General features: G+C 35.7%; 1 long non-coding RNA gene across 1 annotated transcript; it reads left to right on the top strand.

Moving 5' to 3' along the window:
* The first annotated feature begins 19179 nt into the window (after positions 1-19179).
* On the top strand, positions 19180-60749 carry LOC138175352 (uncharacterized). The gene is made up of 2 exons (XR_011171976.1): positions 19180-19783; positions 60190-60749. It is a non-coding gene; the product is annotated as an uncharacterized lncRNA (long non-coding RNA).
* Positions 60750-72089: the final 11340 nt, after the last annotated feature.

The following is a 72089-nucleotide window of genomic DNA, read 5'->3' as shown; positions in this document are numbered from 1 at the left end:
GTATACATCTTCATTTTTTTCTTTCATCTCATGTTTGTTCTACACAGAAGGTTCTTTTAGATAAGTTCCTTACTGGTAAAAGGAGTGGTTCAGTGTGACCTTTAATAAATTCCACATGCCAATAATGCTAACTATGAAGACAAAAGAAATAACGCACAAGAACCACCTTCTCTCTAATCACATGGTCACTATCCTAGTTCAACACAGTTGGCATTTAATAATAAATCCTTTTCGAATTAACTTGTTCCTTCCAGTAAAAGCACTTTAAAACATGCTTCTTGACTTATTGGTTAATAATGACCTTTATTTTTGCATTTAAAAATCATTGATACATTTCATTATCATACAATCGGCACTTTCCAACATATACCAAAATGACAATCTCCCTACCCAGTACAAAATACATTATTGGTAAACATAAGTTTAATGACTGTTTATAGAAGGGAAAGGTGTATCTTCTAACTTTGAACTTGACCAGCAGTTTGTTGTCTTTCAAGGTTTCACTTTATGCAATCATGAGAAATATTATTCCTTTATCTCTACTGTCTTTACTGAATAACTTTAGAGAATTGATTCCATATTATGAATTTTATTTTCATTTTGTCATTTACAAAAAAAAAATCCAGAAATATGATGGCGAATGGGAATTGGTAAAAGGGAATTCCTTCTTATGAAAATTGGTTACTGTAAGTTACATAGACTTTGATAGTTGTCTGAAGCACTGAGTATTTAGATCATTTGTCCACAATTATTCAACACTTAGTATGTGTAAGAAAACCAAGCTTCAACCTAGATTGCTCCTAAGTCTGCTATCCATTAAACTACATCACATGTTTGATATTTATTTATACTATAAAATATTACGTTACACTCACATACAGAAGTTAATTTAACCAGTTCATTAGTCCAAATCTTTAGCCATTATCAAGTATTTATTTAGTCAGTTTTTTTATGCTAATTGAAATTTACTAGGTGATAAACAAAGAATAATTTTTAAAAAGTTTTCTGACTTCTAAGGATGTCATTATAAAACCACTTTTATAAAATTCATAGTCCTCATGCCAGCTACATTGTATGTTCTTAATAGGAATTATAGGATTTTCAGTTCTAGCTACCTGAAGGCCCAAATACTATCCTTTATGTTTTAGTTTTTAGATTCAATTGTAGGTGGCCATGTTAGGTCTTTTCCACCTGAAAATGGAAAAAAATACCTCAAAGTTAATCAAAAATTTTCTTAAAGAAAGATGAACATGTTCAGAATTACAAAATTGTTACTATTAGGTTGCATAGCGGTTAGAGTCCTGTACTTTGAGTCAGGAAGACCTGAGTTATAATCCTGCCTCAGATAATAATTTAGCTAACCCTAGAAATTATATTTCACTTCTCAGCCTCATTTTCTTCATCTGTAAAATGGGAATAATATTATTACCTACCTCTTTTGTTTGTGCATGTGAAAGGTTCTTTGCAAATTAAAGCACTATTCAAATGATAACTTATGGAGTTATAATGTTTATAAGTTCCTCTTCTATACTAGATGTATAGAATATTATGAATACATGGTCTTTTCCTTCATCATTGTTATCATTATCATCTTTCATCCACCATCACTATTATTTTGATTCCTTATATTTAATGAGTACTTGCTACATTTAATGAGAACCAGCTATGTCAGAAGCATTTGACATGCCCTCTAAGCAGAATTCATATAGTCTCAAAGAGGAAACTAATGGAATGGATGACTGAATGGTTATAAGGTCAAAAGAATCACTTCAGCTGACAGACCCTGAACATGGTTTTAACAAGGTTCTAAAGAAATATCTCTAGAGAGATGACGTAACACAAAGAAAAACAAATGTGTGTAAGTGTGTGTGTGTGTGTGTTTTCATGTCCTTGCATTCTGGTCTCTACTTATTTTTCCAGTCTATTTTCAACTGTATCCCCATCATGGACATTCTGCTCCCTTTAAAAAGACTGACTCTACATCATTTACCTATAATTTGTGCTGTCCTATCTTTGAATCTCTTTTTTGTCCCAACCTGCTCTCTCTGTTGGGAAGTTTCCTTCTCTTACTTCCTATGGACTCCACCCTACTCATCCTGGTCAATCAGAATGATTAACATTTTTCAAGACTCAATTGTTGCCACTCCTAAAATCTTGTCATAATAATTTTTAAATCTTAATTTTTAAAATAATGTTTATTTTTTTTAAAGCAATCAGGGTTAAGTAATTTGCTCAAGGTTACACAGTCAGTTATTTCTGGGTGTGGTGCTGGGTATCTGAGCCCAGATTTGATCCCCAGGTCATCCCGACACTGGAGCCGGTGCTCTTACTCACTGTGCTACCTGGCCACCCTGTAATGTCTAATTTTTAATAATTTTATTTGATTATTTTAAATACTTCTCCAACTCAATAATAAGAATACAAGAAATACAAATCAAAACAACTCTGAGGTTTTACCTCAGATTTTGCAAATCGGCAAAGATGACAAAAGATGGGAATGGTTAATGTAGATATAGTTATGATTACATGGAAACTCTCATGTACTGAAGTTGGAACTATAAATTATTGGTCCAGCCATTCTGCTAAAAGATTGGAATTATATGAAAAGGATGACTAAAAAGTTCATACACTATTAACGAAATATTGCATTTTTAAATATATACCCCAGAGATACTCAATGAAAATTAATAAATAAGCCTTGTATACACCAAAATATTTATGGCAATACTTGGATGTAGGAGAAAAGAACTGGAAACAAATTAAATACCTGGGAAATTGATAAACAAATACTATAATGGAATGTTAATCTGTCATAAGATAATTATTAATATGATGGAAACAGAGGCATGAAAAGACTTATGAATTGATACAAAGTGAAATGAGCAGGATGAGGAAAATAATGTACACATTTACTATAACAATGCAAATGGAAAGAACAAAGACAAAAAATTACCTAAATGTTAAAATATATTTAACTAGTGTGGTTCAAAGAGGAACTATAAGAAAGCATCTTTCTTTCTTTGCAGAGGTAGAGGATTATACATGCTAGGCCTCAGGATACTAATGCAAATGATTATACAATCCCTACTCACAAGGTGTTTTCAGTTGTGGAACATAGACTATACCAGACTTTTTTCTTCTTTCTTTTTTGATGTATTGATTCATTTTGTAGAACATTTTTTGAGGGGAGGGTATTTTTTGTTGTTATTGGTCATTATAAGTGTTTACTTTAGTGGTGGGTGAGGGGGGTATATTGGTAAATGTAAGTGATGTAGTAGGAAAACATACTAACTTTTTTCAAGCAAGTGATAATTAGTGGGTAAATATTCATTGGGAGGAGACTCTAGTAAGGAAAGACAGAATTTGTCCTTTGGTTATGTCTTGGTATCTCTGTGTCTCTCTTTCTGTCCTTGTCTCTACCCCTTTCCCCCTCTTCCATGTATATGGTGTCATTATGAAATATATGGTTGAGATGAAGCTTGGAGGAATAGCTAATACCTTGTTTGACAGCACCAGTAGCTAAAAAGTTTTCAACAGGCTAGAAAAATGACCCAATATTTTAAGACTCAATTGAACAATTCAATGTAATAATAATTCCCATAAGCACCAAATATATGCAAGGCCCTGTGTTAGTAGAGATACATATATTAAAAAATATGGAATACTTACCCTTAGTATGCTTGCAATATAAGGGGAAATAGTAGGCACATAAGATAATAGCACTTGGCACACAGTCTGGCATATAGTAGGCACTTAATAAATGTTAATGATATGATGATTTGTTAGAAAATATTATTTTCTGAGGAAATAATATATTGAGGAAATATTAAAGAGTATTAAGGATAAAGGAAAATATATTTATCAATTATATAATATATGATATACTATATTTATAATTTATGAATATATACAGGAAATATTAAGATAAAGAACTCAAAAAATTGAGGAAAGAATGATCTCTTTTAGCTGGGGAAGGGAAAATAAAGGAAGGCTCATAACAGTGGCGACAACCTAGGCCTGGGGAAAAGACAAAGATTTCAACAGCTAGAGGTGAATAGGAACTATGTCCCAGGTATTGGGGAATTATATGAATGCACAGAAATAAGAAAATGCAGGCTCACTTCAGTCTGGCTGGGGCACAGACTCTTGAAAGATGAAAATTATAATAGGAAGTAAGGTAAAATTTTATGCTTGGGTTGAAAATATTGACATAATCGGGTTGAAAATATTGACCTAATCACTGCAGCATGAAGGGCATAGGGCAATAAAGTAGTTTATGTAGAATACCTGGGCATTGTATTGTTTTGCAAATTCAACAGCATGGCTGCTAACACAGTGATCAGAGATGGGAAGATGACAATTCTGTTATATATTGCTCCAGTGAGAATATATCTGAAAGATGTGTCTAACTCTTGATGTTATAAGACTACAAAAAAAATTACAAAACAAAACAAAATTTATAAGCTGTAGTGTGTCTTGCTAGAGGTGAAAAGGATGGTAAAGATTTTGGAAGTAGGATATTGAATTGATTGAAGGAAATTAAGATGCTAAGCTTGGACAAAGGAAGACCTGGAGGGGATGGAGTTGCTTTAAAAAATATTTGAAGGTTTTGTCGTGTGAAAGAAGCATTAAATTTATTTTCCTTGGCCTTAGATAGTAGAACCAGGAGGACATGTTAGAAGTTATAGGAAAGAAGATTTTAGTTCAATAAAAACAAACATTGCCTAATGATCAACCAGACATATGTATTCAGAAAGAGGATTCTTTGGTAGGTAGTGAATTCCACAATACTGGAAGTCTTTAAGACAAGCCAGAATGTCCATCTAATAGAAATATACTAGATTGTACTCATACTTCAAAAAGAGAGATTGAACTTAATGATTTCTAAGGTATCTTTCTTCCCACTCTCAGAATATGTTTTTGTACAAATCTCCCCTCATTTCTGGTTTTTCCTACCCTATACCTAACTAGATGACAAGTAGGTGGTATAATGCATGGATTACTGGGCCTAAACTCAGAAAGATTCATCTTCCTGAATTCAACTTCAGTTTCAGAAACATATTAGCTCTGTGATCCTGGGCAAGTCTCTTAACTCTGTTTGCCTCAGTTTCCTCCTCCGCAAAATGAACTGGAGATGGAAAAGGTAAACTACTCCAGTATCTTTATCAAGAGAATTCCAAAAAACATTAATGAAAAACATCTAAGTCATAGCAAAAGGCTAGCTAAAAGCAATCTCTCCCTATTCTGAATTCCCCTAACACTTTGTTTCTATCTTTTCAAAACTGAAGTTTGAAAGTTTATCTTGAATTATAGTCAGCAATCTACTGGTAAATGTATTAACACCCAGCTTTTAAACAAACAAAAATATGCACAGGACACTTTTAAGTTGAAGCTTCATTGTTTACATTTTCTCCATCATTTTATTAGGCCTAGACAATTGACAAAAAAATAAATCAAGCCCTGATTTGTAGTGTTTGCTGATTTCTGAGGTGCTCATGCACTGAAAATTAAAGTCAACTGTCCAGAGCTGGTAATTGAACATCTCTGAAGTTAACCCATCTTTAATTTAAAGGACACATCACAGAAATTCATGAGGGCAGACAAAATCTTCCATAGGACTTAGACCAGTGACTAAAATATAGCAGGATTTCATATATTTGATGAATAAATTAATGAAAGTTAGGCAGTGGTGCTTTAAGAGTAGTGATCTTAAAGAAAACAATAGATAGATGATAGATAGATAGATAGATAGATAGATAGATAGATAGATAGATAGATAGATAGATAGAGATATAGACATAGACATATATGTGAAAATCATTCATCCATATGACCAATCATGTAAGAATTTCTCAAACTGCTAGAATTTTAGAATGTGGTATTTATCCCTTTAAAACTTACACACATTGGGGTGGCTAGGTGGCACAATGAATAGAGCACCTGCCCTGGAGTCAGGAGGACCTGAGTTCAAATGTGGCTTCAGACACTTGACACACTTACTAGCAGTGTAACTTTGGGCAAGTCCCTTAACTCCAACTGCCCTTCCTCCCCCCTCCAAAAAGCAAAAAATAAACAAAACAAAACAAAAACAAAAAGTTATTGTGATTGTCCTCACTATTACTAATACTCCTTTTGTCCTTGTGATATTCTGAATTCATATTACCTCTCCCCTTTTGGGGGTGTATCAAGTAAATACTTATGAACAATTGTTATGTTGCTTCTTATATTTTCAGTGGAGTTAGTCATGAAAAAATAAGTATCTTGGTATTTTTCAATAGCTCCTGTACTGTACCTTCCACAATAGTGTTATGCCAATGCCTCATCTTGGCATGGAGGTGACCCTGCAATCTGGAAGGATATGCCAGCAGAGTCCTACCAAGGCTCTGGCAGATCTTACCAAGCTGGATATGCTTCAGGTATGGACCCTGGCAGACTGTGTGTTTGTCATCTAAGGACTAGCCTAGTTAAGCATGGAGGATCATTAGCAGAACACTGAACACCAAGTGATGATTTTTTTTTTTTGCAGTTACATCAAATAAGGAAAACTATCTACTAAGAAATACAGGGGAAATTATGTATTTCAGTAGAGAGATTAGACACAGATGAAATCATGAATCCTTGAAGTATTGAAGCATGTAATAACACTCTTTAAGTGACAACTTTTAAGAATCTACTGCCATGTGATTTTGTAGGAAAGGTTGGGTGGTTTTATTTGGTCTGAAATGCAGAAACTTTCTTTTGGATGAAACAAATAGTAAGAATTAAAAAGAAAAATGTTCTTGGCTTGAGCAATTACCCACTTGTACAAATAATTCTATTTTTTATTTATATAACAAAATTCAAAATGGATTTTTTACCCTCAGAAAACTAAGAAAGGTAACTGCTGTCAACATTTAGAATGGAAAGTATTGCATGAGTTTGCATTAAACTGCATCTTAAAAAGTTAGACAAGAAATGTTCAAAACAAGGCCAAAGGTGGGTTTTACCATATTCTTAAGCTTCCTTTAAAATTTTATGGAAATTTACAAGAGAAGAGAGTGGCAAAAAAAGTAGATACACAAACTTGGTTCCTAGACATAGTGCTGGATTATAATGTGAAGTCAAACTAATTAATTAGTAGTCAATGGATAAAATTCTGTGGTTCTTTCTAAAATTTTATTATTATTATTTTTATTATTAATGCCCATGTGCTAAAATAAAAGCCAAGGACTTATCTCTTCTTTCCCTTTTATTCAGTCTCTTCTCCTTATTGTGGATACTAATATGAGGGATTGGGCTAGAAATAACAGATGTTTTTGCATTTCTGGCAGAAAAGAGCTTAACTCAAAGGCTGGGATGATTTGAGGCTTGCTTAGAGCTGATTTGGTACCTGGTAGATGATTCTTCAGGAAAAGGGGATGCTCGGCTTAAAGGAAAAGTTTGTTGTACTGCATTGGCTATAATTCAAATTGATTGAGGAAGGCAGAAATACCCCTTGTTTTGAAGTAGTTTCATGGCTTCCAAATAGTCATGCAACAGATAGTCTTTGGAGAATTCTTTTTTTGTATTTTTTTCAGAAGCCCTTTCCCAAAACTATGATCTCCAGGAGTCTTACTTCTGGCTACTAAGAGTTAAAACAGAAAATCTCCTAAGAGCTATAAATACCCAAGCTTATTTCTGGCCCATGGAAAATGACATATGTCACCCATTTTGACCTTTCCAGCACCCACCCACCCACCATGAGGCTGACTCAATAGGTGGAGCAGGTGTCATAAATTCCATTGAGCTCATAATATTTTTAATGTTATTCCCATTGCAAGTCACTCAGTATGCCCTCATTTGTCAAATCCTGTGAGAAAGCTTACTATTCATTAGCTGGAATGAGAAAAAAAATGTTAATAGCTAGAGAAATTATAAATGAATCCCAATTTTCTGCAGTTTTTATCATATCTACTTTCATCTTCAGTTTTCTAAGACATTGGAGTCCCACGTCCACTAGCATACAGATAACTATTCATATGCTTGAAATTTCTTAAAGTCTCACCTAAGTTGGGTCTTCTATCTGATTCACTACTGGACTGAGTCTTTTTGGATGACAAAGGGAAGTATCACTCAATATAATTGAATTAAGTAAACATTAATTTAATGCTTACTATAACCTAGTCACTCTACTAGGTACTTATCACACTATGATAAATCTCATCAGTTTAGTTATTCCCTTCAAAGATACAGATTGCAGCCCATCTAGATCTTCCCATCCTCGGAAACTCTTATCTATGTGCTCCATAAATCTGTCACAGAATAGGAAAGTACTAATTATTTCATTGCCTTTCATTTTCATTATGCAACCAGCCTATGTCTCTATCTCTGTCTTTCTCTGTTTGTTGTGTGAGTGTGTGTGTGTGTGTGTGTGTGTGTGTGTGTATTTCTCCTTTACACTGTGTTTCCTAAGCAGTTTCTGGTTTGGCATATATTTACCCACTGTGCATCTCTCTAATGTCAGTTAGGTGACCGACTTCAGTCCTTCGGCGACTGAGGTAGAAATTTCCCTGACCTTTGATTCTGGGAGAAGGTTAGGGGCATTAAAAATATTTTACAACCTTTTAAGAATAATAATCTATTCTCTTTCTCTTGTTCAGTTTTTGTTGTTGTTGTTGTATAGTTTCAGTTGTGTCCAACTCTTTGTGTTCCCATTTGGGGTTTTCTTGGCAGAAATGCTGGAGTGGTTTGCCAATTCCTTCTCCAGCTCATTTTACAAATGAGGAAACTGATGCAAACAGAGTTAAGTGACTTGCCCAGGAGCACACAACTTCAGTTCTAGGCCCACCTTATTAGAGAACAACTAGGTATCAAAGTTCTGGAACTGGAGTCAGAAAGACCTGAGTTCAAATGTGACCTGAGACACACACTAATGTATGAGCCTGGGTATAATTTAACCTTTTTTTGTCTCAAGTTGCCTAGACTATAAAATGGGTATAACAATAATACCTAGTTTGTGGAGTTGTTGTGAGAATCAATGTTTGCTGTTGTAAGGATAATATTTGTAATGTACTTAGTATAGTTCCTACATGTGATAGGTGTTATGGAAATGTTTGTCCCCTTCATCCTCCATTTTTAATTTGCTATGTCCATTCAAGACACACATATTCACGAAGACTTACACATATGTCATATATCTTTGTTTATCCATACATAACACATACATGTATATATGTACACACATAAATAATAAAACTCAATGGATTTTCTTCTGGATGATAAGCATTCTTCATTCACTTGGATGTTCCTATGTGCACAATAAATTCAAGTTATTTTGAATGATTATGCATCTCATTGAGTGGGCCCTGCAATGTTCCAGAAATTGATTCAATCGATATAGCTTTCTATAACTTAAGTGACTTACCAGTTCCATGGAATCTCTGTGCTGGAAAGCCTCTATGACAGTGATAAACAACTTTGGTGAGCATGCATCTCACTATTTTATGCTTTGTTTGCGATTTATTAACAATCTGAGCATTGTTAGAAAAAAAGTTATTTCTGTTGTTACATCTTTCAAGGAATTTTATAAGATTTTGACACATACATGGGAGATGTATTGTTGGAGGAGCTCATGTGTATAATAATCATAGATGACAGAGAGTGCTTTAAATTTTGCCAAGCCCTTCACATATATTAGCTGATTTTGTTGTTGTCATTCAAACGTTTTCTGACACTTGGTGATTCCATTTGTGATTTTCTTGGCAAAGATACTGGAGTAGTTTGCCATTCCTTCTCCAGATCATTAGATAGATGAGGAAACTAATGCAAATAGGGTTAAGTGACTTACCCATAATCACACAGCTAGTAAATATCTGAGGCTAGATTTGAACTAAGGAAGATGAGTCTTCTTGATTCCAGGCCTCCCACTCCATCCACTGCACCACCTAGCTGCCCTTTTATTATCTAATTTAAACCTTTTCAAAACCTTATGCGATAGGTTCCACAAATATTTTCGTCTCTAATTTATGGATGAAAAGGGTAAGTGACTTGTATGGGGTTATATACAACCTATAAGTGTGAGAGACAGAATTCTGGAACCGCATTCATTGAGGCACACTATTTCTGAGTGCATAAAATAGCATTCATTCTAGAAATTAGTGAGCAAATGACTAAGTACTTAGAAATAAATACATGCTAAGGGGTTGAAAAAAATAAATAATTGTAATAATGACATTAGCTCAGTGTGAAAAGGGTGAGATTGATAGATGTTACTGTTAGGCTTTGAATTGGGTTTAATTTGTCTTTTCTTAGAATATAACAAGATTCTTGACAGTCTATCTTAGCATCATGTCAGCTGAAAAGAGCCCTTCCTATAATTAAAATATCTAAGAATTAGTAAATTCTTACTTTAAAAGGTATTTCATATCTAAAATGGCCCATTCCATGTCAAGCTGAGGGGACAAAGAAAGAAAAAAAAAGAATAGTTTTTAGTAGAGGGCAATAACATCATCCCATATAATCTATAATAATAATGACCTGTGCTGAAATCAATGTTTGAAAGTTGTTGAGCCATAGACTGTGAGTGAATCTCCTGGGAGATGCTGGCTTTGTACCGAGTAGTCTTACTGTGCCTAATAAATAGATTTCTGGGGCTGGTCACTTTAAACTATCAAACATGAAATGAATGAACTATTTCAAATAATATACTTAACTCAAATAGCTGTTGTCATAGAAATAGTAAGAGCGAAGAAAATTAAAATTCATGAATTATCCAAAAACTTTAACTTGGTGAAGTTTTCCAGTCTCTTATCTTACCAAATTATGTTTTGCTAGCCATGTGAGTCCAAACTAAGTTTATCTTTTGTAATCAGTTATTTCTAATTCTGACCTTATTCATCAGCACCACAACTATTCATGCTAGGTACAATTACTAGTTAGCTAGAATTTATCTGATGCTTAAAGTTATGCAATGTACTTTACAAATATTTTATTTCATGTTCATAACAATGCCAGGAGGTAGGTACTGTTATAAGCTCCCTTTTACAGATTAGAAAATTGAGGTAGAGAGAGCGTTATTTTTTTGCTTTTTGAAGGGGGGAAAGTAGGGAAATTTGGGTTGTTAAGCCCAAGGTCACACAGCTAGTTTCCTATTAAGTGTCTGAGGCTGGATTTGAACTCATGTCCTCCTGTCTCCAGGGCTGGTGCTCTATTCACTATGCCACCTACCCACCCTGGCAGACAGAGTTTAAATGATTTATACAGGGTCACACAGCAAGTAACTCTTTGAGGCTAGATTTGAACTCAAGTCTTCCTGATTCTAGGCTCTGTCTGCTCAATTTTGACTGCTGTTGCTGCTATTGTGGCTACTGCTGCTTCTACCATTGTTGTACAGTCATTTCTGTTATGTCTCATCCATGATTCAATTTGTGCTTTCTTGGCAAAAATACTGGAGTGGCTTGCTATATCCTTCTCCAGCTCATTTTACCAATGAGGAAACTGAGGCAAGCAGGATTAAATGACTTGCCCAGGGCCACATAGCTAATAAGTCTCTGAGGCCAGATTTGAATTCAGAAAGATGAATCTAGCTGCCCCTACTACTGCCATTATAACTAGCCAAAAGTTATATTATATAGCTTTTTAAAGGCTTTCCATTAATTTTTCTACGTTTGAAATCATACATAAGAAAATAAGGCAACTTTTATCATTGCCTTCATTTTGCAAATGAAGAAGCCAACATTCAGACAAGTTAAATGATTTGTCCAAGATAACACTACTAGTAAGTGTCAAAGGCTCTGTCTGAACCCATATCCTCCAGAGTCCAAGTCAGTTCCCTATGCTTTACACCACAATGACTTGATGATAAGTTTATTATTACCACTTCTCAGCACAGTGCCTGGCACATAGTAGGCACTTAATGAATGTTTATTGGTCGATTAAGTATAAACTCCTTCTGGGCAAGAGTCTGTTCTTTAGGTTCTTCTCTCCTGCAGGTCTTAGTACAGACCATGAACATAGTAAGTCTTTAATGGATGCTTGTTTAGTGAATGAATGAATGAATGCTTTCACAGTGATATAAGTGCTTACTGTGAAATAAATTCTATAAAGAACTGAAAAGGAGACCAGGCCTAGAAAACCCTCAAAATAAGATAACTCGATAATCAAGAGGAGACTTCATCAATAACATTAAGTAGATTGTACAAGCCCAACCAATAAGTATTTATTAAGGACTTGTCACACCCCAGGTGCCTGGCTAAGTGCTCATCTGAAATCTTATCACCATGCCCTCAGTTTTTGATTATCACCAGCTTCTCTACTCCCTTAGTTGCCTCTCCTCTTAGATTGGAGGGTTAGAGGGGTAGAGCCATAAACTCCTGCCAAAGCCTTTCTTTCTAGAGGACTCTGAAATTTCAGAACTTTCCAGATAATGCTCCATTTTCTATCAGTAACTCAGTTTGATTTCAATTCCATGGAATAATATAGTAAATGACTGTAAGCTTTTTGAGGTCAGGGCCTGTCTTTCTTTTTCTTATTGGTCTCCCCAGTATTTCACACAGTGCCAGGAACTTGGTGGGTGCTTATTAATGTCTACTTAATTGAATTGTTATTATAACCTTTGTTTCAATGCCCATTCCTATGGGACTCTCTCCTTATTGGTGGAAATGAATGCCATGCTCCACATGGGGGAAAGTGGAGTTGGTAAGAGGCAAGAATCAACTAGTATACCTTTGAGGATCTCCAAGGGAAGATGGAAGAGGCCAGTTCCACTTCATTTTGCTGAAGGAAAAGAGTATGGTAAGAGGAGAGGAATAGATAGTCTTCATCATGTACCAGTCAGATGTAGGACCCTCTCTCTTGAGAGCTCAATTTGTTGTTGTTGAGTTATTTTATTCTGTGTCTGATACTTTGTAACCCCATTTGGGGTATTGTTTTGCAAGGATACTGGAAGGGTTTGCCATTTCTTTCTCTAGCTCATTTTGCAGATGAAGGAACTGAGGAAACAGAGTTAAGTAACTTGCCCAGGGTCACCAAACTTCTGTCTGAGGCCAGATTTGAACTCAGCTCAGGTATTTCTGACTAGCCTCAAAGAGTTACTTGCTGTGTGACCCTGTATAAACTCAAGTATTTTTGACCAGCACTATCCATGTATTACCAAGCACTCTAGCACTCCCAAGATTGCCTGCTACCATAGGTTCTTTTTGATCTGCTTTATAAAGGAAAGACAGATTTAAAGGGGTTAACAATTCTACTTTAGTTACATGGAAAGAAGTGAGTATAGAAAATATGAGCAGAGAAATTAGCACAAAGACCAACAGACAGGGCTCCAACTCTCTGAGTAAAGCAATATTGCTATATACTTTACATATATCACTGGATCAAGGGAGTACAGAAATCTGAGCAGTTGGTGGGCTCTGAAAAAATGGCTACTCAGAGTCTCAATCAGGAAATCAAAAGATCCTTCTCAGAAGCAAAACCCCAAAGCAAAATACCAACTCAGGGTATGTATACACTTCTCAGAGATGGAAGGTATCACATCCCTTGTGACTCAGTGACTAACTAGGCTAGTCCCAAAAGGTGTTAAAGACTTCATACAAGCAAGTTTCCTTTAAGCAAGTTCCTCCTTAGTCAAGGTCCTTTACCGATGGGCTCTATGTGATTCAGGATGTAACACAGTTGTGATGGAATCCTAATAAAGCTACACCCAGTCCCAATATTCTAACTTCATTATATATCTGGCCCCACTGAACAGCAAGCCCACTGTACCTACCTACCTCCTTCTTCCCACCCCGTGCCAATGTCCTAACTTCTTCATTATATGCCTTACTGCTCAGTGAAACAACAGGTATGTCCCTGAACTCTTATTTCCCACAGAAATAGCAGGTGTGTCCATGTGATGGAAACCCAGCCACTGCCTCTATCTAGTCACTGCCCCCAGACCCATTCCTACAGAAACAGGTGTGTTCTTGTATTCAATCACAATCATATCATACATCTAGCCCAAGACAGGACTACAATACCTAACTATCTATCTTGGCCAGACAGTACCACAATAGCTAACCGATTGGAGGGCACAGTGACCACAATGTTTAACCACTGAACCATAGATAGGACCTCTCCTCCATTACTTAATCCCCTTACAAACCCCTCCTGCTTCTTTAATAGTCATGATTTCTGTTATGTAATTGCATCTTTACCCTATAAAAATCCATCTTTCTTTCTCTGAAGTTGTGGGTTCCTCTTGCAACTTAGCCTGCTTCATGAGAGGCATCAATCTCTATAAATGCCTATTCTTGGATTAGAGGTATTCTGACTGAATTCTTTGAGACTGTTTATCATGATACATCATGAAACTGCAATAGTTTTTGGGTGGGCAGAACCCCCACCTCAACAGTTTTTGTCATCCCTGGGTTTAAACCAGCAAAAGTTGGACACATAGGCCTTAATGGGTGGGGAAGATCTTCCTATTTCATTAACATGACAATCCATGAAAAATGTACTTTCTTTGATTTCTATTTTGCTGTTTTGCCAAGATTGGTTTCTTTGCTATTATCTTGTGTGATTATTGTGGAACTGATGTTAGGTAGCTAAGGGTTCAAGTCTTGGATATAAATAACTTGGAGTCCTCCTTTTCTCCCCTCCCCCCAAAATATGGCAGAGCAGCCAAAAGTTAGCTTGAAACCAATCATATCCAAACTAATAATATTTAAGAGAATAGGTAGATAAAGTTCTATTCCAGTCCCACCTTTCCCTGTGGAGAGCAAAGTAGTGCATAGACCTCCTGTTTCCTCTCCTGGAAAAATGAAAGCCTCCCTTGGAGAAGGGTAGAAGGAGAAGAGGCAAGAGATATCTGCTCTTTCTCCTGTTGAGCCACACACAAGCACAGCCAACCCCTTGACATATGTGGCCTCTCCCTACGTGAGGGCTCATCCTTCTATTTCTTTATACTGGTAATACAAATATAAGCAAAAAGGAAGAAAGTATCTGACCTCAAGGAGCTTCTACCCTAAAAAAAGAGCTGAAAAACCAGGGGGGAAGGTGGAAAATGTTTCCCAAGTTGGGAAAAGGGGAGTGCTTCAGAAAGTCAGGAACAGAGCTTGGAAAGGAGTGAAGGAGTCACTGCATTTCCTTAAAAAAAAGCTGTAATGTAGTCCTCAAAATATATTGAGAGGAATCAAATTAATAAAATAAATGACTGAGATTGCTGCAATCTGTTAAGGTTTATAAAGTACTTTATGTAAATAATCTGATTTTACCTTTACAAAACCCTAAGATGATAGGACCATAGATTTAGTGCTTAAAAGAACATTAGAGGCCATGCGTATTACCAACTCATTTTACAATTAAAAAAAAACTAAGGTAAAGAGAAGCTGAATGATTCTCCCAGGTCCATGACCTATGTAACACATCTAGTAAAAATATGTCGGGGCAGGATTCATACCTGGGTCTTCTAAATTCTGAAACTGAGGCTTTGCTTACTAATGTTTATTTTCTAGAAATATAATGTCAGAATTTCAAATAGCAAATATTTATTAAGTTCCTACTGTGTTCAAATTATTGTGAAAGAGGAAGTATATTGGATTAGGAGTAAACAGAACAGGCTCAAGAGTAAAATTATACCCAATTAGCTGTGTTTTTCACTTCAAAGAAGTTATTTAAATTTTCCAAGTCTTCCTTTTCTTATCTGATAAATGAGGCTGTTGACCTACAGTATCTCTATATTTCCTTCCAACTTCAAGATTCTATCATCATCAGTAGTTGAGCAAAATGGTGTTTTTCTTTTCATCAAAACAGAAAAGATTAAAAAAAAACACTATTGGCATAGAATTTTCCTTGACTTCCCTAACTATTAAAACTATTATATTGTGCCAAAATGTATCAGTGCCAAAATAATCACATAACGCAAATCCATCCAATGTACATTTAATGAGTTATTAATAAGTTATCTACATAATCTTACCCCTTTCCCTCCTCTTATTCCTCACCTAATCATTCATTTTATTGCTTTTTTGTCTTTTTACATATCAATTCAACTACATTTAATTAATTCTTATTAAGTACATTCTTTAGAATGTGTAAGGTAAGGGGTACTAAGACAAAAATAAAACATTTCCTACTTTCAAGGCATTTGCATCATACTCAAGCCTGGATTTGAAAATGCCTCCAGTCACCTTAACATCTAATCCAAGAAAGCATTAGGAAATGGGATTTTAGAACTCTCTATGTTCATATTAATGAGGACTGATGCTTGTCTCTGTAAGCATTTTCCTCTTAAAGGATTTAGATGAAGAAGTTATTGAAGGTTTAGAGGGCTAGTGCTGATGAGATTGGTGGATCTTGTGCAGGTGGGCAAGGATGCTGCTTTAAGCTTGGAAGGAATCACTTGGAACACCTGAGTGTTTTGTCAGACTTAGGATTTGGGAGCAGGTGGGCAGAGGAATCACTTGGGTAATACCAGCAGTCATTTCATGTTGCTTGGTGCCTAGCTTACTATTTTTGGGGCCCCTCATTGGTTAGAAGCAGTGGGGTGATTGTTGTGCCATGCACTTTCGAGGACTGATCACTAGGCCCACACTCTGCCAACCACTGCTGAATAACCAGCACCAGATGGTACCTTGACAGTATCCGAGGTGATGCTGTGTGACAGTACCCATTGTGATGATCAGAATTTATGCCCCAACATTTTTGTGACTTGTATGGGATGCCAATTTGTTATATAACACCAAATAGTGTATTTAATCTAAATGTAATTTTAAAAACAATTACTATTTTATGAATAGTGCATATGTTTCTGCTTCTGCCTAGAAACAGAATGTGAACTTTGGGAATTTGTCCCAAATAGACATTTGTTTGTTTCCCTAGAAAAAATAATGCAGTTTACAAAGTTGTTATGTAATATTCCATGAGCAGAAAACCAAGCAAAAGTTAAAAAATTCTAATAGTTTTTCTTCCAAACTCTCTGGTGCCTTTATTGTATTCCAGAGATGATAGCATCCTTCCTGTACCTTTTATTTCTGATGGCAGCAACGAGCTAGAGGCCTGCCTAAGAGTCCAGTTTCCTGAGTTCTGGAAACAGCACTCTCTCTGAGAAGAGTTCTGAGAGGTTATTTATACTTCAGGCGACCAGATGGCTTTGAACTTTTGGAGAAGCTCTGGGAGAGGGATGTTTGGAATCAAGGGCAGATTTGAAACCATATGCGGCTGTGTTTTAGTCCAGAAAAGTTCAAATTTATAAAGATGAAAAACTAAAAAATGAACCCTATGATGATCATTGAAGAGAAAAGGGGTAGGTAAGCATTCATTCTTTGGGAAGATTGAGGACTTGGTTTCTCAAAGAACAAACAAAACCTTTCTGCCCATCCTCATGTGTAATCTCCATCCCTCTGCATTATTATCTTCCTCTTCCTTCCATATATGTATAAAAAGAAAAGTTTATAGTTTTGATATTTACTTTCAATGGTATAAGGTTTTTTTTTATTGTCAAGTTTCTTGAAAGCAGACATAGCAAGGGTAGGCCCAGTCATTTATTTTTATAAAACCTCCTGTTCCATTCAAGCAAAAGTCTAAATCATACTCTTGTTTTATTAGACAAAGTAACAGACAAAGTGGGTATTTAAAAGCAGAGGAAATAAAACATGGCTTGAAAATCCCTAACAGATTTGTTTATTTCACTCTCACCTTTAATCACAAATGGAATTATTCTTTATTCACAAATACAGTGAATCTAAGCTTTTAGCTGAGCATTTAGTGGAACAGCTACCCAGTAAGCTTTGCTTATGTTGCAGACAGCTACCCTGAGGAGTGATTTGAATTTAAATGTGATTCCCTTATTAGTTTCTGCTAACTGCAAATATCCCAGGCACTTAATTAAGTGGCTGAGTAATGTATGAATGCTCACTTCTGCTTGTCATGCAGAACAAAGTGATGTATTTATATTCCATGCACAATATGAAATGTAATGACACGGGCAGCAGTAATTTAGAAAAACCTTTATATGTATTTTTTTATTGTCTCTGCTTTGGCTTAAGAAATATCAGTCCATTGTCTGAGTTTGGCCAGGGCAGTAATAGCAGACGTGGCCAAAAAGGGAGTGGTGAGCAGGTAAGATTTCCCTAACCCCACGATAGGGTCCTCTGGAATGACTCATGTCTTGACAGTTTTCATTGCAAAAGCATTATTTGGAGTTTCACTTCTTACTCTCCATTTTAACTTGATAGCAGTCATTGGTGACTTCTTGGAATTGTATTTCACACTTGAAACAAATGAGAGTGAGTAGATTCAGATGGGATTTGAATGAACTTAGCATGTGGAATTGCAAATTAATGAGTAAATAAAGTAAAAAGAGTAAGAGGAGCAAAACTCTGCAGCCCATCACCTTTCTTTGCTTGAACCGAAACCTCCCTAAAAGAGATTTTTCAAGTTCCTTTGATCTCTTTGTAGATTGTTTCATTTATATTCTCTCATCAGCTTTCAGCATCTATACAGGTGTTTTCTACCTTGCATCGCTAGGCCTTCCCATCAATTTTAGCATCTATTTTCTTCTTTTATGATTTTTTCCCCCTCTTTTCTCCCTAATGTTCTCATAATCCCCCATAGACCTTAGTTAAATGTTTGTAGCTTTTTGTTTTGTCATGTGAAAACAGAGGAGCTCATATGTCTGGCCATTTGGCCAGATGTTTGACTTGTCAGATGCCTGCAATTGTCATGTAGAACAGAAGAAATTCATGTCCTGAATTTCCCCTCCTTTGGGCTCTAGCTCTAGACTAGGAATAGTCCTTTCATTTAAGTCACAGGTTTTCTCTCAGGGCTGGAAACACTTGTCTCAATTAGTTGGCTTCTTTTGTTAAGAAACTTTCACTTTTTACTTAATTGGTGAGTGATGGATGAAATTCGAGTTGTCACTCATTGATATTGCTGTCTTCTTTAATGGAGTGTCTTGCACATAGTAGGTAGTTAATGAATGCCTGTCGAATTGAATCAAATTTAACCTTTTGTGTTGTTTTGTTGTTCTGAAAGATCCCGAATTCTCTGGTCAGAAGAAGGTGAGGGCATTTAAGGCTAGAAAAACTGAATATAATTTGCAACTATAAAAGCCATATGCCCAACCTCTTCTTGGTTGGTTTACTTGCTAAGAGATATTCCTGCTTTTGCATACCTGTATTAATTTCCTTCCCGAGTGTTTTCAGTCTTCCTAGACTTCTGTGTACCATAACCAATCCAGAATGACGTCAGGCTGCTTGGAGAATGTTGCTGAAAATTGCTATCAGTGCAGCCATGCTGCGCAGTGAAATCTTGGCACGGATATTCTTTCATGTCTCATTCACCAGAGACTGCTCCTCTGTTTGTATAAATTCCATTTTTCCTCTGTAGAATTGTACCTGGGTTGTACTGAAGCCACAGTTCTACTTGTAGGTATTTCAGTGTTACCTTTATTGCCCATTCATATTTATCTCGATGGTGGGCTTCAGGGTATACTGCCAAGCAAACAGGAAATGCAACAGAAACTGTGGGGGAAGGGGGAGGAGGGATAGAGTTCCACTATCATTGTTTCTATACACACAGATTTGATGGACTTGTTTACCCTGTTTCTAGAATCAATAATCTCTTGCTACAATTTTTTTTTCTTTTAACCCTCTGGATTTTCTTAAATACTTCTGTGACCTCCCATATGCTCATATCTGGAAAGAGGCCCAGGTTGACTGCATAAGTTCATAGAGAACACATATGTTAAGGGAGGCACCTCAGAAGGCAACTGACAGTGTTTCTTCATCCAGAAATCCTACAGGGGAAAACTGTCTCTCTGTTCTTCCTACCTATATGCTGCAGACAGGTAGGCTCAATAATCGGTTAGCTATGAGCACCAGTCATTACATTAATTTAATTTACCTAGAGATAGTATTGTTTTAGAAGAAAAAATGCTGGTCCTGGGGTCAGGAGACCTGATTTCAAATCCTTATTTTATTCCTGCCCACCTGTATGGCCATGGGGAACTTAATCTCTCTGAGCTTCTATTCATTTCATCTAGGAAATGGGGATAATAATAACTTATACTATCTAGTTCAAAGACCTGTGCTATATAAATGTGAATTAGCATTATTTATCCTCTAGCAAACAGGAGGTAGAATACAGATGGAACATCTTTTCTGTTTAGACAGGAGACATGTAGGGAAGTTTCTTGTTTGTCTTCATTGTATTAAAGAGTCACATCTTTCAGACTTAGGCTGATCTGCAATGACAAGTTCCTTTGACTGCCCACTTCTTGGGGAAGGCTTCCAGCCTCTATGCATCAGAATTAGTCAGGTTCACTCCTGAATGGTTCAGTTTGTCTCTTAGTGACATGAGAGCATTGCCCAGGGTGTGTGTTGGATGAAATGTGTCAGTTGATATATTCCTTTGCCATTTCAAAGGATTTCCTAAATAGCACTAGCTGAAGGAGTTAGACATTTCCATAAACTTTCTTCATGGCTACCATTTTGCTCCCCTCCCTGACTCTGTGCCACCTTACTCTCTTGGCCTTCTAACCTGCTGCTCAGTGTAAGACTATTTCTTCACTATTTACATGTGAAAACTTTTCAGACTCTTTATCTCATGGCTGCGGTTTCACGTCATGAACACCTTAATAAAAGATGGAATAATTTCTATTTACTTTTATGTATTTATATATATGTATTTATATGGACTCTGTCTTATATATAACTTTGTTAAAAATATAATGTGTCTAAACTAGTACTTCCTTATGCCCTATGATCCATTTTGGAGATAGGGAAATTAGTATTAAAGGGTAATACTTTGCGTAGTGCTTTTTACAAAACTGGGGAAAAATTGGATCTATCTTAATCAGCCTTAGGAGGTTTGTTATCATAGAAGATCATTTTTCTGAGTGGTTAGTTCCTCTAGGTACCTCTAGTCTAAAAATAATGCCCAGACAAGGGATGTTTATTCCTTTAATTCTCTCTGAACTCTGCTCTTGCCTCTATTGATTTCTTTCTCCACTATAACTGAGTAGCTTATCGCTCAAGAAGATCATTCTAGCCTTACAGATTCTTCCTTTGATCGGTCAGTTGTTTCCAGAAGCTCAGTTTTAAGAACTGTGCCCAGGAAAGCCATATACTCTTCTCTTTCTTTTTGTCTGTCTCTGTGCCTATTTCTGTGTCTGTCTCTCTGTCTCTGTCTGTGTCTGTCTCTCTGTCTCTGTCTTTGGTTTTATCTCTATTTCCTTGTCTCTTTGACTTTCTCTCTCTCTCTCTTTGTCTCTCCTCTCTTTTACCGCTCCCCATTAGAAAAAAAATAGGTCCTTTCCCTTCTCTTTGATCCCTTTGGGGAACAGATCTAGTAGCAGCATTGTTGGGTCAAAAGGCGTATGCAGTTTTATAGCCCTTTGGACATAGTTCCAAAATGTTAGTGTCCCTAGTTTTCCACATCCCTTCCAGCATTTGTCATTTCCCTTACCTGTTGCCAATTTGATAGATAAAAAGTAGTATCTCAGAGTTGTTTAATTTGCATTTCTCTAATTAGAGATTTAAAGCATTATTATATGATTGTGGATAGCTTTGATTTCTTCTTAAAATTGCCTGTCCATATCCTTTGACCACTTTTCAATTGGGGAATTCTTCACGTTTTTATAAATTTGGCTAGTTTCCTATAGAGTTGAGAAATAAGGTCACAGAAATTTACTATAATCCCTCCACCAAGTTTCTCTTTTCCTTCTAATTTTGGCTGCATTCTTTTGGCTTGTGCAAAATCTTTTAAATTTGATGCAATCAAAATTATTCATTTTTCTTCCTGTGATCTTATTTGGTTATAAATTTTTCTCTTATCCATTGATCTGATAGGTACATTTTCCCATGCTCTCTTAGTTTACTTATGCAATCAGCCTTTATGTCTAATCTTCTAGTTAAAATGCTCAAGATGTTAGTCTATGCCCAGTTTCTTCCAAACAGCTTTCTAGTTTTCTCAGAAATGTTTGTCAAATGCTGAGTTTTTATCCAAAAACTTGGATTTTTAAGTTTATAAAATACCAGATTACTATGGTCATTTACTGCTATGTGTACCTAATCCATTCCACTGATTCACTGTTCTCTTCCTTAGCTTAGTGAGTACCAGATGTTTTTCATGATTACCACATTGTAATACAGTTTGAAATCTGGTATTCCTGGGCCTTCTTTTTTCATTTTTTCTTATTAATTCCCTTGATATTCTTGACCTTTTGTTTTCCAGATGATTTTTGTTATTATTTTTTATAGTTCTAGGATGTAATTCTTTGATAGTTTGGTATGGCAGTGAATAAATAAATTAGCGTAGGTAAAATTGATATTTTTATTTTTTGACTTGGCCCTACTCCTGAGCAATAAATATTTCTCTAATTGATAAGATCTATCTTTATTTGTGTGAAGAATGTTTTGTAATTGTGTGCCTAGAGTTTCTTGGTCTGCCATGGCAGGTAGATACCTGAGTATTTTGTATTATCTGTAGTTATTTAAATACAATTTCTCTTTCTATCTCTTCCTGCTGGGTTTTGTAGGTTCAACATGATTTGTTTATATTTATTTTATATGCCACAACTTTACTAAAGTTATTTGTTTCAACTAATTTTTAAATGAATTCTCTAGGTTTTGCCATCATGTCATCTGCAAAGAGTGAAATTTTTATTTCTTCATTTACTATTTTTATTACTATAGCATATCTTTTTTGTCTTATTGCTCTAGCTAGCATATCTTTTTAATTTGTACTTAATAGTATTTTTTTTTCTAAAATTATCCAGGGAAGAAGTGTGGTCACTGTTCTCCTTGACTGTGCTTTGGACTTTACACAGGAAGTACCCCCGATCCCTTAGAATTGCAATCAATACTGCTCCTCAGGGCTCTGCTCTCTTGGGATCAGAAGTGATACTGTTAATTAGGATCTTTGATTCTTTGTGACTGAAAGTAAAACTGTTCCTCAGGATTCTTATTCTCTATTGAGCAAGAATACTCCTCTCTACCCTTAAACTTTGACCCCAAAATAGACACAGACAATGGGTTTCCCAAACTAGATTCTAGTCCTGCATGTAGTACTAGCAGAAGGTACCCTGGCAGCCTCTTTCTGACCAATTGTCAGGTCCACTTACTTTTGTCTTTGGCTTGAGAGTTCCCAAAGTTCCTGTTGGTTCTGTCACCACCACCTAGTCCCAATGATGGTGTTGTATCCATGTGAGCTCTGGGTCAGCTTCCATTCCACTATCACAGATATCTCCTTCCAAACTCCTAAGTTCTCTTGGGAGGAAAGAATGTCTCACAATAACTTTAATTGGTTCTGCCACAGAATTTTATTTGAGCATTGTTTGGAGGATAATGTTGTGAGAGGTCGACTAAGTACTTCCTCTGTTATATCATAGCATTACCTTCCAACAGCAAGTAACAGAAGAAGGGGATAAACACATGTTTACAGAACACTTGGAAAGAGATTCAACAAAATTCAAGGAGGAATTGGTTAATTACATCTTAATCCCTTATGCATTTGAAAATAGGAGATGAGCCTTTGTATAGGGATTTTTGGTGTAAGTTGTTAGAGGTATCCCCAACTAAGCTAATAAATTTAAATGGTAATGACCCTTTGATGTGGACCTTTAAATACATCTGCCATTGGAGTAGATATGCTACTTGTCACTGTGTTGAAAGGGAAAAAGCTATTTCTTTAATATGCTTCAATGACTGTAGTTACCTCCCAGATAAGTTGCTTGATTAGATTTCTTGGGTGATACCAGGTCACCAGTGAGGCAACATTCTAAGTTGAAGTTCCTGTCATAGTGTCTTTCACAACCCCATCACCTGACCCATTGTGCCGATCTATGCTTTAAACTCCCCCTGGAAAGGAAATGAAATCTGGAATTATTAAAGGACATGCCAAACCTTTTATGAGATGCCATCACACCCCATAAAGACTTCCTAAAGTATTAGACTCTCTACGAAAGGGGAAAAAACAAATTTTGTGGTCAATAGGATTTTTTTTTTCTCCCAATCAGACCTATATTGTCTGAATAATTAATCATCTTTTTAGAAAATAAGTTCAAGATAGTTCTTTGTCTTCTCAGGCTTACTTCATATCCCAACTAAAATTTCACTTTTTTTTTTAAAGCAATTGGGGTTAAGTAACTTGCCCAAGGTTACAAGGCCAGGGGTATGTGTATGTGTGTGTGTGTGTGAGTGTGTGTGTGTGTGTGAGTGTGTGTGTGTGTGTGTGAGTGTGTGTGTGTGTGAGTGTGTGTGTGTGTGTGTGTGTGTGTTAAGTATCTGAGTCTGGAACTGATCCCAGTTCCTCCCTACTGGGGGCCAGCACTCTTACTCACTGTACCACCTAGAGGCCCCTAAAATTTCACTTTCTACAAGAAGCCTTTGCTGCTTCTCTTTAATGCTTTTCCTTTGTTAATTGCTTCTACTTAATCCTGATGATCTCTTACTTGTACATAGTTGTTTTCCTGTTGTTGCCCTACTAAATTGGGAACACCTGGAAAGCAAGAACTGATTTTTTTTTTCCTTTCTTTGTATCTCCAACGTTTTGCATACTGCCTGGTATATAGTAAATGAAAATAAATGCTTTATTGACTTCAAATAGACAGTGAGTCCAGACTGGAATAGAAGAAATAAAATGGCCTTTCCAATAGTCCAGTTGGGAAATTGTGTAGTGATTTTTAATGATTACTCTGTCTAATATTTTAATGACAGCAATCTTATGGTAATGCTTTATGGTTGTGTCATAGAACAATGACATACATGTAACTAAAGTTGCAGTTCACCCAAAAGTGTATATGGTAGGAAGGAGTAAACTATAGTGTATCATCAGTGAAAAACTGTGCGAAGTTGTATTAAAGATGTCATCAGAGAGATGTATAGTTTGAAAATAAAGTAGATCAGACATATGAGAAAAGACATGGAATAACATAGGAAGAATGTATGAATGAATACATGTATTAGGTGCTTACTATGTAACCAAGCAGTGTGCTAAGTACTAGGAACACAAATGGAAAAGTTAGATACTCCCTACTCTCAGGATGTTCCAATTTTAGTGAAGGGAAACAACACATTTAGGAGGTTTTAGCTACAAGTCAGATGGAAAACCCATTGTTTCCTAAGTCACAGTGGCAAGGAAGATTTAACTCATCTCCTTTGGTGTTATCTCCTTGAATAAAACTATATTCAATTTTATATTGAAGCATTTGATAGGGCAAAGGACTTAAGGATCAATAAGTTTCTTCTCTACTTGTGTAGTAGCTATGAGTTAAGATAAGATGGGATTAAAAATAGAGATAAATTGCAATCTTTAATGTTAAAGGGAGTGCCTACATTGATGAGAATAGTGATTCATCAAATAATCCAAATACTTCATCAATAATAAATTTAAACAGATGTCCGTAAAATGGCATTGAAATAATTCTTTGTTGCTTGTATTTCTAAGAAAATTAGAAAATGAAAGAATAAAACAAGGAGAGAACTTAGCAAATAGATAGAATAGTGGCAAAAGTATAATAGATAAAAATCCCATTTTAGGTTACCGAATTTTTTCTAACTTTGAATAAAACAAATGGCTGACTTGTGCTTGTCTGTAATACAAATTAAATGACAACAATTCATATTAAGTAAAATCATTGAATTTGGAGGAGATATATGAAAAAGTAGATGTAATATTCTGCTGCTAGAAAGAAATCCAATTCACAGATTTGTTTCCGTTACATATTTAGTTAAGAAGTATTGAATGTTAGGAACAACTCAGGTACCTTGATATTATTGTAAATAGCCAATTCCTATTCTGTTACTTGAATCATCAGGGCTGCTTATCTGAATCAATCACTGCTTGTTGTAGGTTGTGATAGTTAAGTGCTGGTGATAAAATTTTTAAAAATTAAAAAAAAAAACAATCCTAGAAACTTCAGCTTTCACCTAGTATCAAGGTGAAACTCCACAATATTTGAGGAGTGTCTGAGAGTATAATGCAGCTTTTACTTAAGAGCTATGTGTGTGTATCTAGATAGATAGATAGATAGATAGATAGATATAGATAGATAGATACCCACACCAGATTGCAAATTGCTAATGTGCATCCAGTGATAGCAAATCAGCATGACCCTAACAAATATTTATATTTAATGAGGCAGGAAGAATTTAACATTGAAACTGGAGAAACAAGAGGCTGTTCCCTGTGACTTGGAAGGGGTTGAAGTTGTTTAAATGAGTTTTATTGTTCTGCTTTAGAAATGTAGGTGATTCTAGAGTTGTAAAATTCATCTGAGTTCCAAATAAATGTCTCAGTCTTCATTCAGTGTGAGTCACTGGGGACTAGAAAAGAAAAACATCCCTGCTGCTGTTCTCATTTTTCTATGAAGTGAGAAATAGCTCCTTAGACTTCTATCTCTGGTGGGCTAGAGATTACAAGGGGAGAAAGACCAGTATAACTATATTTCCAAGTCATTACACATCCCAGTGTAGCCTCCTAGACGTATATTTTAAACATCTTCCAGTTTAAGTGAGGAAGACTGCAATACTTGTCCAAGCTCTTTTTTATATCAAACCTTTTACTCAGAGTATGTGCTGGGAGGGAAGGGGAGGAAGAAGGGAGGAAAAGATACCCTTCATCTCCTAACTTCTGGATTAAAATGAGGAAGTGTTTTTCTGGGGTTACATCACTCACTACCAGTATTTTAGGATATGTGGCTGGAGTTCCACCATAATCATTACCCCAAATTGAAGTATAAGGCCCAGAAACCTATGACCAAAGTCCTCAGTCCATAGTCACTTGGAATGTGATGACACTTTTAATCAATTGTCAAATTATCCATTAGAAAAGAAGATAGATTGATGTAAAGTAGTATGAACATAATTTGGTTTTTTTTTCTCTCTCTCTTAGGTATGTGCATATATTCATTACCTTCACACACAGTTTTGGTTTTATTCCCATGAGGGAAGTTTTTCAAGGTCAAAAGTGAACAGCTAATGAAGAGATTTGTTTTGCTTGACTATTCATATTCATTAAAAAAAGGTTCTTTTTTTTTTCTCCAATTGGAATTTGAGTATGAGGGGGAGAAAATAAATACTTAGTAAATAAAAAAAGAAAAGCAATAAAAAATACAAACACAGTCAAGGATCAGGTTAGGCCAGACCTTCAATTCTCAAATAATTCAGTTGTAATTTTGGTCCTGGCTTCCCTTTCCATAATTAAACATAGCCATAACTCATTTAGATTTTCTCCACAAGATCTACATTTTTAATGTTTAATTATTTTTGGGTGACCCTGGATGAATTACTTAATTTTTATGTGGCTCAGGCAATTTACTATGACTTATCTACTAAATCATAGATGGGTTGTTATCTGTGATCTTTCACAATGGGAGTTCTTATAATGACCAAATCATAGTTCCTTAATATATTTGAGCAAAATGATGTCTCCGTCACTACTCTGGAAATGCATTCCTTGCTTCTATTACATAAAAGTAGATTTTTTAAATCACTAGTTATAATTTTTCTAGACTGATTACAATATCACAGCAATACCAACTGAGTAACTAAGTCACCTCATGACTAGTCCATTATGTAAACTGTCACATTTTGTCTAAGATATTCACTGTCACGTCTTAATCTTTTGAAGTTCATATCCATGTCTCACAAGTCATGAAACTATACAAACAGTCTCTAAGCACTGGTGACATAAAAACACATAAAAGCCTTGCCACAATACAAGACAGAATAGAAAGAAAGAAGATAATGGCATGCTTGTCAAATGTTTGTAAGGCACAGATCTAGCTCCATCATCTGATTCTCCTGTCCAAAATCTCTTCACTGGTCACAACTTCTTTATATGTTTTATCTTCCCGTATTTGAATATAAGCTCTTTGAGGGCAAGCAGTGTGTGTGTGTGTGTGTGTGTGTGTGTGTGTGTGTGTGTGTGCGTGCGTGCACACGTGTGTGTGTGTCTCCTCTGTGTTTAAAACAGTATCTGACACATAGTAAGCAATAAATGTTTTTTTTTTATTCATAGCTAATAAGTTAAATGACAGAAATCAGGATCTCAATACTTGGCAACAGTGGGTTGAAACTAACAAGATGAAATTTAGTAGGGATAAAAATAAAGTCATTTATTGTGTATATTTCATTTGTGTGTATCCCAAGTTACTTAAAAACTTATGGTACATATTCTGCTTTCAAAGAACAGTAGACAGATTACTCAAACTATGTGTAGGGTGCTGATATTGATTTAAATTTATGACAACATTCTATAGTATATTTTTAAAGGTTCAGTTTATGAGCATTGAGAATGGAAAGTGATAATCACAATGAAACATCATAGGTTCGTCAAATATGACATCCCAGATTAAACCTCATTTCCTTTTTTTGAACAGGATTACTAAATTGGATGATCAAGGAAATATCATAATTATAACATACCTGGATTTCAATGTAATTATAGGGTGTGGGAGATTATGGCTAGTCAGGTAGAATAAGTAGTTGGGAGAACAGAGAACTTGAGTTTAAATGCCAGTATCACATCAACTTTGCCCTATTGAGCAAGATGATTAAACTCTCTGGGACTCACATTCCTCATATGTAAAATGTGGAGTTTGGACTAAATGTCCTTTAAATCATGTGATCTCAAAAAGTTAATATGAAAAAGTTCTAGGGGAGTTTTGTGAACTACAAACTGAATTAACAAGGTATCATAGTAGTTTAAACATGCATGCACATGAGCACACATACATGCATGCACATACTTTGATCTTAGACAACATGAAGAAAAGTAAAATTTTCAGAGGGTAGGGGCAATGGTCAGATCACAAATATAGTATTGTCTTTAGCTCTTAATGTCTTGCATTAGCAATGGATATTTATGAACTGGAGCAGGTAAAGTAGACAGGAATCAGAAAAAGGTAAGTGAGAATTATGTCATAGAAAGACTGATTAAAGGAAGGAACTAGAACAAGGAAGGATTTAGCAAAGACATAATAGTTATCTTCAAATATTTGTAGGCCTGTCATGTGAAACATATATTCTAAGTCTTCTTCTTGGTTTCAATAAAAGCAATGGTTTGAAATTGATAAAAAGCTGATTTAGACTTGATATGAGGAATGTTGGCTAAAATTAGAAAGAATTGGGAAAACAGTGGCTGAATAATAAATTTCCTTGGGAGAAAGTGACTACTCCTTAGAGTTTATGATAGAAGGAAATAAAAGCCAGGATTAGGTACACTTGATACTTCAAATCTTGTTTCAGACCCTGGCTACCTATATGACCTTGGGCAAGTCACTTGAAGTCTATCAGGTTCACTTTTATCATCTATAAAATAAGGATGAGGATAGTACAAGGTTGCTATAAAGACAAAATAAGATAATGTATGTAAAATGCTCTGCAAACTTAAATGCTACACAAGTGCCATCATCATCATTATAATTTGTGGATCCATTATTTTAACTGGGAATGTTTATCTTTGAGTAGAGAAGAAATAGAGGGGATGGGATAGTGTAAGAACTATTGGACTTTTTCTGCTTGGATTCAGGAGATAATGATTAGAAACTACAGAGAAAGGCATTTAGGCTAAATGTAAGAAACTTGGTAACAATTGTTGTTCAGTCATTTTTCTGCTGTGCCTGACTTTTCGTGGCCCCATTTGGTGTTTTCTTGGCAAAGACACTGGAGTGGTTGCCCTTTCCTTCTCTAGCTCATTTTATAGATGAGTAGACTGAGTTAAGGGACTTGCTCAGAGTCACATGACTAGGAAAATGAGTCTTCCTGACTTCAGGCCAGGCACTCAATCCAATCTAAAACCTATATGCAAATAGTGGTATTCAAAAGTAGAGTGGACTGATTTTATGGCAAATGAGTTCTTGTTCACTGCAAGTTTCAAGTAGAGACTTTCTACTCTCTTCATGTAGAGATAGTAGAGAGTATTCTTGATTAGGTCTGCATTGGATCAAATATTCTTTAAGGTCCTTTTCAATTCTGATATTGTTTTGTAATTCTTATTTACATTCATTCCTTTACAATGCTCCTAATCAAATAGGCACTGAAATATTTATCAATTTAATCTGATGTAATAGAATATGATGTTTAGAATCCTGAAAATTTCTCTCACTTGCTGCATGACAATGGACATCATTTACTTCTTTAGACCTCAGTTTCCTTGCTTGAGAAATGGGATAATTATAAAGATACTACATAACATAGGTTTCTTCTGAGGAAAAGAAATTGGGGGATTTCACCTACTTGCTGTAGGTCTCAATTTCTTTATCTATGAAGTTTGTGTGCTTGGCTAAATGGCTAAGCAGGAGCTTGTGTGACAGAAAGATCTAGAGTTTTAGTTGACTAGTTCTGTGGATAAAACATACCACTTAAGAGTCAGCAATGTGATGTCATAGTCAAAAATCTAATGTGACTTTAGGCTGCTTTAAGAGAAGCATCAGGAGTAAGGAATCATAATCCTTGTATTCCATACCTTGTTTAGACTATATCTAAGGCACTACAATGAGTTTGGGTGCCCCATTCAAGGATGGACATTGAAGTGCTGGAGTGTCCATTGATGACATTCTGGGTAATGAAGAGCTTCAAGTTTGTATTACATTGGAAAGATTTTGAAGCAACTGGGAATGATTAGCCTAAGAGATGCAAGCACTTGAAAGCAGAGTATGATTGGTATCCACAAGTGTGTTAAGGGTTGGGATGTGGGAAAAGGACTAAAATAAGTATTCATTGCCCTAGAGGTCAGATCTGGCAATGAAGGAGTTAAGTTGCCAAATGACAAATTTAGGCATTATATCAAGAAAATCTTCATGGCAATTAGAGCTATCCAAAATGTGAATTGGCCATCCTGGGAGGAGGTGGGTTTCCTTTTACCAAAGGACTTCAAACAAAGGATGGAGATAGCCTGTTCCAATATACTTTGCCAGGAGATTATTTTTCAAATATGGGTCATACTAGATGACTTCTAAGGTCCCTTTCATCTCTGATACTCTGAACCTCAGAGTATACTCTAAATTAATAGTATAGCATCATTCAATGTTATCTTCTAGTGTATAAAATCTGATTGAGTATATATGCTATTATTTAATGAACTTGACTTATCAAATTTGCATACATAGGACATCTTGATAATTCAAGATGATCTTTATTTAAATTAAAGTATACACACATATATTTATACATACATATGCATACATACATGCATACATATATACTTTTGTTATCTATTTCCCACCACAAATCTCCTTTCAACCTCCTCAGATAAAAGGCCGTTTACATTTTATCCTGATGGGATGATGGGACCTGAATACCCAAAAGGAACAAGATCACGTCTTTGAAAGAAACCCAGTCCCTGAATTTTCCCACATATTTCAGCAGTGCAGGTTATTGGTGCCTCAGCCCAAGGCACCTGGCCTTCCTAGTCCACTTACGTATGCAATGATCCTTTTGATAGCCCTTTCATTGTGCCTCTCAGACTATCTAACTCTTTCATTGTCTGCACCTGGTCCACTCCAAGCTATCTACTCCTTCTTATTCCCATCTAGACTCTGACATTATTGCTGGTGACCCACTCCAAGCTATTTAACATCCCTTAATACCAACAAGAATTTTTCATTGGCCCTTTTCCCTTTTTTAGATGTAAGTATCAGTCCCATCCTCATTGAGTTGAAGATTTACGAGGAATCTTGACCACCATACTGGTGTTACAATAAACCTTGCTACTTTGACTGAAAGAAGGTTTGATTAATTGAATTCATTCCAGGCAGATTCACCCTGTACCCCAAACAGCAACAGTCCCATTTCAGCACTGCTAAGTCATCATAGTACTGTATCTCATAACCACTAGGGGATCAGGTGTATAGTAACTTGCCCATGACATGAATACTTCTTTACTTCATGAAAATGGAAGGATTTGTGACTGCTGAGTTGGGAAAATTCTAGAATTATTTCCTTTGATGAGAAATTTCTCACTCCTTATCTTTACCTGTCATCTATCATCCCAGTCCTGACACTGAATTCCTTGGGTCTTTCAAAACAGAACTACAGAACACATAAAACTAGTTATTAATGATAATTTACCTAATCAAAATTCACTTTGCTTTCAGAATAATAGTAAGCACAAGTATGTAATTAGGAGGACCTCACCTGACCAACATCTAGTTCCTAAAAAAAAAGAGATAAACAACCATAAAAATGTTAAAACTGAAAATTTGTTCAATGAATCTCTTTTAATTTAAGCTGACAAAACACTTCAGATTTCTGATTGCAAAGTCATGATTTAAAAATACAGATTTCCAGTTTCTTCACCTATAAAATGAAAGGGCTCAACTAGATAATCTCTAAGGTTTCTTTCAGTTCTACACTTCTATTTTTGGAACTTAGTTCTGTGGATAAATGTAGTAAAAGAAGAAAATGTAAAGTTGCCATTCTAACTCAAATGAAAGTATTCTTTTCCACTATCATATATATTTTGTGTATCTTCTCTCATTGAAGAAAAACTACAAGGGGCATCCATTGACTTTATCAAATGAGGCAGTGTCTATCTAGACTTTTTGTCAGGCCCTTTCCTAAGCGTCCTTGAATCAGGCTGAAGAGCCTTCCCTGGATGATTTCCCACAGGGTGTCTGAGTTCCCATAAAGGAAAATTTTATTTGCATTTTTCTTTAGCTTAGAAATAGATTGGAATATTTTCTGAAAGTTCTATGGAAAACAGCAATTTGTTCCTACTCTTTCCAATGATTCCCTATAATGAAATTCATATTGTTATAGGGAAACATACAAGGAAAATAACTATATTTCTCATGAACCAAGGACAAGCCTGATTGAAATTCTCTGGGTACTTATTTATTGAGATTAAAAAAATCCTAATATTTAGCTATCTTTTTGTGGGGAGGAATAAATTAGATGTTTTGCTCTAATAGTATATTTCAGTCTATGGTCTGGTGCAAAGTGAAATTTGATGACTCTAGAAGTTCTTACCTTATTTGGGATGGATACTAAATCCAAATACACATCTTTGAAATAAACTATGCTACACTCATTTATTATAATACCATTCAATGCTACCTTCAGGTATCTCCAATATATTTTTCTATTAGGCTTTGAATATTGACCCTGCAAGGTTTCATATGTATATCATCATAGAAATATAAAAGGACCTTTACTTAAATAGAAGGAAAAATAAATAAATCTACATTAAAATAATACAGACTATCAGTCAAGAAACACTTCTTAACCATCTATTTTTCCAGGCACTGTGCCAAGTGCTAGGGATACAAAGTAAAACCCTCCCTTCTATAAAGGACCTCTCATAGCTAATCAGGGAGAAAACATGCAAACAACGATATACAAAAAAAGATATATTCAGGAAAAATTAGAAAGAATCAACAGAGGGGATTAAAGGGAATTAGGAAAGGTATCCTATAGAATGTGGGGTTTTAGCTGAGGCATGAAGAAAACCAGGCAAGTCAGAAGGCAAAAATGAGGAGAGGGAGTATTCCAGGCATAAAGGATAACCAGTGAAAATTCTTAGAGTCAGGAGATGGAGTATTTTGTTCAAGAAACAACAAGGAGGGGAAAGCTAGGTGGTTCAGTGGGTAGATCACCGGCCCTGAAGTCAGGAGGACCTGAGTTAAAATCTGACATCAGACACTTGACACTTAAATAGCTGTGCTACCTTGGGCAAGTCACTTAATCCTAACTGCCTTGCCTTCTTACCTAAAAAAAAAAAAAAGGAAACAACAAGGAGGCCAACTATCACTGACTTACAGAGTATATGAGAAAAGAAAAGGTATAAGGAGGTTGAAAGGTGTGAATGTATCCGGGCTCAGACACTCAGCACCACACCCAGAAATAACTGGCCGTGTAACCTTGAGCAAGTTACTTAACCCCAATAGCTTAAAAAAAAGAGAGAGAGAGAAAGGTGTGAATGTGTGTGTGTATGTGTGGGGACAAGAAATGAAGGGCTTTGCCACCTATTTCCCCCAGGAACCTCCTTCTACCCTCTAGAGATGATGGGATGTGGCTGTATCTTGTCCTTGTCCAGTGCTATCATAGCACTCAATCTAATTGGCCAGTAAAATGAATGTAATGACTTGCCCCTCAGATGAATAACCTTCAAAAGCTTAATAAAGTCTCACTTCCTCTATTATACTTCCTCTGATTCTTATTGATTATTTCTCTTAACTTCTTCATCACTTTCAATTTATACTGAATAATTTGGAACTAAATTAATATTATATTTCATTATCCTTGATCTTTCTTCTGAGAGAAATGATTATTAATAACCAATTATTAATCTCAATATCCAGGGTTTTTTTCCTTTTTTTTACTGCCACATTCAAAGTCCAGTTCTTGCAGATCAGTCTCTGAAGGGCAGGGTTGATGTTGGGATAGTCCTAATAATCCTCAGGGAATGTTCCCTGATAGCCAGAGGCAGATGAGTTTCATCCAGTCATATCCTCAGTAGGAGGAGCTGAAGACTTGCAGCTCACCTCCTCATCCACCCCTTCATTGACTGTTTACCAATGAGGGTTGATCTCTGTCTGCTGGAGGCACTTACCTTTCCAAAGCTATTTAAGCACATGATAATCTCTGTAGTTCATCTTTGGTTACCAAGGGAAACCAGTGACCATTAATTTATTGATTATTAGCTAGTCTAATAAATAGATTGATTATTAATTACCTAGAAATTCTGTCTCTCAGGCTTCCTTCCTTCCTCCCTTCTTTTCTCTCTCCCTCCTTCTCTCCCTCCTTCCCTCCCTCCCTCCCCTCCTTCCTTCCTTCCTTCCTCCCTTCCTCCCTTCCTTCCTTCCTCCCTTCCTTCTATCCTTTCTTATTTATCTTGTCTTAAATGTGAGAAGGACTTATCTGTGTTACATGGGCCACTGTGAAAATAAATAACCTAATATAGAGTATACTTATTTTACCGATGTGGAAATCAAAGCTCAGATATCAGAAGTTATTTTCTCAGGATGTCATGGCCCATGAACATTGGAGTCAACATATATGAATTCAGGTCTTCTGATTCCAAATCTAAGGTCCTTACAACTAAACCACACTACTTTTGTCATTTTATGGTGAGCTCTCCAAGAAGGATGGACAACTCTTAATTTTTAAAAAGTTAAAAAAATAATTTCATAAAATACAACTAATAATGTACCAAACATGCATCTTTAGTTATATATGTTTTATATAGAAAATCATCCAAAAAGAAAAAGAACACAACAAATATACATATTGGGTTACTTGCAGGACCTTGAAATCCTTTCTTTTTATGTACATAATAAAATTTAGTCATAAGTATTCACCCTGTATGGTTAGAATTTAAAAGGACTTTATACTTTTTCTTTCACATTCATAACCTGACTTGCTGAATCTCAGAACTTTTGTAATCATTTATGCAAGGTTAAGATCAACTGCTGGGGTCCTTTAACTGCATATAACCTTGTTTGACTTCCCTCTAACCCAGATGTCTCCCAAGGTCTCTTCTCCCATTAGACCATTCCCCGGAGTCCCATATCATTTTATGCTAGTGTTAATACTAGATGAGAAGTAGAACAAAACTCATTTTTTTTCCTACGTACTGTTGACAACTTTGTGGTTCTAAGTAATAATGTACAGTATAATATTTTGGATTAGCAACATTTAAGTTAGCAACTATTGCAATATGAAACTCTAGTGTAGCTAAAATTTGACCTATATACATTATTAAATTGAGTACAGTAGAATAAGACCATTCAAGGATAATACAAAACATGCTGGATTTAGAGTCAGGGGACTTACATTCAAAATCTTACTTCATTTACCTATGAACCTTTTTTGCTAGGCAGGCGACTTTATCTGTCAGAGACTCAATTTTCTGTTCTGTGAAATGTGGATAGCAGTGTTTATAATGGCTGCCTCATAAGACTGTTAGGAGAAAAGCACTTTGAAAACTGTAAAACCCTATACAAATGTAATTGTTATTCTTAGAAGAGTTAGAAAGGCAATTGTGGTAGAAGTCTAGAATCTAGAAACTAATATCCTTGAAGTTTTTGATGAACATAGATAATGACTAAAAATATCCCTACCCTCTCTACTCCTATACTCCAGAGCAGGGGTGGGGAACCTGTGGCCTCTAGGCTACATGTGAACTTCTAGGTCATTATGTGTGGCCCTTTGCCTGAATCTAAACTTCACAGCCTGGAGGTCACAGGTTCCCCACTCCAACCCTAGAATCTAAAGCATATGTTTGATAATAGGTAGGATATTTTTTCTAGAAGCCCAGAATCTATGGATCCCACTCTGTAACTAGCTATCTTTAAGGGATTGGGAACACCAGACCTGGAGTCAGGAAGGCCTGAGGCACAACTGGCTGTGTGACCCTGAGCAAGTCACTTAACTCTGCCTCAGTTTCCTCATCCACAGAATTGTGATAATAATAACACCTACCCCCTTACCAGTTGTTTTGAGCATCAAATGAGATAATAATTGTAAAGCATTTAGCACAATACCTAGCACATAGTAAGTGCTATATAAATAACAGTTTTTATTCCTACTCGTTGTTGTTGCTATTATTAGTTCTTGACCTCATATTTGTGTTCTGTAATGTGAGGATGTTGAACTGGATGATCTCTGATTACTCTTCTAGTTTTTCATCCTATTAGAATACCTGAGCTTGTGAGGGTGAGGGAATTTTGTGTCCTCTTTTAAGCTATCTACCTGTTTTGATACTGGTTAGTGTTTAGCAGCATTATCCCCCCCTTGGAAAAAATTACGAAACAGAAGATAAGATGTTAGTAAGAGTAATGGGGGAAGCATGGTAGTTGAGATGATGAGAAAGGGTACTGTTTAAAATCAAATGTCACTTCCTATTGCTCCTGAGTAAGTGAATTTTCAAAATGCATTCTTTCCTACTATTTGATAATACTGGTCTGGCTTTCAGTTCATCCATTTCCTCTATGATTTATGTTAGCCAAGAAGAATAAATTTATTAAAAAAATAAAATTTCTTTAGTATTATCGTATTTTGGTTAGGTACTGTGGAAGACACACGCATATGCAAATTATATATGTCATAATCTCTGGTGTCAAGGTGCTTACAATCTAACTGGGAAAAAAAGGACTAACAGAGAAAATTAAGGTAGCAGAAGATGGAATATAATCTATTTGTTAAATTTTTGTTTATGGTACATGCCATGATTCATCAGGAAATAGAAAATCCAAGGTTCTTTGAGTTTTCTATGTACTGTTTCATAAAGAAAAAATATATAAGTACTTGAAGAAAAAGTAGGATTTGGATAGACAGAGAGCACTGGAGAGGCTATAACAGCTGAGAAAGTGCTAAATGCAATAGGAGTATGAGTGTGTGTCAAAATCAATGATGACATGAGTAAAGATTAAGAAACAGAAATGAGCATATCATACTTAGGAACCAATGATGAGATAGATTAAAATTATTGTAATAGAGTGGGTTGGAAAGTAATGGCAGAAAATTTTAGGGAGCATATTATGAAAAGTTTTGAAATAGTAGAAAGAAGACCTTGACATTGTGGAAATTTTATCATTCAGAAAGAGTGTCATGGCCAGGGGAGAGACTTTGAATCAAGGAGCTCAATTAGGGGGGCATTAGTATAATCAAAGTCAATCCAGGAGGTGATAAGGATGCTAGGTTAAAGAGTTCATTGAGTTGATTTGAATTAACAAGCATTTACAAAAAGGGGAAATGGAGAGAGGAGAAATTTAAGACTAGAATAAGATAAAATAAGGAGGATTTGGTAAGAATTTCGGTAGAAAGCATTTGGAAGAGGTAGAAATAAATTGTAACTCCAATGAAATTACATCAAGATGATTGAAAGAATGGTGTGGTTTTGACTAATAAAAGAAAACTTTAAGGAGGACGTGGGAGGAACCTAATGAGTTGAATTTGGAACATCGCAATTTCAGGGATAGTTGGAGAATCAAAATGGAATGATCTCATTGGCTTATGAGTAGTTGTAACCTATATAGAGATTCAGGATTAGCAAGGAATATTCTGGAGTTACCTGTGAGCTCTCAAGGTAGAGAAAATAAAGTACAAACAACGGAAGACTGGCCTAAGTCTTGGAGAAGTCTATATATATATATATATACAAGAGGAAGAAAAAAATCAAGGAAATGAGACCGCAGGTCAAGGATTTGAAACAAATAATGCAGATCTAAAGGCAACTTGAATGCTGGCAAATATGTTTTAGTAAAAATTAAGGCTAGAAACCATAGCACTGGCATTGGTCCTTAGGCTACAGATGATCACTGGGCAACCTAAGAAGTCTTGCTATGATAGTAAATGATAAAAGAAAAATTATTCATGGTGATGGATTTTTAAAATCCATCTGTAAAGTTGCTATATGTGTCCCAAGTGATAGGGTATGATAAAGTACTAAAAATGCCATTTCATTACAAATTCTCAATTGTTGAAAACCCATAATGGTAGCTGAATACTAAGTAAAAATAACTGCAGGCAATGCCATTGTTTATCAAGTGATAGGTCACCACTTTCTTTACTGATCCAGGGTTGCAACCTGTTTATATAATTAGAGTAGGTAAGTCAGAGCTACCAGAGCTGAGTAGTAATTTATTCCATGTACTACTTTTTGGCATGAAAATCCTCAAGTAGGAATAAATCTGTAGTCATGAAATCTAGGAGAGTTAGACTTAAATGCCAGCTCTTCCACTTACTTGAGTTTAAGACTTGAACCTTCACATTAGTCCTCAAAGACTCAATTTCTTCCTCTCTAAAAAGAAGAAAGTAATACATTACTGTCATATATAGGATTTCTGTGATGAAACAATATATGCATATAAATAAAGCATTCATAAACTGCAGAATGCTTTAGAATTATAATTATCAATAATGTTTTAAGATGCTATTAAATCAAGAGGGAATGGCTAATGCTAAATGATAGAAATGACATTCAAAATACTTTGATTCTTGCAGATACTAGTGCCCTTCCTGTTGCCTACTATAAATATTTTACATGCATTTGTTATATACAGATTATCTCCCCAAATAAAATGAAAGATCCTTAAAATCAGGGATTGTTTCACTTTTCTGTACTCACAAATATGTGAAGGAAACTGAAATTCAGAGATCTCAAAAGACTTGCTTTTTGTTTATATATACATATACGTACATATACACACATGCACACATATATACATATGTGTATGTATATATATGTATAATCATAGAGTTAGGATTGAACAAGGGTTATTTTTCTTTGTATTTTTCACTATTCCATATTGTCTCAACTGTGCTAGACATCACAGTGTATCCTAATCTCTGTATGGGTTGCTGTGACATAGATGAATTCATGGATGAATGAATGAATGAATGGTTGATGGTTGGATAAATACTATTTCTTCTTTTGGTGACCAGTCCCTCAAAATGTTTATAGGCTTGTCCTTGGAAGACAAAGTGCTGCTAGCCCGGCACTCGAAGACCCCTAGTAGAGCTTAGCTTCCCTGCGTAGCCTTTGAGAGCCCAGATTCCCATTCATAGCACTGGTGAGGCATCAAATAGGACTTTGGTAGAAGGTCTTCAGGTGTATGAAATATTTTCATAAGGAGGGTGCTGAGTATATTCTCTATGTCTGTAGAAGACAGAACAAAATGCAATGAATTTTATAAGAATAGCGTTCTGAATAAATGAGATATTCATTTCTCTGAATTCAGATATCTGGACCACCTGGTTTCTCATGACCCCTTTTAACTTCCTGTTTTGAAAGGTTTCCAGATATTACACTGTCTTTCCTATTATAAATGTCATCAAACCCTTAAAATCAAGAATATGTGCCTTATGTTTTATTTAGCTTCCGTTTTGACCCATTTCCTCTGGGCCTCCATTTATCAGAAATGTTAAAAAAACAAGTCAACAACCATTTTCAACATAATCATTCTTTAGCTATCTGATCCTTTAGTTTATACCGTTTATTCTTCTAGCCTTCTTTCTTGAAGTATTAAATAACTCAAATTCTTTCAGCTTTTCCATCTATATATGTTTTTCAACTCTTTAATAATCTCTCTGCCTCTGTCTGAATCCCTGCTTAAGTTGAGTTCAAAGTTAAAAAAATTTCATAAATTGATAGTTTATCAGTGTTTTATCTAAATACCAATTATGCATTTCTTTTCAATAAGTGAAAACTAAGAACGAAAAAAAGGAGCTACTAATGTTTCCAACATAGGACAATTAATTATTTCTTAACCAGTTCTGTTTATGTATCTATAATGTGTTCATTTGATAAAGTTTACCTGCCTTCATTATAGAAAAGAATCTATCAGTTAGTGATACTGAGGTTGCCTGACTTATTTATCTTGTATTTGATAGTAGGAACTCAGGATCAGTCAATATTTTTATATATTGACCCTTGTAGTAAAGGATTTGGGCCTCACTTAAGCTGATAAATAATTAGTCCTCACAAGTAAACTGCAAAAAAAAATGAGATGTTTGAAGCAGGCATCTCTTCTGTCTTAAAAATTATTTGATCCTAGTATCCAAGATTTAATTAATGAATATGGTGCATTGAAAATATCACTGTACTCTAGCTGGAGAACCTAGGTTCAATTTCCACCTCTTGTGTGACCACAGATTATCAATAGAGAAAATGAATAAAACATTAACAGCAATCATCCCTGTAATGGTCTTGGGTTTATTGAGGTATGGAGGGAAGATGAGCACCGCTGGTGTGAGGGCTTGCTGAGCCCTTTTCAGGTTTTCTCATCTACCTTTGGTGTCTACCTGGTACCCAACTTTTATGTGTGGCTCCTCTAATCTGTAGTGTGTTCATTGGTCACACCCCCGAAAAAAACTATTTCAGAAGAAGGGCTAAGCAGGTTGAAGTAACCAGTAGGTCTCAAACCCAAGGTGACTCGGGGGTGTCTACAAGATGTAGGTGAAGTGTTTCCTCAATGAAATGAGCAGATGAGAACAGTTTGTTCCAACAGCCATGAAGGTGGCTAAGTCAGAGTCTATGAAGTACTTTGGGCTTAGTCAGACACCAGAGACACCAAGATCTCTGCATTCCTGGCTATCACCATCTTGAATTTTGTCTTGACACTGGACTTGGATGACTCTTGAAGGGAGAGTGAGATTAATGGCTTTGTGTAACTCTGCCTCAAACTGAATTCATGTGCAAATCAAGACATCACCCATCACATTGTGAGGTGATTGGTTGCTTTTGGAAATGAACAACAAATGCCAACTTCTTATATGACTTTGAGTAAGTCACACAATCTCTCTGAGCCTCATTTTTTTTTAAAGCAATTGAGGTTAAGTAACTTGCTCAAGGTTACAGGGCCAGGTGTTTCTGGGTGGGTGCTAAGTGTCTGAGCCTGGGATTTGATCCCCGGGTCATCCTGACACTGGACCCAGTGCTCTTACTCACTGTACTACCTGGCCGCCCCAAAGTCTGAGATTTTTTTTTTTTTGAGCAATTGGGGTTAAGTAACTTGCTCAAGGGTACACGGCCAGTTATTTCTGGCTGTGGTGCTAAGTATCTGAGCCCGGATGAGCCTCATTTTTCTTAGGTATAAAACAAGAGAACTCAGGATTAGACTAGCTAGTCCATGTAATCCTTTCTAGTTTTATATCTATGATCTTATATACACACATGTGTGTGAGTGTATATGTAGACATACAAATATAACATACATATATACATGTGTGTTGTTTTCATGTACAAAACACATGCCCACACCCACACCCACACAATGCATATTTGTACTGATATAAGGAGAATCCAAAGTCTTTAATCTACTAAAGTTTAAAATTCCACTAAGATTTTTGGCATATCTTCTCTCTCTCTCTCTCTCTCTCTCTCTCTCTCTCTCTTTCTTTCTCCCTCCCCCTCTTTCCTTCTTTTATTATATATATATATATATTTTTAAGCAATTGGGATTAAGTAACTTGCCAAAGGTTACACAACCAGTTATTTGGTGTGAGTGTTAAGTATATGAGGCCAGAACTGATCCCGGGTACTCCTGACTCCAGGGCTGAAGCTCTTACTCACTGTGCCACCTAGCCACCCCCATATTATATTTCTAATTTAAATTTTAATGGCTTAAATTCTACTAAGACTTTTGGAACATTGTATGTGTGTGCCTGATATCCAATATAAACTTTAATAGCTTAAAACTGCACAGAGATTTTTACTATACACACACACACACACACACACACGCACACACATATATATATATATTACATAATATAAAAGTATATTATTATTTAAAAGATACCATAGTTCAATACCCATTTTGTGACTATACAGACTGAGTCTAAGAGAGATGAACTACATAGGAAAGAAGCTTCAGAGGGTGAGAATTGAACCTAGCTTCTCTGGCTAAAGAGGATGGTATATTTTTTTTACTGAATGATATAGGCTAGTCTAATTTGAGATCCTAGGATCAAATAATTTTAAAGATAGAAGATATGCCTAGTTTAATAATCTCATTTTAGCTGGGTATTATATATACATATATATATATGTATATATATATATATATATATAAAATCCTATCTCATTCTTGTGATGCACAATTCCACAGTCTACAGCTTTGCTACTTATAATTATTCAGCATTCAGAATGCAACATTAATTAGGAAAAATGCAAAAGGACACCATATTCAAAGTGCTTGATATTACCCTATTGTCTATCTCCATAGATTGAAGGAGAGAGTGGATCAGGACCTTAGACATCATCTACTACAATTTCCTCATTTTATGGATGAAGAAATTGAGGTTCAATGTACTTACCCAAGGTCATATGTGAAGTAAATATTAGAGTAGGCATTTAAACCTATAATGTCTGCTTTTCAACTAGTGTTCCTTTTATCCTATCATGCTACCATTTTAGGAAATAGATAAAGAAGCATTAGAAATAGTATTTTTTATTCCCTTTGAACAAGAGGACAAGATATGAGGTCTTCTACAATTTTAAGGTCAGGTCAAGGTCAGCAATTCTATTCACTCACAGCCTAATTTAGCCCTTGGGTATTTAGTTTGCTTTGTATCAGTCCTTCCCTGCAGCTGAGTTTACACAGTTGGATCTGAGAACCTTTCAGAGATCAATGAAGGTTGATCCCTGGCAGCTATTTAGAAGGGAATGTTTCTGCTTATTTACATACAATGAAACCAACTCAAAGAGCCAACTTGATTAGGGAGACAGAGCTAAGTAGTTTTCAAATTTCTGCATTGCAGTGTGATTTGGATAAATGATACCTGAAATGATACTGGTGAAAAATGTTGATTGTTTTACTTCCTTGTTATACAAATAATATTTGGCAGTCATTTGGTTGCTCTTAGCTGGGCATTATAGTGGGCCCATATACTTTTAAAGTAGTGACCAGCTATAATCAAAATCATATTTTTATAAACATCTCCAGTCACTTCTACCTCAATACTATCCTTTCTACACCCTACACATATTCACTCTAGGTAATTGTGTTTCTTATTCCCCAATTGTATCTTCATACACTTACTAACTGTATGTTCTTAGGCAAGTCACTTAACATTTTTCTACCTTAGTTTTTTTCCCAACTGTAAAATGGAGATCATGAAAGCATCTACCTCCCAGTGTAATTGTTATGAGGATCAAATGAAAAAAGATCAAATGAGACAATATTTTTTATAAGCACATAGATCAGTGACTGGCACATTTATTCAGTTTTTTCAGTTGTGTCTGACTCTTTGTGACCCCATTTGGAGTTTCTTGGCAGAGATACTGTACTGGTCTGCCATTTCCTTCTCCAGCTCATTTTACAGATGAGGAAATTGAGCCTAACAGGGTTAAGGGACTTATTAAGAATCTGTGGTTGAATTTGAACTCAATTCTTCCTAACTCCAGGATAGACATTTATCCACTATGCCACCTAGCTGCTATTCCTGGCATGTATTAGGTGCTTAATAAATGTTGTTTCCTTCCTTCTCCTCCACCATACCTTTTCTCATGCCATTTCACTTACTTGTAGTGTGAATTCTGCTGACTCATCTCCACCTTTCTACCCATCCTTTAAGACCCAGCTCATTTGATTTCATATTTTCAACCTCTATGAAAAATTTCCCCTTATCACTGCTAACTTAGATTATCTCTGTCTCTTATTGCTTCCCAATACAACTTTGTGATTTATTTATGACACACATTGTATGCTACTTTTTTCTTTAAAATTTTTTCTATTGTTTTCTCTTTTTTTTGTAGCAGTCATTTTCAGGTATACTAACCCTTGAGTATTCCCTTTTAACAAAGAAAACACAATTTATCAAAACCTAATGACAAATTTATGTAGCTTTCCACCAGCTACAGTCTCTCAATTTTCTCCTTAGAGAAGTATATTTGATTTATCTGTTCTCTGGTCATTACAATTAATCAAAGTTCATCTCAGTTCCTTTTGTTAACATATTTTGTAGTGAATATGTATATTGTTTTTGTGATTTTGCATCCATTGTTCAAGTTGTGTGTGGGACAGCTAGGTGGCACAGTGACCACTGGCCTTGGATTCAGGAAAACCTGAGTTCAAATTTGAACTCACTTTTACTTAGTTGTGTGATCCTGGCAAGCCATTTAACCTAAGCCTGCCCTCCTTTATTCATCTGTAAAATGAGGATTATAAGATCACCTCCCTCCCAGTGCTGTTGTGAGGATTAAATGAAACAATATTTATAAAGTACTTACCACAGTACCTGACAAACAGTAAATTCTATACACGTTAGATATTTATTAAATTGTCCCATGCTTGGTAAATTCCTCATATTTGTCATTTCACGTAATGCAATAATCCATATATGGCTATCTGATACCATTTTGCATATCTAACATGTCCCTTATTTCATGGCAAATTCTTTCAGGGGTCCACAATCCTTTATTTATTTTGCATAATGGCTTCCCTGCTTCCATTGTACTTCAATAGTCATAAGGATCAGCACAGTACCATGCATGTATAAGAGGTTAACAAATAATTGATTGAATGATTGAATGAAATGAAATATATCTTTAATGGCAGTACCTTGCTTAAAATAAGGGATCTTTCTTTTTATGCTTAGTATGACCTTTGGAAAGAGTTACTTCTTACCTAAAACCAATTCTTTCCTGGGAATTAGCTGAGGGGAATGGTAGTACAGGACCGATTTATCTCCATTTGTGGGTATTCAGTAAGACCCCATGGACTGAGTCTACTCAAAATGGCCTTCACCTTTCTTTTCTTTTTCTTTTTTTTAAATGAGGTTGATTGTGTCTCTTTCCTAGCTTTTTGATAAATGAACAAAATATCTATTTTCATGTTTTCTTTCCTGTTACAAAAGATGAGCTCCACACAGAGGGAGAGACAGACACAGAAAGGCACACACTCCAAGTTCAGCAATAGACAAACAGCCCAGAGGCCCAAAGATTTGTCACAATATGTGAGACTTTTTCTGAGATCACAGCATTGCCTCCTATTAGAAAAGATCTAGCATTTATAGAAAGTGCCATTTAAAAGACTGTGTAGCTCAGAGGGGAAAAAAGCAATATTCTGGTAGGCTGACTTTGGAAGCTGTAAACACCTTTCATGTCATTTAATAATGGCCTGGGTAGCTTTGAAAAAATATATGTCAGGTGCCCTGAAAGCAAGAGCTCTAAGTTTGGTGAACTCTTTCCATCATTTCAATCTTATATCAGCCTGTTCTGGTATCTTAAAATAGTGCTTTTAATTCATTTTAAGTTTGCCTATACGATAGGAACACAAGTTCTAGTCTTGACTGCTGCTTAAATTGTAGCTGATGTACAAGATTAATAGATACAACTCTGTTTTCTTCTTTGGGAGGTGTAATAAACCAATATGTGGTGACTTGCAGGAAATGACTTTGCTGTTCTCTATTTGTAGTGGGCAAAACAACTCATTTCTAAACAAAACACAAACTCTGACCCCAGCTGAGCTCAAGCTCACAACTTTGAAAGAGATTTTTGTTGGTGACTCAGATGCCAGCACACACTTAGAGTGTATTTTAGCTGAATGTGGCTTTTCTGTTTCCACTTGGGAAGTCAGACTCATAATCCACAGTGTTTGTCCAGAAAGATGGAAATTTCTCAAATTCCCACTCCCTTCCAAGATACATCTTTCTTTCTCTTTCTCTGTCTTTCTCTCTGTCTCTATGTCTCTCTCTCACTCACACACACACACACACACACACACACATTACACGCTTTTCTCTTTTTGGGGGTAGTGATCTTCTATTCTAGGAATCCTCTCTGCCACATGAGTCAGGTTAAATGTTGCAATCCTTCATTTCTCTAACCTAGCCAAGACCTTGGAATCAGGAAGGCCTCCCTTTCATATTCTGCTTCTGATGCATCATAGTTTATTGATTATGAATAAGGCTTCTACTAAGCTTCAGGTAGCTCTCTAAAATTATATACAAAAGTTGCTTATCTGCATTGTTTTATAGAATTTCTTATTCTAATGAAATCACAGGGTGAGGTCACAGGGACAAAAAGGAAGTTAAGGAAGAAAAAAAAAAGACTTGGTTACTTGCAGGATATCATGCAGGGACCTCAGTTCCAAAACATATACCTCCCTCTCCTGTACCCCTACATTTGCTTCAAACTAGTAAACCAATGACCTTAATCTTGGGAAAGGTCCTTATTTGGGGGAGGCTAACTCAGCAAGAGCTCATGCATAGTTATTGTCACTAATGCTGAGCTAAGTTGGAATGATGGTAGACAATTTGAGTTGAAATCACCAGACTCATTCTCCTTGTGATGCTTCATGTTGGACTTAAAATGTAGTGCTAGAAATGAAAGACTGGATGTATTAAAATTGACATTAGGTATCAGGGTTAACTGCTGTCCCCAGGAGCTGTGAGATAATATTGCTTAGCTTTTAACCCCATTTCATCAAGCTGAATACCAGCTGAACTCCAAAAGACTCTTGCAATAGGGAGAGAAGCAGCAGGAATTTTGTTTTAGTTAAGAGGATTAGAGATACATTTGGAATCCCCTTTTTAACGTAACAGGTCAATTATTATTACTTCAGACGGTTTTCTTTGTGGCAACGTTAATCGGGAAGAATTCATTTAGCATTAATGCGGATGAAATAAGTAATTTCATATACATTGCATGCAAATGCCTGGGTCTCAACTTTGATTACTTTTTTTTTTTCTTAAGCCAAACGTACATCCGAGAACTAAAGCAGTGGGACTCCTGTTCAATTACAATCGAGATAAGAGTAGCAGAGCTATAAAATTAATAATTAAGTGATAACTCTACAGTAGCATCAGGCATAGGAAAGAATGAGAAGCTGTGGTTCTTTGAAACAAAGAGATGAAGCCAAGGTTGTTAAACCTAAATGATTAATATATTTCAAAGTGCACCTTCTACTATTGGGAGGTTTTGTCATAAAACTGGAAGAGACCTTGAGAGGTCATCTAGTATGTCTGCTCAAAGCAAGACTGTATCTAAAACTTGATAGAAAGTGACTGGTATTAGTTTCTAATGTTTAAACCTTAGGAGAAAAGAAGTCCTCATCCCATCCCCATCTAGTCCCCCATAAACAATCCATTTTAATGTGAATAAAATAGTGGGGAAGATCATAACCATATGAAAGTGATGATTCTCAGCTTCTCATTCATATCTCTTTAATCATATGTTCTATGAAAAGATTCAGTATCTAACTTCTGATTGTTCCTCCAGAATACCTGAAGTTTTTTTTTTGTTTGTTTGTTTTGTTTTTATTCATTTTCTATTATAATACTGGAAGCTCAGTTTCATTCATGGACATTATAAATGGAACTACCAACACATTTCTACATGGAGAGTAAGGCTCTAGATGAGGCCTTCTTACCCTTTTGTGTGTCATGGGTCCATTTGACAGTCTTGTGAAGTCTATAAATCACTTCTCAAACTTATTATAATTAAAGGAAATGCTAAATTTCAGTTAGAAGTTAGTGAAAACAAAAATGTATTTTTTCCCATGCACATAATTGGACCCCCTAGACTATCCACCTCCCACCCCACACCCAGGTTAAGTACTTTTGTACTAGACCAGAGTTTCTCAATCTTTTTTGTTTGTTACATTGGCCCCACTTGGGCAGTATAGTAACCCCTATAGACTTTCCTCAAAATAATTTTTAAATGCATAAAATAGAATAATATCATTATAAAGAAAACCACTTCTATTGAAATAGAGATTTTTAAAAATCACATATCCCAAGTAAAGCTCCTCAAGTTGAGATACCCCGAAACGTTTATTCTACCCTTTTGCTTTGTCTTCATTGTGTTTCTCTCTTAGAATATGGTAAATAACTTAATGGAATAAAGCTATAGTGACAATGAGATCCAAAAGCTTATTCCCAGTATGGCCCAGTTTGTTTCATGCTATTTAATTGTCATAAGTTGTTTCCCTTTCTTCTCCCATACCTCAATGAGCCATGATAAGCTTTACTTCCAAAAAAAAAAAACCCACATACTTTAATCTCTCCTGTCAAATGGTAATGTAGAGTTATCACTTAGTTATTAGTTGTAAAGAGGCCGGGAATGTACATGTAGATTAGTCATAATGAACACATCATCATTACTGGAAAACAACTTAAACAGCATAAAAAGTAGATTAGTTATGTAGGTAAAAGGTATTATTCTTCAAATCATGGAAGCAAATGACATAACCATGGGATACTTGGTTCAATCAGTAGCCTTTTATTTTCTTTAGTTTCTCCATATTTAAATAGGGATAGGGTTTCTGGACACCATCACCTCTGGACTGAACCAAAGATTGGAATTTTTATTCTACTTTGAAACTTCTCTCTGGTAAGGGTCTTTTAAAGGACTGAACAAAGTATTTAATGCATCTTAGAGAATTTTAAAGTGCACCAAACCCAGTAATGAGGAAAAGGAAAAAAAAAACCCACAAGTTACAGAACATTCTGGTTTCCTCTGAGGCTTGTAAAATATGCATTAGAAGGGAGCAATTTAAGCACCATGAATTTTATTAGTAACCCAAAAGTTATACTGAGAGTCCTATATTTTAGCCAATTTACATTCAGACTGTCTTTAGGGGACAATAATATATACAGTACTGCTTATATCTGGGTCCAATTTGGAAGGTGCTACTAGAAAAAAGTTTTTTAGTTGAGGTAATATAAACAGAAGGTTAAAGTATTATTTTATCCCCTTCCCTCTACTTCTAAAAAAAAAATAAATAAAAAATAAAAGCATTTGGCTTGACCAAAGACTCTAACACTGCTTTCCCATGGTGATAGTTACCTGTCTTTTTATCATTAGGATAAATTTTAAAATTTAATTTCAGAATATGCTTATCTTGGATTGTCTTCATGATTGCTCTTTCTTATTCCTTCCATTCAACTGTAAAGAAGGTCTTAATGGCAGCCCTAAACTGTATCCTCATCTGATGTTTTAAAAATTAAGTAAGACTTTGTTCAATGACACTCAGTTGTTTTGAAATCATGAATTTAATGAACACTCATGCTTCTGTGATTCAGAGATCTGTGATTTCATGCGTGTGGGTAATAGACATATCTAGAGTATGGGTTTATGAAAATACTACCTTCCTTTATGGGAAGGACCAATGAGAATACTCTTTCAAAATAGGTTGACATTCCCAGCCCTTACATTACAGATTAAACTCCACTCATTTCTTAAAAATGTGTCATTTTAACTTTTCATCACCATAAATATCTATAGATATAAACCACATATAAAACTCTTTAGAGTCCTCAATAATTTTTAAGAGTGTGAAGTGTCTCCAAGACCAGAACATTTGAGAACTGATTGCTTAAGGTACTAAGAAGTTAAATAACTTATTTAAAGTGTTGGTAACATAACCTATTCTGTGTGGTGTTGGCTACAAACTCCATAATTATTTGTCTAAATTGTCCATTTGGTCCTTCTGAATTAATTGATTTTTCTGACATATACCAATCTTAGATACCCATTTCTCCAAATAACAATGCAGATGTCTCTTGGACTTCTTCAACTGGCCAGTAATTCTATCACTTCTTGACTCATACTACATTAGAATCCACTACGTGTTTCTGTGCTCTTGGTTTTATTAATCTTATTCTTTCTGCTTTTTCATTTTCAGAGCTGTCATAGCCTTCAATGTTTACCTTCCTTGATATGTTCCTATGTTGTCTTACATTTGTATTATTGGTTTGATTTCCCCCATTAAAGTCTGAATTTCTTGGAAGGCAGAATGAGCTGCTTATTTTCTTGATATACTTTTCAGTGCCTTGAATAATTCTTGGTACATAATGGGCTCTTAAAGAATATTAAATTGTTGTATTAACTCAGATGTGGCCATTTATAAAGATTATTCTATGACATCTTAGTAGATGAAGGAAAACTAAAACACAGAGAAACAAAATTACTTGTCCAATACTAAATTCATGACTGGGACTCTGAGGTTTCTTCTAGCTCTAAGTAAATTGTATCTAGTGCTAGGGTGACTAGGTGGCACAGTGAGTAAGAGTGATGGCCCCAGAGTTGGGAGACCCAGGATTGCTTCCAGCCTCAGATACTTAACACCTACACAAAAAAAAAACTGGCCATGTAACCTTGAGCAAGTTACTTAACCCCAAATGCTTTAAAAAAATAAATTCTATCTTGTTCTTCTAGCTCTAAGTCAAATTGTTATCAATAGTAGAAGTCAGAAATGGAATTCAGATTAAAATCTAAAAAATAATAAATTTATGGGAATACTAGGTTCCCTATTGGAAAAGGCCAAAGGGAATGCTCCTCCAACCCATATTTATATGACCAGGCTCTGTTCAATTTTATTCACACTACAGATAGGGCTCCCTGTATTGCTTAAATATGTGTCAGTTTTAATTTCTAACATAGTGAAAAAATTGACTTGAAGTTGAAAGCTGATTCAAATATCACTTCTGATACTTTCTACTTGTGTGACCTTAGATAGTTTGGGGCTGTTAGTTTGTCTATAATATGATATATTGGAACAAATAAACATAGATAGGTTCCCTTCCTGCTTTACATCTATGATCCTATGATACTTTAGTTTTATGAAAAAAGTATTTATGTCATGGAAAGGGTGTTAAGTATAGTTAAAGAACTAACTTTGAATCCCAGATATCTATCTAGTTCATGTTTGAATAAAAAAAAACAATTTCAACAAATATTTATTAAGCATTTGTCATATTCAAGGAAATGGGGATATACTAAGATAAAAAATTAATAGTTCCTGCCTTCAAGAAATTTACAAGACCGTGGGGAAATCAGGCATAAACATAAATAAGCATAGTCTATCGAATGACACCATTGGTTTAGAATAAAGAATGTTTGAGGAAAAAAGTTCTTCAAGAAAATTTGAGAAGAAGGCATCACTTTTATCTGAAGGACTCTAAAAAGGCTTTAATGATGAAGATGGCACCTGAACTCTTTTTTCTATTGATTAATTAATTTTTAATTTTCAACATTCACTTACACAAGATTTTGAGTTGCAAATTTTCTTCCCATCTCTCCACTCCCCCCCATGTGCATTCTGACTACCCCTTCTCCTAATCTGCCCTCCCTTCTATCATACACACCCTCTCTTCTCTTATCCCCTTCCCCTCTATTTTCTTATAGGGCAAGATAGATTTCTATACCCCATTGAATGAATGTTTCTTTCCCCAGGCACATGTAAAAATAATTTTTAACATTTGCTTTTAAAATTTTGAATTCCACATTCTCTACTTTCCTCCATTCCCACCCACCCCTTTTGAGAAGGCAAGCAATTTGATATAGGCTCCACATGTGTAGTCATGCAATGTAATTCCATACTAGTCATTTTGTGGAAGACTAACTCTATTTCTCTCCATCCTATACCAGTCCTCATTTATTCTATTCTCTCCTTTGACCTGTCCCTCCTCAAAAGTGTTGGCTTCTGATTGCTCCCTCCTCTCATTTACCCTTCTTTCTAACGTGCCCTCACTTTTATCACTTTCCCACCAACTTTCATAGAGGGCACGATGGATTTTCATACCCAGTTGAGTGTATATGTTATTCTCTCCTAAAGCAAAATCCAATTAAAGTAATTTTCTTATAAGGCAAGATAGATTTCTGTACCCCATTGCCTAAACGAGGTATAGACCTCCAGAATATTTTATTCCAATCCCTCTGATTCCTTAATGTAGCAGCTGCTAAATCTTGTGTTATACTGATTGTGTTTTTGCAATATTTAAACTGTTTTTTTTTTCTGTCTGCTTGTAATGTTTTCTCCTTGACCTGGGAACTATGGAATTTGACTACAATATTACTAGGAGTTTTCCTTTTGGGATCTCTTTCAAAAGATGATCTGTCGATTCTTTCCATTTCTATTTTCCCCTCTGTTTCCTTGATAATTTCTTGAAAGATGAGGTCTGGCCTCTTTTTTTGAAGATGGCTTTCAGGTAGCTCAATAATTTAAAAATTTTCTTTCTTGGATCTATTTTCCATGTCAGTTATTTTTTCCAATGATATATTTCACATTTTCTTTTAGTTTTTCATTCTTTTGGATTTATTTTATAATTTCTTGATTTTTCATGAAGTCATTAGCTTCCATTTGCTCCATTATAATTTTGAAGGGAATTATTTTTTCAGTGAAATTTTGGACTTCCTTTTGCATTTGGACAATTCTTCTTATTAAGATATTCTTCTCCTCATTGTCTTTTTCGACCTCTTTTGCCATTTGGGTTAGTCTATTTTTTAAGGTGTTAATTTTCTTCAATATTTTTGGTGTCTGCTTTAGCAAGTTGTTGATACATTTTTCTTGATTTTCTTGCATCACTCACATTTCTCTTTCCAATTTTTCATCTACTTCTCTTACTTAATTTTCAAAATCCTTTTTGAGCTGTTCCATGGCCTATGACCAATTCTTATTTTTCTTGGAGGCTTTTGATGTAGGAGATTTGACTTTATTGTCTTCTTCTGGTTGTATAAATATTCTGTTATCTACTTTTTCCCAATGTTTCCTCATTTTCCCAGCAAATTATTTTACTTTTTAGCTCTTTGTCTAGGGAAGGCTCTGCTTCCAGTGTGTGTGTGTGTTTATGGTATACTTTAACAAGCTTCAGGGTTTTGGGGGCAGCAGTTTTTAGAGATACTTCTAGGGACCAATACATTTTCAGGTTTTCCAAGGTATTATGTTTACTTCTCTTCTGGCCTGTGCTCTGATTTGCAAGTAAACTCAAGCACTCTTTTCTGCCTTGTAACTATGGAAGGATTCCCTCTCCACTGCTGCCACAAGCTCTGCCATGACAGCACTCCTCCTCAACCCATAACTTATACCTAGTACTGCAACCCAAATCAAGGCATGGGCAAAGCAAGAAAATCCTGCCTCAGCACCAGCAAAGAGATTCCTGAAATCCTCCTCTGATCAGCCACACAAACCCCAAACATCTGTTGGCATGGAAATCTGTAGGTAGCCACTGCTGTTGCCACCACCTGCTACCACTACCCATTTGGGGCTATGGCCAGACCATGCTCCTCTGTGACACAGTTCTTACAGACTTTTCCTACTGACCTTTTAGGTTGTCTTTGATATTTTGGGGTTGAGATACTTAGAGAGACTTTGGGGTCCTCCCTAGGTCCTGCCACAGCTGCTATTGATTCAGTCCCATGAGGCCTGCAGCCCATACTAGACTTCGTTGTTCTCTCTCATGCTGGTGCAACAGATGTTTCCTGTAGACCTTCCATGTTGTCTTGGCCTGGAAATTTGTTTCACTCTGTCATATTGTGGGTTCTATTACTCTAGAATTTATTTAGAGTCATTTGTATGGTTATTTGGATGGGTTTGGTAGAGAGCTCAAGTAAGTCCCTGCTTTTATTCTTAACTTAAAAATAAAAAAAAAACATTTTTGGCTTGGGCCTTAGTTTTCTAGAGGAGCTAGATACTTATTAGAGGTATAGCTATGTAGAATGGAACAAATGGAAGCTAATAACTTTATGATAAATCAATTTCTATAGGGTATTATACTAGATCAGGGGTGAGGAACCTATGGTCTTGAGACCACATGTGCCCCCTAGGTCCACAGGTGTGGCCTTTATATTGAATCCAAACTTCACAGAGCAAATCACAGGTGGGGAATTTATGGATGACGTTCTTCACCCCTGGATGAACTCTCAAGTCCCTTTCAGTTCTAATCTTTTGTGTTTCTGTGTGTTCCATGGTTTTCCCTTGTCCAGTGAATTTAGACTATCATAATTATATATTTATATATGTTCATGTGTATGTTTATGTATACATCACATAATATAAATGTGTGTGTACACATAAATGTATACATATATATGTGAAAAGTAGGCACAAAAATAATATGCAATGAATTAAAATAATTCATGGTGGTTTAGATTTTTCAAATCCCTGAAATTATTTTCCATTCATTGCCATTTTTTCATAACCTCTACCTGTGATTCTATCTCTGTCTTCCCCTAAAGAATATGGTCACATTGAGTAGGGAATGCCAATATGGTGACATAAAAAGCAATTTAGTATGGACAGGTCAAATGAATAATATTTTGCAAGGGGGAAAAACATTTTTCATTCGTAGATGACCCTGGTATAATTGAGGTGTGTGTGTGTGTGTGTGTGTGTGTGTCTGTGTCTGTGTCTATGTGTGATTAGAAAAGCTTGTGTGAGGGAAGACTTTGATTGTGGTATGTGGTGTTACATTTTTCTTGAGTTATATAATATCTTCCAATTCTTGAGTTCTTTACAATTAAGAAAATAGTTTCCTAACAGTGAACAAAATATAATATTGGTTTCATAGGTCTTCATAAAGTCTAAGCCACCATCCCAAAACTATACTTCTAATAAGTGTTACAGGTAGGACTTATATACAGCTTTTCTGTGTCTGTCTTCTTATAACACTGTCATCTCCCTATCCTTCACCCCCCCCACACACAATTTCTGTCAGTCAATCAATAAAAAAGTCAATGTTTTCTACATTCTAAGTACTGTGCTTCATCTCCAATTATTATTAATTTGGTTATCCTTTGCTATTGTCAACCTCTGTGACACTTGGTAGGGTAGGGTCCTCAGCATTGGTTAGAAAGGCAACATAGGATAGTGACAAGATCATCAGACTTGGAGTCAGAAACATTTTCAAACTGGGTTTCTAATTCTGCTTTGGGCCTCAGTTTTCTCATCTACAAAATCACAACAACAACAACAACAACAACAACAATAATAATAATAATATCTACCTCACAGGGTTGCTCTGGACATTGAATGAAACAATGTGTGAAAAGTGTTTTGAAAATTAGAAAGCATCCAGTATATGAATATTAACTATTATTAGGTGACCTTATGTCCCCCCCCCTTTGCCATCACGTAAAGTGTATTATACAGCAGTGTAATGGTTATGGGATTTGAAGATCTTCCATGCCCCTTGAACTTGTTGACATAGCAGGAAGGGGTGAGGAAGGAGGAAGGTGCAGCCCAAGCTGGAGTCAGTGAAGTGACTGAAAGCATGGTGGCAAGTGGCAGCAGCAGAGGCAGCATGAACCCTTTTTTTGTTTTGGGCCAGCCAGAATTTCTGCTAAGGACTCCTGCTGAGGACTGCCAGGGACTGGAACTGCTTTGGGCCAGAGCTGCTGGGAGTGGGCTGAGTGGATACTGAGCAGTTGCTGTGAGTGAGGACAGGAGGACCTTTGCCTGAGGTAGTCTGTTCTGTTTTGAAGGCTCGAGAATGTGGGTGTTTACTGCATTAACCATGTGTGCCAACTCTATAGGTACTATGATGGCTTTGACTTTCTGGTTTTGGGACTCAGTTTTCTGGTATTTGAATAATTGTTCTAGCTTTGTCCCCCATGTAGAGAGCCTGGTATATTTTGTGATCAATAACCATTTCAGCATATTTATAGTTACCATAGGCATTGTGAATTTTGCATTGTTGATACATTTGGAGACAAGGTTGGGATCACAAAATGTCAGAACTCTATTTGGAAGCAAGGGAACTTTGGAGGAAGAAATAGCTATGCCAGGATGGGAGGATTTGCCTTATTCTACTCTAGCTAGAGAATGGGCCAAAAGCACAGGACCCTGTGAAAACTGAGAATCAGGGCTAAAAGAGGGACAACCCAGAGATTTGGAAAGATGTTTGCAAGGAATACCCATAGAACCAGGCAAAGAACTGGCAGGAGTATGCAAGAGAGGCTGGGTCCTGCTAACCAGTTGTCACCTTATGTGTAAAAATAGAGAAAAGCTTCTGGAGGAAAAATCTCAGATGGCTAGGGAGTCAACTGGTTTGCCTGAGGATTCTTCTGTGCCACACCATTCAGAAGAGCAAACTGGAGAGACGCAGGTGGTGGAAGAACAAGCTCCTGTTAATGTAGCTAAAAGGAAGCAAAAAAACTAGCAGAAGAAATGTTCATGCAGCTTTTGTACAGGCTGGGCAGAGTTGCCCCAATAGCTGCCAGAAGAATGTGTATGAAGAGAATGGAACAAGGTTAGATGAGGAGTCTTCGAATGCAGAAGTTCTCCCCATATGAAGAAGAAGACAGGAGAACTTCCAGGGCCAAACAGTCCAGGGGGATAATTTGGTCTTTCACTCAACAGGAGATTACTGATATATTGAGTATATTCACCCAAAGAATGAGAGAGTCTTTAGTGTCTTGGATAGTAAGAATCACTGATGAAGGTGCTGAAGCAATAACATTGGACAGTGTGGATTGCTTAAAATTCATAAGTATCAGTCAGAATCCTTTTTTACACCAAGCTTTTAGGGGTCACCATATGTGAGACCTCAACAGAACTAATCTGTTAGCTTTAGCTGCAGAGGGATATAAAAAGCAATATCCTACTGACTCTATGTGGCCTGGTCGAGAGAGACCCTGGTACTAACTTAGAGATTGTATGAGAAAGCTTAAACATCTTTTTATCACCTGCTCTCTATGGATGACCAGTCCAATGAATGAACATTAGACTGGTGCACTAGTGTAACTGCAAGCAAAATTGTACTTAGTTCCTTGTTTAAGTACTTAGTTCCTTGTTTCAGCTCTTCAAGAGCCTTTGAGCCTCATCTGTGCTTATATCAAGTCTTTGTTAGAAACAGGACCTGTGAAGCCCACAGTGGGAGGAACTTTCCAAAGACTTGAACAGGAAGGACATAAGAGGAGGGCATAACAGAAAGAGCTGGTGATATAAAAGCTCAAGCACAGCTGGGACTAAGTAGAACAGGGAAGAAGGATGACTGTTTTGCCACCACTTTGTCTGTGTTGATGTTACTTTGTTATACCTGTCTGCTCATAGAGGATATTGCTGTTGTTACAGAAGCCCTGGGACCTTACTCATGGTTCAGAAGCCCTGAAAGAGGACTTTCCTGCTGTCCTTCTTACAGAAGTCCTGAAGGGGCATTTTACTGATATTTTCAGAGGTCCTGGGACTTTACTGATGATTTGTGTTGATTTCTCAGACAAAGACAGTTTGCTGGTCTGTGTTGATTTCACAGATAGAAAGTAAATTGATGATAGTGCCAGCAATGTGTGTGAATGTTGTTGTAATTTTGCTGAGCTTGAGCTGTGGAACTGGATCAGGAGCTGAACCAGGAGTTGGAAGAGGATCTGGACCAGGAGCTGGGAGCTGCCTACCTGTGAATCCAGGTGATGGTTGGGTGAATTCAAACAAGAGCTGGGAGCATGAAAGAGGAACCATGGAGTTTGGGAGTCAGCCTTGAGTCAAGGTGAAAGGACATTTCTTTGGGTACTTAGTGCTGACTGACAAGATCATGATTTACTATAATCTAGGGGGTGGGAGAACTTTGTACTTTGTATTTTGTACTCCTTAAGGATGATTGTTCCTTAAAGATGATTGGATGCCAGTCTCCAAGCAAGATGAAAGAAGACTTTATATGGGTACATTATTTTGATTATTTCAGATTGTTACTTACTGAATGATATCTTTTGTTTAAGAATATGTGGCCACTTTATTAGTAAGTTGTTATGTTTATATCATTGTGAATATTGAACTTTGATTTCTATGAATGTTTTACTTTAGTTTATTGCTGAATAAATAGAGAGTTCACTATACTATGTGATCAGAACCTTAAAGTTATTCTCAGTAGCAGTTCTCAGGAGAGCTGCTCATGCTCGACTTTACAGCTAGCCATGTTCTAAGACCTGGTTTTAACTGATATGCATAAGTGATATTTAGCTGGAAAAATAATGCTATTGAAGCTATTCAAGATGTTTGATCATCACTAGAAGGTCTACATCTTACAACACCATAGGAAGTATATAGTCTATACTCACATAGCTCTGAAAAACAAGGTAAGATGAATAATTTAAATGTAGTCATCATGAAGTCTGAGATTCTGTCACTGAAGTAAGTACATTTCCTTTTTTTTAAAACTTGATTCTCTACTTTACAAAATCTACCACTTCCCCCAGCCCCACCCTCCCTTTTTTTAAAGCAATCAGGTTAACTAACTTGCTCAAGGTTACACAGACAGTTATTTTTGTGTGGGTGTTGAGTATCTGAGGCCAGACCTGATCCCAGGTCTCCCAATTCTGGGGCTGGCACTCTTACTCACTGCGCCACCTGCCCCTCCCCAAAGAATTGGGGTTAAGTAACTTGCTCAAGGTTACACGGCCAGTTGTTTTGTTTGGGTGTTAAATATTTGAGCCTGGAACTGATCCCAGGTCTCCCGACTCTGGGGCAGGTGCTCTTACTCTCTGTGCCACCTGGCCGCCCCACTTTTTCCCTTTTCCTTGGTAGTAGAATTTGATCACTACACTCAGCTACACTCAGGTTAGTATTGTTAAAGTTTTGTTTTGTCTTTGGTTACACATAAATATCCTTCCATGAATACTTATTTTATTATAATTTACTCAAGCAATTTACTCTTACTAAACTGTGTAAAATAATCTGTGAGATCCCTTCCAACTGAAATCATATATGTTCAATTTAGTAACAAACATTCATTAAATGCTCACTGTGTCAGGAACTGTACAAGGTAGTAACAAATACAAAGAAAAAAATGAAATAATCCTTGTCCGCAAGGATCTGATGTTCTACTGATATTAATATAGAGATTTTTCTTTCAAAGGAGGCAGAGGCAGGACTGAATACAGGTCCACCTCTATTTAAAGAAATGTGTTATAGGAATGTTTAAATATATAGGAATAGAGAAATTAGGCATGGACCTTTTAATTGAATTCAGAAAAACTTTATTTATAAAGATCCTCTAAATATTCCTTTATATATTTGACATATGCTTGCCTTTAAACTGTGGATGTATATATAAACACTTGAGAGAGAAAATTTTTAGAGTCTGAGAACTCAGGTCCAAATATTGAATCTGCTCCCTACTCTCTCTGTGACTGGATAAGTAACTTAACCTGCCTCTATTTTCATATTTTCACCATTTCAATGGGCAAATTGGGCAAGATGATATCTATCATTAATTTCCTCCAGCTCAACTATGATGATTTTTGATTTTTGAGGAATTTTTGTTTTACTTCTTTTCTTTTTTTTGGTTTTATTCTCTTTTTGGTTATTGTTTTTATTCTTTTATTTTATAAAAAAAATACTTTTTTTACTGCTGTATTTTGTCTTTACAAAGTAATCATTCAGAGATAAAAAGGAACTCTTCCCCTCCCTGCCCAGACTGACTGCTTCCCTTGTAATGAAGAAAATCAATTAAGCAAGAACTTTCAAGATAGTAGGTAGATATAATAATGAATGGTATGTTATGACCTTGCCTTAGTGTGACTGGAGTTTGGTGCGGTGGATAGAGAGGTAGCCACAGGGCCAAAGAGACCTGTATTTAAATTCTCTTAAGATACATACTTAGCTTTATAACTGTCATCTGGTCACTTAAAATTTCAGCACCCCAGCCAACTCCCTGATGCTATAAATCACAGGGAAGGACTCACTTGCAAATGTAGAGGGAATTTACTTGTCCCATCCCTATGCCAATGAAAATGTAAGTTCAGTACCTTTTTGTCCTTCCATGAGAAGGAAGATATGTTTCATTATTTGTTCTTTGGGATCTTCATTGTTTTTTTTTTGGGGGGGGGATTCTGAGAAAGAACTCCACAATTTTATAGAGCATCTCCCTATGTGTAGACAGTTGACCCCATGCTGGAGCATAATCTTTTGAGACATTGGGCCATTGTTGCAATGAACTCTACACGTAGACTTATTTTCATCAACTTAGGAACATATTTCCCTTGAAATGAAGCCATGTTTAAAGAAATAAGCATAATCTATCAAGCCAGGCAAAATCACTCTGATTTTGGAAACTGTTTTAAATTTGCTTTTGTTCATTTGTTTCCCAGCAGGTGTCTCTATACTGCAGCTTTCCTGAGGAAAAAGAATGAAGAAACAAGAACTAATTGAATAAAAAGAAAATAGACTAGCAAGTAGAAAAATGATTTGGTCTTGGGGAACCTTCGTATTGAAAATACAAGACACCTACAGACATCTATAATTTGTCGACAAATACCTTAGGCTTGGTATTCCTGCACAAATAGAGATACCTAAACATTTCTGGATGTATACTGAATTTTAAAATCGCATTTCTTTTCTTCTCTTTTTTTTTCAGAGAGTTTTAAACATTTTTTAACGAACTGAAGAAACATTTCCTAACATTTATGACTAGCATCACTCTGAATGGGACCATTTTTTTCCTAATTCAGTATTGGTTTGCATCATCTCTGTTCAATGGCTCCTTTAGAATTTATCTTCATCATCAACTAGTGTGAAGCCTCAGAAAGATAATGTTTCAACCTTTGCTGTGATCATAAATTTCGAGGTTAATGAAGACTGCAGGCACTAGGAAGATGGAGTGGTATGGGAAAGAAGCAGTAATGAAATAATTTTATTGGTTGAAATCAAATGTCCAGTGTGTATTGATTCAGGGGCACACAAAACAATTGCATTTCATTTACAACAAGGCACAGAAAATTAACATTTTATCACTTAATTGACAATATGTAATCTTTTTAACCAAACAAAATTTATGCTTTGATGAATCCCAGTTGTATTTCTTCCCTCATCTAAGTGGAATGCAAAATTTCAACTTTACATATAAAAGGACTTGGATTCTGTTTTACATGTGATTTTAAATGCAGATTTCATGCACTGAAACACTGGGAGATGAATAACTGATGAAACCAGTGAACATGAGCACAAAATCACTAAATAGCAGTGGAGCTTACACTTACTGGTTTGTGTCCAGGACATCCATTGCTTACAAATTTAAGCTTTACCCAGTTTTTCATTAATTTGTAAAGATATGTTCTTAATGAAAAAAAATATAGCAAGTTCTATTGATTCTATAAAAAAGTGTGAGCAACAGATTAAGGCCCTGACTAGACTTTAGGACCAAGTGATTATAATGCATATTTTATATTCACTGTAGTTTGTAGTAAATGAATAGGAACTGATAACATCTTACCTCCCAATGTTTCAGATGAGTTCATGAGCAATTTCAACAATTAAATAAAATATGCTGTTCAGTAGTTCTAGCCATTTCCACCATTATGTCTCCATTGTTCATTAACTCTATTGTTATCTTTCTTTTTTTGTTACCTTTCTTTAGAAAAATGGAATAAGAATACTAAGGGACCCCAAAAGTCTTATTCTATGGCATACTATTTTCATAAAGAATGATATCTTTAACCACTTTTAAAAAAATCAGTAGAACATCCAGGGCTATGCATAGGCAAGATGGTTAAAAAGTTATTTTTCTCTGGTGTCTCCCATCATACCTCTTACTTTTGTGGTCTCTATTTCCTTTTATTGTTTCCCTTCTTTCAAGAAAGTTGTCATCTTCATGAATATCCCTGCCTGTTTAGGGCCAGATTATGATGTTTCATCATTGGTTGCTCTTGTTAGAACTACTCTATGCTTAGAATCTTTTTATGTTCTTTCTTTTTTATGTCTTTCATTTGGTATGTCTCATTTATTCAGTGTCTTTTTTGATAATTTTTAATATGTTAAATTAAATATAACAACCATAAAATAAGTTATCAATAGTAATCAAAGTTGGCTACATTAGTCAACCATGCAATGATTTGAGCATCATGTAATAACATCTTAATCAGAACTCCTTTTCCCACAGTTCACATCTTCCCAAGTAATTCATACTTACCCATGCATTTGTCATATCCATTGCATCCATTGATTCATTGAATGTTTCAGACTTCAGACTTTAGTCAAGCAGTTAGTGAAGGGGGATTCAAGACTCAACAATTTGAGTTGATTATTCTCTTTTCTTTTATCATATTCCAAAATCTCCCCCCCATCTCTGTCTGTCTCTGTGTCCATCTCTCTGTCTGTCTCTCATCTATACATACACACAGACATATTTCTGCACACACACAAGCATGCCAATCATTGTTGATATTCTTTCATTTTCCTCTTTGGGGAAAAAAAGTCTGATTTTTTCTAATCTCAAATGTTTTAAGAATTAGTCCCTCAATGAAATAGCAATTGTTACCTCTAGTATGTTTGTATTTTATCTTTTTACTGCTCCCATCCTTCTTTGATTCTGTGTCATTTCTACCTGCAAAATAATTAAAAATAAGGAATTACAGAGAAATGAAAAGATGCCAACAAAAAAACAAACAAGCTAACCACATGGCAATAATAAGAGACAACCGATGCACAGTCAATTTTTTTAACCAAGTCTTTTGCTATGTCATGAGAAGGTAAGGAATGCCCTCAATCAAATGATAAACATTTATTAAGCAGTTATTATGTGGCAATTAAATTAATCCCCTATGTCAACTTTATGGGAGTCATGTTCAAGAATTGCTTAGAATGGTCAGGTATTTTGACCTTTGCTTTAAAAGGACATATCCACATCAATGAGATAATAGATCCACTTGATTGTTATGAGAATTTTAACTGACTCTTTATTGAAAGGATCTAAGGTTAATGATGAAAACATTAGTCCCTGTCATAAGCTTGTAGGAGAGTCACTATGAATAAGGGGGTATTTCAAAATCCTTAAATAATTCCATGTTGTCTATACAACTAGATCACTGATTTAAAAAAAAATGGTCTATATCACTTGCCTCAGTATGTGTCAGTGCTGGTTCCTGGATGCACATAAATAATGAATGAATAGATGGCATTGAGTAGAAGGAATCAACTACTTGATCAGTAAGACCAGATGAAGAAAAATCACAAAGGATCAGATAAGAACATAAAACAAAAACCAGTAGAATAGTCATGAACTAGAAAGCCAGAGGAATTTAAAAGGGCAGACTGATTTTGAGATACATTTCATCACCAGTGAGGAAGTTTCTTGCACATTTCCTATTAAGGTAGAAAGCTGTTCAAGGGCATGGTCAGATTATGCTACAGGAATTCGCTAGACAAGGCAGGCTTCTACATGGAACTGCTGCAGTACTTAATCTCACCTCACATAATTCTGGTAGTATGCTACCCTGCAGTTTGTTAATCCTAAAGCATGTGGAAATTCTTTCTAAACTAAAATCTTCTTGTTGCACTAAAAAAAGACATTTTTTCTCTCTTTTGTTTCATTATCAGAGGAGAAAAGTGCAATGACATAATGGAAAGATGATGTACTAGGAAACAGAAGGCTGGTTCTAGATTGGGTTTTGCAATTAATTAACAGCATTACCTTGGACAAATGATGTGAACCTTTGCATCAATTAGTTTCATCTCTGCAATGATGGTAGTTAATTAGATAATGCTGACGGTCTTCAAAGTTCTATATTATATGATTCTTAGGTCAGCTATTCATCATTCTGTGTCATATCTTTTATAAACCTGAAGATAGTTATTTCTGTAGTATCTATGTTACTTTATGAAAAAAATGTTTTTTTTCATTCAAAATGAGTCATGGAGCTGAATAGTAATTATGTTTGTTCTAAGGCTTATTTTTATTTTAGTTAGGCCACAAGAGGTAAGTATAATGTGCATAGCCAATCAAACAGAAAGTTTTTGATCATGAAGAGGACAGGAATATCTTATAACTAGAGAAAATCAAGTTGGACTTGATTAAGCAAGCTTATGTCTTTAACTTTAAAAAAGAAAAACACACAACATGTAATATTTATAATTCTTTCCTTGGGCTCTGTAGCTTATATCTCAGTAGAGAGCAAGTAGGTTAGCTCCATTTTAGTCTTAAAGAAATAGGTAGGAAATATTTCAGACAGATATTTGAAAGAGGCAAATGCTGCCTCAGGTACTCAAGTGGACATTTTCACAATTCTCAGTGGGAGGGTAAGGAAGATTATTTGAGGGTTCAGAAAAACAACATTTTTTGGTCATGTTAACAAGTGAATATGATAACTGAGAAAGAGAATATAAAGGGCATAGGTATGAATACAAATGAATTTCCTGGCTAAGAGGGAAAGCATCAGTCTTTGGGATATTTGATATAGTATTCAATATATGACAGGAATGCTGCATATTTGCATGAGTTATCACTAAGAAGATTGGTTTCTGTTGACTAGATATAGAAAAATTATATATTTTAGACCTATACATTCATTTCACATCAGAATAAGCATAAACCACACCAGGATAACTTTATGTTAGACATCCAAAAGTACTCCCTCAGATAATGTGAGGAAATAGAGCACTTTAAATATAGATTGCATCAAACATTTTTAAGAAATTTCCTTCACTTTAGAAATATTCTAAAAATCTAATTCACCCAACAGTGAGTTGCTGGGTAACATTTAGTGTTCCCACCTGAGGACCTTAATTATATAATCTTATTTTCTTCAAAGAAAATGTTCTTGTGGAATCAATATTAAAAATACTGTTAGGTTATCTCTGATAGGACCACAAAGTCTTCTGCTCCTACAAATAGAGGAGACTAGAAGACTCTTGCTTCTTCCCCAGAGTGTACATAGTAGTTGCACATAAGGGTAAGGGAAGAAAACAAATATTTGGCAAAATGCCTTCTATGTGCCAGGCATCATTGCAAGAACTTTACACGTATTTTCGCACTTAATCTTCACAAAAACCTTTTGAGATAGGGTTTTTACATTTTATAACTAAGGGAATTTAGGCAGACAACAGTTGAGTTGCCCAGAGCCACTCAGCTTGGAAATATACAAGGCTGTTTTATGAACCAAGATCTTCCTGACTTCATATTCAGCAGTCTATGTACTATCTACCTACCTAATAGGTACTACCTAGCTAGCTGGCAAGATAAGAATAAGAGAGGAAGATAAAAATAATACTATCTTAGAAAAAGAAATTGAACAAGCCATCAATGAACTTCCTAATAAAAAATCCCCATTGCCAGATTTATTTGCAAATGAATTATACTGAATATTTAAAAAACAATTAATTCCAATACTGTATAAACTATTTGGAAAAATTGTCTGGGTCCTACCAAATTCCTTTTATGACACAAATATGGTCCTGATACCTAAACTAAGAAGAGCCAAAACAGAGAAAGAAAACTATAGACCAATTTCCCTAATGGATATTAATGTAAAACTTTAAATAAAATACTAACAAAGAGATTACAGAAATATATTATAAAGATCATACACTTTGACCAGGTGGGATTTATATCAGGAGTGCAGAGTTGATTCAATATTAGGAAAACTATCAGTGTAATTGACCATATGAATAAAAAAAAACAACAGAAATCATATGATTATCTCAATAGATGCAGAAAAAAGTCTTTGACAAAATACAGCACCCATTCTTCTTAAAAACACAAGAGATCATAGGAATAATAGGAGCTTACCTTGAAACGTTAAGTAAATTCATCTAAAACCATCAGCAAGCATTATATGTAGTGGGGATAAGATTGAAGCTTTTCCAATACAATCAGGGGTGTAACAAGGATTCCCCTTATCACCTTTATTGTGTAATATTATACTAGAAATGTCAGCTTTAGCAATAAGAAGAAAAATAATTGAAGGAATTAGAATAGGCAAGGAGGAAACAAAATTATCACTTTTTGCAGGTGATATGATGTTATACTTAGAAAATCCTAGAGAACAAATAAAAAAAAAACTACTTTAAATTATTAAAAACTTTTTCAAAGTGGCAAGATACAAGATAAAACATTGTGATTTGTATATATTACCAACAAAGTCCTGCAGCAAGAGAAATAGAAATTCCATTTAAAATAAATACAGACAATATGAAATATTTGGGAATCTTCATGCCAAACCCAGGTACTATATGAACACTCCTGTAAAACACTTTTCACATAAATAAAGTCAGATCTAAGCAACTGGAAAACATTAATTGCTCATGGATAGGCCAACCCAATATAATAAAAATGGCAATTCTACCTAAGTTAATGTATTTATTCAGTGCCATACCAAACTATCAAAACTTTGTTTTATATAGGTAGAAAAAATGATAAAAACAATTCATCAGGAAGGACAAAAGGTCAAGGATGTGAAGGGAATCAATGAAAAACATGTTAAAGATGGTCATATAAGAGTGCCAGATATCAAACTGTATTATAAAGTGATAAATATCAAGACAATCTGGCACTGGCTAAGAGATAGGATGTAATAGATTATGTACAAATTACATTATAAGAAATGACCTTAGTAATCTAGTATATGATAAACCCAAAGAATAAAACTATTAGAAAGAAAACTTCATTATTTGACAAAAAATTGCTAGGAAAACTGGAAAACAATATGGCAGAAGCTAGGTAGAGAACAACAACTCATAGCATATACCAACATAAGGTCAAAAGCAGTACATGATTTACACATGAAGGGTGTTACCATAAACAAATAGAGCATAGAATATGTTATTTGTCAGATTTATGCATTAGGGAAGAGTTTAGTCCCTACGAAGATGAAATAGTAAATAGATAATTTTGATTATATAAAATTTAAAATGTTTTTACACACACACACACACACACACACACACAAAGCAACAACAACAATGCAACCAAAATTGTAAAGAAAGGAGAAAAATGGGATTTTTTCCCCAGAATTTGTTTATTTATGTTTAGTTTTCACCATTTATTTCCATAAGATTTAGAATTCCAAATTTTCTCCCTATCTCTCACCTAACCCCAGTAAAAAATGGTATGAATACTGATTACTCCTTCCCCCATTCTGCCCTCCCTTCTATCCCAGCCTACAGCCCCTCCCCCACCATTCTCCCTTACTTTCTTGTAGAGCAAGATGGATTTCTATATCCCATTGCTTGTATATCTTATTTCCCAGTTGTGTGTAAAACAATATTTTAACATTTGTTTTTAAAAACTTTGAGTTGCAAATTCTCTCCCTTCTCCCCTCCTCACCCACCCCCATTAAGAAGACAAACAATTATACATGGGTAGCTATGCAAAGTGTTTCCATAGTAATCATATTGTGAAAGACTAACTATATTTCCCTCCATCCTATCCTGACCCCCCCATTTATTCTATTTTCTCCTTTAATACTGTCCTTTTCCAAAAGTGTTTGCTTCTGACTACCCTTTCTCCCAATCTGCCCCCCCCCATTAAGCACCCCCCCCCAATTTCCTGTAGGGCAAGATACACAATTGAGTGTGTCTATTATTCCCTCCTTATGCCAAGTTCAATAGGAGTAAGGTTGACTCATTCCCTTTTACCTCCCTGCTCTTCCTGTCCATTTTAACAGCTTTCTCTTGCCTCTTTTATGTGACATAATGTATCCTATTCTATCTATTCCTTACTCATTCTCCCAATATATTCCTCTCTCATCACTTTAATTTTATTTTTTAGATATCATTCTTTCATATTCAACTCACCCCGTGCCCTCTGTCTATACATACATACACATACATATATATATATATATACATATATATATATATATATACTCATACTGAGAAAAGTATTATAAGTTATAAATATTGTCTTTTCATGTAGGAATGTAAAGAGTTCAACTTTAATAAGTCCTTAATGATTTGTCTTTCCTGTTTACCTTTTAATTCTTCTCTTGCATCTTATATTTCAAAGTTAATTTTCTATTCAGCTCTGGTCTTTTCTTCAAGAATTCTTGAAAGCTCTCTATTCCATTGAGTGTCTATTTCCCCCCTGAAGTATTATGCTCAGTTTTCCTGGGTAGGTGATTACTGGATATAATCCTAGCTCCTTTGACCTCCAGAATGTCATATTCCAAGCCCTCTTATCCCTTTATATAGAAGCTGCTAACTCTTGTGTTATCCTGATTGTGATTCCGTAATACTCAAATTGTTTCTTTTTGAATGCTTGTAATATTTTATCCTTGCCTGGGAACTCTGGAATTTGGCTATAACACTCCTAGGAGTTTTCTTTCTGAAATCTTTTTCAAGAGGCTTTTGGTGGATTCTTTCAATTTGTATTTTACCTTCTGGTTCTAGGATATTAGGAGAGTTTGCCTCGATATTTTATTTTGAAAGATGATGACTAGGCTCTTTTTTTTCATCATGACTTTCAAGTAGTCCAATAATTTTCAAACTATCTCTTAATGAGATATTTTACGTCGTCTTTAATTTTTTTCATTTTTTTGATTGTTTCACAATATCTTGATTTCCCACAAAGTCATTAGCTTACATTTGCTCCATTCTAATTTTGAAGAAATTATTGTCTTCAATGAGCTTTTGGATTGCTTTTTCATTTGGCCAAATCTGCTTTTTAAGGCATTCTTCTCCTCATTGTTTTTTGGACCTCTTTTGCCATTTGAGTTAGTCTATTTTCAAGGTGTTATTTTCTTCAGTATTTTTTTGGGGGGGGGTCTCCTTTAGCAAGCTGTTGACTCATTTTTCATGATTTTCTTGCATCACTCTCATTTCTCTCCCACATTTTCCTCTACTTTTCTTACTTGATTTTCAAAATCCTTTTTGAACTCCTCCATGACCTGCCACCAATTCATAATTTTCTTGGAAGTTTTTGATGCAGGAGTTTTGATATTTTTGTCTTCTTCTAATTGTATATTTTTATTTTCTTTGTCACCAAATAAAGATTTTATAGTCTGCTTTTCCCCCTCTGTTTGCTTATTTTACCAGTCAATTACTTGAATTTTGAGCTCTTTGCCAAGTAGGACTCTGCTTCCAGAGTGGAGAATGGTTTGACCTAAATTTCTGGGGTTTTACCCAGCTGTTGTCAGAGCTACTTATAGGCACCTATAAAATTTCAGTTCTTCTAAAGTGATATGATCTAAGGAAAGGTGTTTACTCCTCTCCTGGCCTGTGGTCTGGTCTGTGAGTGATCACAAGAATTCTTTTCTACCTTGGAACTGTGAGGAGGGCTCCCTCTCCACTGCCACCACAAGCCATGCCACACCAATGTTCTTCCTTACCAAAAGACTGTCACCCAAGGCTGTGACTCAAATTCAAGCATGGCAAAGCAAGAGAATCCTGCCTCAGGACCAACAAAGAGATCCCTGCAATTTCCCTATGATCAGCCCCTTGATTCCCCTGCTGTCAATGGGTCTAGAGCTCTGGGAGCAGTCACTACTGCTGCAGCTACTGCTGCAGCCACTGCTGCCAGCACCTCTGCCACTCTGGGGCTAGGGCCAAATCATACTCTTCTCTCACCCAGATCCAGCAGAGTTTCCTTACTGACCTTCTAATTTTTCTTTGGCATTTTTTGGTTGAGAAGTCTGGAAACTGCTATAGCTGCAAGTGATTCCATCCCCTGAGGCCTGCTCTGGTCTGTTCTGTGCTAGTGTAGCCCATGCAGGACTGTGCTCTGCTCTCAGCCCAATGCAATAAACCTTTCCTGTCAGCCTGTCAGGCTATCTTCAGCTGGAGGTATGTTTCACTCTGTCACTTTGTGGTTTCTATAGCTCTAGAATTTGTTTAGAATTTTTTTTTTACAGATTTTTGGAGGTGTTTGGGGGAAGGTCTCAAGCAAGTTCCTGCTTTTGCTCTGCCATCTTGCCTCTGCCCCGAAACTGGGAAAATTTTGCAGCAAACATCTCTGATAAAAGCCTCACTTCTCAAATACATAAATATCTGAGTTAAATTTATATAAGTGCAAATAATTCCTCAATTGATAAATGATCAAATGATATAAACAGGCAGTTTTCCAACAAATAAATCAAAACTATTTATGATCATATCAAAAAAATTCTCTAAATCACTTTTTATTGGAGAAATGCAAATTAAAACAACTCTGAGGTATCACCCACACCTATCAGATTGACTTATATGACAAAAAATAGTTTTTGATGTTGTAAAGATGTGGGAAACCTAGGACACTATTGCATTGTTTGTGGCATTGTGAACTGATCCAAGTGTTCTAAAGAGCAATTTGGAACTATGCCAAAGGGCTATAAAACTGTGCATACCCTTTGATTCAGCAATACCACTTCTAGCTCCATATCTCACAGACATCAAAAAAATGGAAAGGTACTATTTGTACAAAAATATTTTCAGCAGTATTTTTTTGGGGGGCTAAGAATGGGAAATTGAAGAGATGCTCATCAGGTGGGGAATGGCTAAACCAGTTGTGGTATATGATTGTAGTGGAATATTATTGCTATAAGAAATAGCAAACTGGATGACTTCTGAAAACACCAGGAAAGATTTACATGAATAGATGCATAGTGAAGTGAAAAGAACCAGGAGAATGTTGTATAAAGTAACAGCAATATTGTTTGATGAAGAATGGTGAATGATTTAGCTATTCTCAGCAATACAATGACCCAAGACAACCCTAAAGGATTATTGATGAGGCATACTATTCACCTCCAGAGAAAGAGCTGACAGTATTGAAACACAGACTGAAATATACTATTTTTCACTTTTTTTCTTTCATTTAAGTCTTCTTGTACAAAATTACTAATATGGAAATAATTGCATATGTATAACATATATGTGATTGCTTACCATCTCAGGGAGGTGGGAGGGGATGGAAAGGAGAGAGACAAGGATAGAATTTGAAACTCAAAACTTGAAAAAAAATCTTTAAAAATTAAAAAAAGAGAGAGAGAGAGGTTAGGTAAAATAGTGGTCAGAATTTAAGAATTCTTCAAAGAATGTTTAATTGTTTCACCATATATTAGAGATAAAAATGGCACACACATATGTTTGATAGAAAAAAATGTTCATGTTATGTTACACTCATTTGTTGAAAGTAGATAATTCTGGAACATTCTAGAACACCATGAATTGGGAAGAGTTTAGTATGTATTCAAATGGAACTTTTCTTGTGCAAATGTCAAAATTGCTTTGCTTCAGATCTTTCATACTAAATTCAAGAATAAAGATATGCTTTTTGCCTGCAAAAGTTCTAAGTGACTCTCTTCTATTGGGGCTACAAGGGATTGGGGAAAGATCAAGAACTTGCCAGAGTCAGTGGTACCTGCAGTATAGTTACTCTATTTCCAGGAATAGGTGGATGGTGTGTAGACTCTGTTTTGGATTCTAGCTAGTGTCAGGGAGATATTACTGTGGTTGTGTGTTAGTATGCATGTGTGTTTGCAGATAAGGGAGAATCCTAAAAAGAACCCAGTGAAATGGCTTGCATGTAACATATATGACCCTAAGTGGAAGTATTTGAATTGCTAACATGAGGGTTTGATGAAAAAGGTACAGATAACATGAGAGAAACTCGACATTAGTGGTGAGTTGGAAGAATGTGCTGCTCTGTGGGATGTGGGAAACCATACTTAAAACTAGATCATTAATCTATTCTATTAGTTGCTGTGAAGATAAAATGACCTATCTTGAGGAATGTGTCTGTATAATATTGCAATTGACCAGCGCTAAATATTTTAAAATGATCTATTGACCCTTGTTTGACACTTCCGACTTACAACAAAGATATTTTTAAAAGAGAAAAATAATGCAGTTCAACAAAACTAAGCAGGATGTTGATTGCATCTTATACTATATGGAATATTCCACATCAATTGTTACTCATCTCTGAAACAAAGGTAAGGAGGTACAATGTTTTTATTTTTTAATGCTTTATTAACTTCTGATTTACATCATTCATTTCCGCCAGATTTTGAGTTACAAATTTTCTCCCCATTTTCCCCTACCAACTGCCGCAAAATAGCAGTCCCACAGGATATACCCTCCTCCAATCTTCTCTCTGCCATATTTTCTCCCATACCCCTTTCGATGTTTACAGTGGATCGCTATGCCCCAGTGCCTGTATATCATATTTCCCAATCATATATAAAATAATATTAATGGTATATATATATATATATATATATATATATATATATATATTTGAATATTTGATTTTAAAACTTTGAATTCCAGATTCTTTCCCTTCCTCCCTTGTCATCCATCC

Source organism: Petaurus breviceps, unplaced genomic scaffold (assembly GCF_028583685.1).
Source record: "Petaurus breviceps papuanus isolate PSGF00001 unplaced genomic scaffold, PetGlider_PUasm1.0 77, whole genome shotgun sequence".
Taxonomy (NCBI): Eukaryota; Metazoa; Chordata; class Mammalia; order Diprotodontia; family Petauridae; genus Petaurus; species Petaurus breviceps.
The sequence above is the reverse complement of the archived record's forward strand: the minus strand, read 5'-3'. Positions and strand labels throughout refer to the sequence as shown.